The sequence below is a fragment of the Rattus norvegicus genome, chromosome 6, assembly GCF_036323735.1.
Source record: "Rattus norvegicus strain BN/NHsdMcwi chromosome 6, GRCr8, whole genome shotgun sequence".
NCBI classification, from domain to species: Eukaryota; Metazoa; Chordata; class Mammalia; order Rodentia; family Muridae; genus Rattus; species Rattus norvegicus.
Window position 1 is genome coordinate 140,339,199 of NC_086024.1, and position 72,089 is coordinate 140,411,287.

Consider the following 72,089-nt stretch of genomic DNA (forward strand, 5'->3'; position numbering starts at 1 on the left):
AGAAACTTGCACTAGCTCTCTTAAAGACTTATCTTGTAACTCTTCTAATTTTTTCATCTTCTTCCTGATATCGTGGTTCGACTGATCAATAAAAGCAACTGTAACTGTAGCTTTATGCTCCTTACTGCTGAGATCATAAGTAGAGAACTGGTGGAAAGCCTCCATGAGCCTTTATAAGAAAGCTGAGGGAGACTGGTTCAGTACCTGGACCACCTCTGTCACCTTTGTCAAATTTGTGGGACATTTTGCTGCCTCTCTGAGATCTACCAGCAGAGCCTAGTGATAGACTTTCAGATGCTCCCTACCTTCAGGCTTATTGAAGTGTCAGTTTGTCTGGTCAGTAGAAAACGCACATCAATATCTACCAGTAGAAGGGAAGGGAGCCCGTCTGCCACAGGGACATTTTTTCCTGGCCTCCAGGAGAATACCGTGTTTTCCTCAGTGGTGAAAAGAACTTGTAAAAGTTGTTGGCAGTTGTCCCAAGTGGGTTGGTGAGAAAAGAGGAGAGACTCAATGAGGTTAGACTCTGAGGATTCTAGGAAAATGAGGGATTGTGGGTCTTCCAGTTGTATAAGTCAGCTGCTGAAGATGGCCAATAACTGCAGAGATTGGAGGCCCTGATCTTCAGCGTGGCCATATGCTTGGAACTGCAAGATGTTGGTGTGGTCAGGGGCTATCCCTCTCCTGCTGTGAGTCCCTCGTGCAGGTCCCTCCAGTCCTAAAAGCAGACTTTTTGCCCTTTTTTTCTCCTCTGGTGGGCCAAAGGGTCCGCAATGGATGCCCAGAAATTGGGTGGCCAGACAGATGTGAGGCCAGAGACTAGGAGGATAGGGAGGAGGAGGGTGCAGTAGAAGGAGTTCACCTTTAGTGTCCATGTGGTTTTTCTTCTTGGCTTGGTCCTGTAGAGCGAGAACCGACACCCATGGACTTACACATGGGGGAGTGTTAGATACTAAACAATCCCAGACCAGAATATATGGGGTTTGATCTGAGTGACTTTTAGGACCTGCCACAAAGACACATTGTTTAACCAATTGAATAAGAGTCAAGGAAAAAGAGCCTAAGGCTGGCCACCCGACCTTGAAGAAAAGACACTTTGAGGCACAAAGAGTCTCCCATTTATGCTTTTTCTCCTCTACTGAGACATTGTGGGCCCTAGACTTCACTTCTGCCCAATATTTAAAAGTCAAATTCAATGGATATGCTACAGTCTGTCCAGGCTGTCCAGAAATATTGTCAGTCCAAGTCCACACACAAGCAAACAAAGTACAAGATAGATACACTCCTGCCACAAGCATCATGGGTACACATGTAAACAGACAAGCAGAAAGTTCAAGACTGATACACACCTTCCATGAGTTTCATGAGTACACACACAAATAGTTTCCAAAATGAATGGAGTCCTCCCTACTCCCTCCAGACCAGACCGAACCAGAAAGTTCCATAGTGGCCTGCTGGTCTCTACCGCTGAGTGAAGTCTGGCCTTCTCAAACGGGACAGATGCCTCCCAACACTGCCCCAAGCAATAACACAGATACAGAAAAACTAGACACATGTTTAGACAAGACAGACGCAGACTAAGACCACCATTGTACGTGCCCTTGCTTTTCCTCCATTCTCGAGCACTGGTTCCATGAGTAGGACGACTCCCCAGCCAATGCACCAAAATGTAAGACTCTAGAAAAACCCACCAAGGCCTATGTCTGGAATGTCCCTCTCACAGATACACAGAGATGGAGATTGATGTAATAAACAGGAGGTTTACTAGTGCAGTGCACTGGGGTTGTTCTTCAATCAGGGCACAGGCAACCCCTAGGAACAAAGGCACTTACTTTTTTTACCATTTTAGAGGTGCAAATTATATAAGCAAGGTTATAGTTTAAACTCATTGGCTAAGCATATAGACCTTTAAATCTATTGCCTAGTAAGTGTGACATATATTCAAGCTCCAGCAGGTAGATATCATTGGCACTGTAGAGGGAGTAGTGGGGATCCCGCCCCTACTGAGGTTGTGACACTTCTAGAATAGAGTGTTTACTCAGCAGATTCTTGTGGGGCTACCTGGTGGGAAGTTCCTGAGGCCTGATCCTTTTCTTAGATAGCTTTTGACTGCTTGATTCTTGGTTCCCAGGGGGGAAATCTCAGGCACCTAATGTTTTCTATGTTTCCAATGTGGACCTGTAATGCATACTTCTCAGGGAAATAAGAAAGCTCTGATACCTGTTAGGCTATTAGGAAACTGATAGCAACCTCATCTTCCTCATGGTTCCTATAACCACAAGCAATGTCTCAATTTGATTATCACTGAGTCTTTGTGCTGAGTCTTATGATTCAGAAAATTATGGTGAGAAGCCTTACCAATACTGCCTACTTTCCTTAGTATCTGAACCTGGTGTTCTCAGATGAGTCATTTCTGCTATAAGAGGTGATTTTCTTCATGAAGTTTGTCTTAGACCATGTGATAGATATTACATATTATAACAGAACAGAACCCTGTTTTCACGGACATCATAAAGCATGTGCATTCTGAGCAGTCATTAGATAAAGTGACATCTCAGAAAGAAGCAACAAAAACTCAGTATCTGTTCCTACAATGTTCTTGTTCTCCATGTATGCACTATGCCCCCTCCTTGTTGTGAGTGCTCCTGCAGGGAGGATTTCATCTGAGATACAATAATGACCCTTCACTGTGTGTCTTGCACAGTAATAATTGCCAGTGTCTTCAGCTCTGAATGTTCATTTGTAGGTAAATGCTGCTTTTGTAATCATCTCTTGATGGGGTGAATCTGGCTGTCACAGACTCTGCATAGTATGTTTCATAATTATGAGTTTTGGTTCTAATTTCAGTTACCCATTCTAGCCCCTTCTCTGGAGTCTGGCAGACCCATTGCATCCAGTAGTCACTGATAGTGAATCCAGGGGCTTCCCAGGAGAGTTTGAAGGCTCCCCTGGGTTACACCAAACCTCTCCCAGTCTCTACCAGCTTCACCTCACATTGGGCACCTGAAAACAAAGAGAATTTTGTCAGTAAACTGTCAAAAATATCCACTATCTCTCTCAATCACATCCACTCACACATTCATTTTCTCTTTTTAAACTATAACTTACCTTTTAAAAGAACAATCAGAAAAATCCAGCTCCCTGCCATATTCATGTTGAATGTTCTGTGTTCAATGATGATCACTGAATAGTAATACTTGTGAGTTCACAGCAGGGTGTGTCTGTCAGAGGTGTAGGGTCAGCACTGCGTTTTCATGAACAGTGGGGAATAGTCTTCATGCTATATAATAGCAGCAGAGAAAGGAGACTCAGAGGAGTCATCTTCTTGTAAATTTCTGAGGTTTAATAAGGAAAGGAGAGCCATTTACAAGATCAAAGAATCACTTATTTCTTAAGAACATAGCTTAGACAGTAGAAAACATTTTTCTATGTCTAATACCTATGTCAATTCTTAGTTCTGCATGAATAGGCAAGAGTATGGAACAGGAGAATTATAGATTTGAAATGTGACCAGCCACATTAACACTCTCTCCAAAAAGAGGAAAGAAATCTTGCTTTATTACTTTGTATGAATTTATAACTATGAATAATTATACCTCTTCACTCTTACTTTATTATGAAATATATATATATATATATATATATATATATATATATATATGTGTGTGTGTGTGTAAAATCTTTTGCTGTCTTAGCAGAAAATATTAAATTGATTCACAAGAAAAACTAAAATATGTTTACTTAAGAACTGTTGAATAGTATAACCAGTCTGGAAATAAACTTAATGATTTATCAGAAAACTGGTAATAGTTCTACCTCAAGACACAGCTAAACCACTCATGGATATATACACAAAGGATGTTCTACCAGACAAAAAGGACACTTGCAGCACAATGTTCATAACAGCTTTATTCATAATAGCTAGAAACTGGAAACAACCTACTTATCCCTCTAGTGAAGCATCGATAAAACTAATGTGGTATATTTACACAACTCAATACACTTCATCTTGTAAAAGCAAAGAAATGATGGATTTTGAAGGGGAATGAGGCGATCTTGAGACTATTCTACTGTATAAAGTAGCCCGGAGCCAGAAAGAAACATAGAATATGTACTCACTTGCAATTGGACATTAGCCATACAATACAGGATGAACATGCTACTTTCCACAGACATAAGAAGGATGGAAAGTTAGGAAGACATTAGTGAGGATTCTTGAGTCTCATTTGGAAGGGGGAATTCAATGCTCCTGGAAAGTAGATGGAGTGAGGGTACTTGGTGGGTGAGGGAACTGAGAAATAAAGAGTTGATTTCAGGGACTGCTGTGGGGAGGGACAGGGAAATAAATAGAATCTGCAACAAACAGGGCTTCAGTGGGGTAAGGGGCGTCTTCAGGAAGAAGCAGATACCTGTGATACTGGAAGTGCCAAAAAATCAATGGGGGCATTCTTAACTGTGACTCACAATATTGGGATTATGGATCCTGGGAAGGAAGCCTATGGTGGCCAGACAAGAAGCTCAGTGGACAGGTAGGGACACAAACCCACACAAAACTCTCAATTCCAAATTCATTCCGTCTACAAGAAATGAAGGTATTAGAGATGGAGCAGAGACTGAGATAACAGTCAATGAATAATTAGCCAATCCCATGGGCCATGAGACCTATCCCATGGGCAATCACCAATTCCTGACACTATTGATGTATTCTGTTTTGCTTGTAGAAGTATCTAGTGTGGCTGTCCTCTTAGAGCCTTTACCCAGCAGTTGAATCACAGAGATAAAGACACCCATAACAAAATAGAGGGTTGGGGACATTTATGGAGCAATAAGAGGAAGGATTGCAGCCCCTAAGCTTATAGGAATTCTACAGAAGACCAAAGGAATTAACTGATCTGGATTCTTGGCTCTCTCAGAGACCGATTCACCAAACAACCAACATATACAGGCTGGAATTATGCTTCCATTCACATATGTAATAGATGTGCAGCCTGGTCTTCTTGTGGGTTCTGAAGAAGTAGAGCAAGGACTATTCCAAAAACTGTTGCCTGTACATGGGATATATTCTTCTAACTGGAATGATTTCTCCAGACTTAATGGGAGAGGATGTGCATGGACACTTTTTATGCTAGGGTGGGGGCATATTCAGGGAGACCCCACCAACTCAGAGAGGAAAGGGAGGGAAAATGGGAGAGGCATTGTTGAAGGGAGTGAAGGAGGGGACAATGAGAGGAATGTAAAGTAATAAGTAAAATAATTGAACAATACTTTACATGTGCAAAAGAAATGTTGAATAAGGCTAGGTCAATAATGAACACATACAAAAAGTTGAATCAACAAAATGACTAGAGTCCAGACTTCATTGGTACAGAATAGAAGGTAAATCTCAAAAAGATTATCCTCAAATCCTGTGATTTCCTTGATGGGCACAGGTAGGCTAAATGCTCCCCAGGCGTTATCTTTCTGCCCCACAGATACTAGATACTTGCTTTTCTCTCAACACTAGATAGGTCTACACTTTCCCACAGATAAAACCCACTTTGGCCTTCAAAGACTTTCTTTTCTTGTATCAAAAGCTAGTTCAGGTTATTGCTTTTACACAGCCTACTCTCTTCCTGTGATCTGCTTTGCCTTCCAATTGTGTTGTCCATGATCATTCTCACATCTTATAAGCATCTTCCTTTGCTGAACTGCTAAGTATATGCCCTTCTTAGCATGCATGTCTCCTATTCCTATTCCTCATGTCTTTTGTCTCTAAGTGTCACGAGACTTCCTATATTGTGCATCCCTTTTCATTCTTATGCCTTCTTTGGCAGAAACACAGTATTTTTCCCTCTAGGTTACATAGTCTCAGAATCTTAGCTACTGAGCAGTGTTGGAAATGATTATAATCTTATGCAGTCAGCCTGAAAACATCCTTAACTTAGGTTAAGGAGAAAGAGGAAAACTCTTCTGTTGTTGGTGGGATTGCAAGCTGTTACAACCACACTGTAAATCAGTCTGGAGGTTCCTCAGAAAAGTAGAAATAGTACTACCTGAGGACCCAACTATACCACTCCTGGGTGTATACCCAAAGATGCTTCAACAGTAATGCAGCTTATTGTTAATTAATGCAAAACAATTCTGTGTGATATACAATATAGACAAATTAAAATAAATTTCTTAGTATTATTCTGGGTAAATTACTTTTAAATTATTTTTGTGTGTTTCTACTAATTGCTAGAGAGATGTGAGCTATATTTCATGTAATATTTCTTTACAAGATGTCACTTCTTTAAGATATGCATAAATAAATAAAGGAACATGCCTGTGAATATGCAGAGAAATCTAGATCCTCCACTCCAGGTCCCTCCTCTATTGTCCTTCCATGTCTCCAGTCTTGGCTCTCCCCAGTGTATGACAGTGCACAGATTAAGGAAAATATTCAGCATTAAGAGTTTAGATTGCATTTCCATGAGAAAAAATTTGTAAGATATTAGTTTTCAATGAAGAAATGGTACTGCTATGATATAAACTATATTCACAATGATTGTGAGGGACTTTGAATTATGCCATTTCAGTTTCAAGATCTTTCAAGCAGAATGACTTAGATTTTTGAGCTATCTGCAATGATTTTTGTAAGATCTATGTCCCTCAAGACAAGGGTCATAACTAACAAAGATCATGGAAACAAAAATTGAACAGAGACATAGACAAACTAACAGAAGATAAGAAACAAATGGACTTAAGAAATTTATAGAACATTCCACCCTAAAGCAAAAGGATATACGTTCTTCTCAGCATCTCATGGTACCTTCTCCAAAGTTGTACATAAAATCTGTCACAAAACAGCCCTCAACAGATACATGAAGAAAGGAATAATCCCATCCATCCTACCAGATCACCACACACTAAAACTGGTCTTCAATAACAACAATAATGACAGAAAGCCCACATATACATGTAAGTTGAACAATGTTCTACTCAGTGACAACTTTGTCAAGGAAGAAACAAAGAAAGAAATTGAAGACTTCTTAGAATTTAATGAAAATGACGATACAACATTCCCAAACTTATGAGACACATTGAAAGTGATGCTAAGAGGAAAACTCATAGTTCTGAGTGCCTGCAAAAAGAAACAGGAGGGAGCATAAGTCAGCAGCTTGACACCACACCAAAAAACCGTAGAACAAAGGGAAATAAATAAACACAAGAGGAGTAGAAGGCAAAAATAATCTAACTCAGGGCTGAAATCAACCAAGTAGAAACGAAAAGGACTATATATACAAAGAATCAACAAAACTAGGAGCTGGTTCTTTGAGAAAATCAACAAGAGAGATAAATGCTTAGCCAGAATAACCAGAGGTCACAGAGTTTATCCTAATTAACAAAATCAGAATTGAAAAGGGAGACATAACAAAATCTGAAGAAATTTAAAAAATCTTCAGATCCTACCACAAAAGACTATATTCAACGAAACTGGAAAATATAGAGGAGATTTTCTAGACAGATACCAGGTAAGAAAGTTAAGTCAGGAACAAATAAATGATCCAAACAACTCCATAACTCCTAAAAAAAATAGAAGCAATGATTGAAATTATCCCAATCAAAAAGAGCCCAGGACAAGATGGGTTTAGTGCAGAATTCTGTCAGACCTTCATAGAAGACCTCATACCAATAATGTTTAAACTATTCTACAGAATAGGAACAGATGGAACACTACCAAATTCTGTGAAGACACACTTACTCTTATACCAAAACTACAGAAAGATCCAACAAAAGAAGAAAACCTCAGATCAATTTCCCTTGTGAATATTGATGCAAAAATACTCAATCCAATGCTTGCAAACTGAATCCAAGAATACATCAAAATGATCATCCATCATGATCGAGTAGGCTTCATCCCAAGGATGCAGGGATAGTTTAATATATGAAAATCAATCAATGTAATCACTATATAAATAAACTAAAAAATAAAAACCACATGATTATTTCATTAGATGTTGCAAAAGCATTAGACAAAATTCAACAACCCTTAATTCAACAACCCCAGGATAAAAGTCCTGGAAAGATCAGGAATTCAACGCCTATTCCTAAACATATTGAAAGCTATATACAACAAACCATTAGTTAACATGAAACTAAATGGAGAGAAACTTGAAGCAACCCCACTAAAATCAGGGACTAGACACGGCAGCCCACTTTCTCCCTACTTATTCAATATAGTTCTCAAAGTCCTAGTCAGAGCAATCAGACAGAGAAAGGAAATCCAAGGGATACAGACTGGAAAGGAAGAAATCAAAATATCAATATTTGTAGGTTGTATGGTAGTGTTCTTAAGTGACCCAAAATATCCACCAGAGAAATACTTAACCTGAAAAACAACTTCAGCAATATGTCGGGTTATAAACTTTACTCAAACAAATCTGTAGCCTTCCTTTACTCAAAGGATAAACAGGCCGAGAAAGAAATTAGGGAAATGACACCTGTCACAATAGACTCAAATAATATAAAATATCTTGATGTGACTTTAACCAAGCAAGTGAAAGATTTGTATGACAAGAACTTCATGTCTCTGAAGAAAGAAATTGAGGAAGATCTCAGAAGATGGAAAAAATCTTCTAAGCTCTTGGATTGGCAGACTTAACATAGCAAAGATGGCCATTTTGCCAAAAGAAATCTACATATTCAATGCAATCACCATCAAAATTCCTACTCAATTCCCTAAAGAGATGGAAAGAGCATTTTTCAAATTCATTTGGAATAACAGAAAAACCTAGGATTGCAAAAACTATACTCAACAATAAAAGAACTCCTGGGCGAATCACTATCCCTGACTTCAAGCAGTATTACAGAGCAACAGTCATAAAAGCTGTATGGTATTGATACAGAGACAGACAGATAGATTAGTGGAACAGAATTGAAGAACAAGAAATGAACCCACACACCTAAAATCACTTGATCTTTGACATAGGAGCTAAAACCATCCAATGGAAGAAAGATATCATTTTCAGCAAATGGTGTTTTTTCAAATAGAAGTCAGCATGTAGAAGACAGCAAATTGACCCATTCTTATCAACATATACAAAGGTTAAGTAGAAGTGAATCAAGGACCTCTACATCAAACCAGATATGGTCAAACTAATAGAAGAAAAAGTGAGGAAGGGTCTTAAACACATGGATACTGGGGAACATTCCTGAACAAAACACCAGTGGATTATGCTCTAAATTCAAGAATGAATGGACCTCATAAAATTGCAAATCTTTTGTAAGGCAAAAGACACTGTCATTAGGACAAAATTGCAACCAATTGATTGGGAAAAGATCTTTACTAATCCTACATCCTATAGCGGGATAATATCCAAAATTTCCAAAATCTCAAGAAGTTGGACTCCAGAGAGTCAAATAACCCTATTAAAAATAGGGCACAAAGCTAAACAACATTTCAGCTGAGGAATATTGAATGGCCGAAAAGCACCTAAAGAAATGTTCTATATCCTTAGTCATCAGGGAAATTCAAATCAAAACAACCCTCAGGTTCCACGTCACACCATTCAGAATGGCTAAAATAAAATCTCAGGTGACAGCAGATTCTGGCGAGGATGTGGAGAAAGAGGAACACACCTCCATTGTTGGTGGGATTGCAGACTGTTACAACCATTCTGGAAATCAGTCTGGAGGTTCCTCAGAACATTGGACGTTGCACTACCTGAGGACCCAGCTATACTTCTTGCTGTGGTTTGCCCTGGAATTATCTGTATTTTGATGCTAATTCCACTGCCCCAAAGACAGCTGTCTATTCATATACTCAGGAATCAGTTGACTTCACCAGAACATTCTCCCCAATGATTTTGTAAAATACAGGAGAGGGACAGGTACAGGATAGAAGGAGGCCTGTCATTGGAGGAGAAGAAAGGATGGGAGAGAGAGAAATTTGAAGGAAGAGGGGGAGACTGGAATGGAAAAGAGAAGAGAGGAGAGAGAGGGAGAGAAGCCATGGCAGGTGCAGTTAAGATTCTGTTCCATGTATTTACAGGTTGTTTTTAGTGTTCTTAAGGGATGGATGTATATTGGCCTTTATGTTTATGTGGGTAATTATATCTTTTTAATTAGGTCAAAGGTTATTGTGTTGTGTTTTCTTTCATGTGTAGATTTAAATGTAACGGAATGTGGGGTGGCTGGTTTGGGCCACCACAGTGTTGGGATGTGTGTTTCTGGCATGGAAACCAGCCTTGAGGACTAGATAGGTAGAGAGATTGCTGCCAGGCTCAGAGAGAGGCCTTTGGCAGTGTTACAGGGGATGGAGTATAGAGGGTGAGACACTTTGGTGACTGAGAATTAAGATAGCCAGCAGATATCTTGGCGTACCATGGTACCGGACCTAGCAGGGATAAAAGACAAACCTACTTTATTTTATTTTATTTTATTTTTATTTTTACAACAACAACTTCTCCTGGGCAGATACTCAATAGATGCTCCAACATACAACAAAGACGCGTGTTTCATTATGTTTATAGCAGCCTTATTTATAATAGCCAGAAGCTGGAAAGAACCCAGATGACCTTCAACAGAGGAATGGATTCAAAACATGTGGTACATCCACACAATGGACTACTAATCAACTATCAAGCACAATGAATTCATGAGATTCTTTGGCAAATGGAATAAACTAGAAAATATCATCCTGAGTGCGATAACCCAATCAAAGAGGGTTGCATATACACACTTGGCATGCATATATTGATAACTGGATATTAGCCAAAAAGGTATAACTAACCAAGAAGCAATCCACAGACCTCAGGAAGCTCAAGAAGAAGGATGAGCAAAATATGGATGCCCCCACTCCTTCTTAAGTGAAATAAAACATATCAATAGGAGAGGATATGGAAGCAAAGTTCAGAGCCACTGCTGAAGTAACACCATTCTGAGCCTGTTCCACATGTGGCCCATATATATACAGCCAATAAAACTAGATAAGACTGATAAAGCTAAAACATGCATGCTGAAAATGTCCAGATATAGATCTCTCCTGAGAGACACATCCAGAGCATGTCCAATGCAGAGGTCAATACTAGGAGCAAACCACTGAACTGAGAACAGGACCTCCATGGGGGTTATTAGAAGAAATATTGAAAGAAATCAAGGAACTTGCAACCCCATAAGAACAACATTCCCAACCAACCACAGCTGCCATGGACTAAACCTCTATTGAAAGCCTATACATTGACCCAGGGCTCCAACTGCACATGTAGCAGAGAATAGCCCTGTTGGGCCATCAGTGGAAGGGGAAGCCCTTGGGCCTCCCAAGGTTGGAACTCCAGTACACGGGAGTATGTAGGGGCAGTAAGGGAGATGGATGGGGGGAATACCAGTATGGGGGGAGGGATAAGGGCTGAGGGCTTCTGGACAGGAAACCGGGAAAGGGAATAATATTTGAAATGTAAGAAAAATATATCTAATTAAAAAATCTTTAAAAATTGAAATCACTCTGTTCACCAAAGTACTATATGGTTTAATTTTATTTATGTTACTCAACCACAGGCAATACAATAGCCTTTCAATAATTTATAGGTCAGGAAATTTTTTTAGCAATCTTGTGTTATTATAATAAACCTGAGCAGACATGGGATAGAATTCTGTAGAAGATGGAAGCTTAGGCTCTTCTTGAGAAAAACCAAGCTGTTCCAAATGAAAGGACCCTATAAGGCATGCATTGGCCCACACAGTTCATACCTATGAATTCAACATTCATACTAATCTTAGTCTTTCTGATCATGATTCCACAAAATTCACAGGTAAAAAGAATCTCTTGTTTCTTTTTAATTCTAACTTTGTGGTTTGGATTTGAAAAAGAGAGCCATCCATGATGAGGTTAACACAAGATACAGTTGACAGAGAATACTAGGAAGACACTGTACCTTGGAGGAGAAGAAATTACTGTCCAAATTTTTCTGAAGAGAAGACCATTTATAAGTATTATGCAATCTTCTAGAAAAAGCCCAGATGATGAGGAATGATAAATGATGAACCGTGAAAATATTTCAGGGAGAGAAGTAAATATGCTGGTATGAGGAACCCCTATCAGTTCTCAGCCAGAGGTGCTCACAGAAGTGAAATCTCTTCGAATGGGAAACAAACTGTGTGAGTGCTTCAGTTCAGAAGAGAAGTGCTTTCCCTAGAGAAATATTACAGCTCTGTTTGGCTGCAGGGGACAATTTCCCCAATGCAAGAATTACAACTAGTTCTGGCAAGAGGAGGTTTCCCAGTCTCAAATGTTACAACTCTGTTTCTGCAAATGTGTTACAGAACAGATACGATGAATCCTGGAAATCAGAAGCTAAGACTGATGCAATCACAACACAACAGACTTCATCTAAGATTTATTGTTGGTGTGGGGGGATGTGGCTGCCTCTGAATGAGTGAGAATCAATAGGGAATAGAGGTGAAGGTAGTGTTTATAGAGAATTTCTGGGAAGGCGAGCATTCCAGTGTGGCTATGGATTGGAGGGATTCTATGGCCTGATTTTGTAGCCCAGTGATTAGGGGATTCTGTTACAACCTGATTTGGGGTTTGGAATGAAGGCATGGTCATGGTGCTCCTTCCTTTATCCCTGATCTTAGGGTGAAGTCAGGATCAAGGTGATTTTAATTTCATTCTTGTCTTAGTATCAAGACTGCATCAGGGTGTTCTTTCCTTTTACCTTTCATTTTACAAATTGGGGTTTCCTGTTCCTGTGTCACGTTTATACAACTTGTTTACATTTATCTGTTTCAAAATGACTGTTTAAACTAGAAAATCCCACTGTACTGAGTGGCCGCTGCTGCCTCCAAGCTCAGAGAAGGCCATGGGCCTTGAGAGACACACCTATGCCCCCTCATTATTTGTCCTATTGTAACAGAAAGATTTATCCTGTGCTCACAAAGATGTAAACGAGAGACCTGTTACTGAAGTCTTCCTGGAGGTAGATTTGTGGGTAATGAATTATTTGTGTTCTCTGAATTCACAGTAACTTCACTCTCCCAGAAGTAACTTCCATTTATCTAAATCTTAGAAAATCCAAGACTATCATCTTATAATTGAGTAAAAAGAGACAGTTCAGGAAAAGACAGTCTGTAGATATGTTTCCAGGTCACACCCAGATGTCTGTAGCCCTGACAATCATTGCAGTGAAAACTTACCATGGATCATTGAGTGATATATAGGACCATTGACCTTGAAATACTGAACCAGAAACATAAGAAGACACAATTGTCTTTTTCTTTAGATCATACCTGTCTGTTCCTCAGGTACCTCAGCCATATGTGAGCAGAGTGTTGGGAGCTCCCAGATTGTGAGAATGTAATTATTTCCCTGGAGATAAGAAGCAAATTTGAGTTTTAATAACTGTACTTACCTATATCTGGTATAGCCTGTTAAGGATGGACAAGACTCAGGTTCCTCCTGGGTCTTCCATAAAATCTGATAGAAATTTCCTCTTCAACTCCCACAGGATGACAATCTACAATGCGATATCATTTTCCTATGATCGATGAAATACTTTTGTGTATTCAGTGTTCTCTAGAAGTATAGAACAGAAGAAAACTATTAGCATAATGTATGTGCGTGTGTGTGTGTGTGTGTGTGTGTGTGTGTGTGTGTGTTGTGTTTGTCGTAGTAAAATAGTGTACAGGGTGTGTAGTCAAGCTGGTCCATAAACAGGTATTTATAGAAGGGAAAACCAATAATCCAATTGTTGTTTGGTCCACCGGTCAAGATATCCTGTGTAGTCTTTATTATATATTTGAATCCTCAAGAAGATAAAAAACCACCTAAAAAATACTTAAGAGAATGATATATGAAGTGCCCAGTGAGAAACAGGACATGCAGGAAAAAAAGCAAAAGCTTGTTTCCTTCATGCCTTTTTTGTAGGTGGCACTAAAAAGTTGTGGTTGGGATGGAGGGTGGAAATTACCACCTCAAAGAATTCAAGTAATCAAAATCTTTCACAAGAAAGCCCTTCACCTTGGGTTTTCAGGTAATACCAGATGTAGTTTAAGTATATTCTTCAGTATAAAATTCACAACTAAACCTTTGTTTACATGGCATAATACCACTGAAAACCATTATTTTAAAATAACATACTCTAAGATTATATTATTTCTTAAAAGCACACAAGAAAACGAAAATTATGATTTGTTCCTTAAAGCTATACCATAAAATATTTTACTTATATTTTTAGACAATACTGGGATTTACCCAGTGCCTATGGATAGTAGCTATGCAAAGTCACCTCTTAAGCAGGAACCTTTGCAGTTTTTTGGAAAGTAGAGAAAGAATGATCTGTGATTTTAAATAGTTTATAGAACAAATTATTTAATTATACTTTTGAGTTTTTAGTATTCTTTAAGTTGTTAGTCAAAAATGATTGGATTATTTTCATTCTCAAATGTAAATAAATAGCTTTTATATAATAGAAGAACAATAATTATTCATAACTTAAAAGAAATACCTCCCAAGCTTAAGCACTGATGTTTATGCCTTGTGCTTAGTCAGTTTTCAACTAGTAATAATAAAGTAAATGAGTTAAATTCAAATTTTGAGGGACTGTAGATTTGTTTAAACCATAATTTTTTTATTTATAAATAAGCATTTTTGTGATTGAGAAGATTCTAGTCAGTACAGTATGTGACCTGAGAGATTCAGTAAACTTCACTCACTTACTCATTCTAATGTTACCTTCATAACTTAAATCTAATCTTTGAAAGACATTACTTATTAATAATTTTATATTATTGCATGTCAAATGTTGCCCCATTCCTGTTTTACGGCCCCATGAGTCTCCCATCCAATCTCCCACTCATCACATCTAAGAGGGTTCTTCTCTGCCCTCTCACCCACTCCTGCCTCACCCCTATATCATTCCACTTCTCTGTAGACATCAAGCCACTATAGGCAAAGCACACCCTCTTGAGTGATGCCACACATGGCAGTCCTCCGCTACATATCTATCCAGGGCTGCAGACTAGCTCAAGTGTGTTCTGTGATTGGTGACTTAGACCACAGGAGCTCTGAATGCTCCAGATAGTTAATACTGTGATTCTCCCTGTGTGGTAGTAATAATCCCTTTCAGCATAATTCTGTCTCTTCGATTCCCTGTTGGCTTGCTGAGACATTGGGGCCTCTCTGTGGAGATTTCACCCCTATGCCATGTAAGGTGCTTGAGCACTTCAAAATCCCTCTCCAGCTTTAAGAACCAGATGAGTTCTTATATCAAGATCTTAAATCCACTTGACAGATGCCTTCCCAGTACATTAAAGTAGGTGATTCAATTAATTGTCCCGAGGTAGAAGATTTTCCTGTTTCTGGTCAATCCCTGCTTTCCACTTGGAGAGGACAGATTGGTGATTTATAAAGTCACTATCATTTCAATTAGCACTTTAAATAAAGAAAGATATCTGCCTAATTTCGAACACAGGATTGGCCTAGGATATGCATGCCCCACAGGGATATATTTCATATGTGCTTGCATCCATATTTAATGTATGACACTCATTTTTTATGGGAAAGGAATTTCTCCAAAAGAACATGTTGTATTAATGTTCCTGGCTAGGGAGACTTCTTACTGAATCAAACCCTTGTGATTACCAAGTACCTCAGCTCTCTATTCTGATTAGTTTTCTCTCGTTTACCCAAAATCAAACATGAATATGACAGGAGTGACCACCAGGAGTCCAATGGGCTACAAAAGTTAATGACCTATCAGAGAGTCAATGTGCTTTAGACACTTGAGACAGTATCCTGGACCTGGAACTGACACTGGGATGGAATACAGAGACAGAGATTAATGTTTAATCTCAAACACCACCTCAGTATAAATTTCTTGCATTGATTTTATAAAGAAAATGGAAAGCAATTTAATAATACTTTTGAACAATTTAAGGAAGTATGTTTATGTGGTAGTATATAATGATATAAATATCTCTTCCTTTCACCAGAACCACACAGCCATGATTCACAAGACATGTGAAGTAGCTTTAAAGACTCTGAAAGAAGTTTTTGTTTGTTCAGATATTGGCGATTTAGATTTTACTGGCAAAAATCCTATGACAGTTTATCCACAGCTACACCAACACAAATTTCAGTCCTTTGTAATTCAGAGAATTGATAAAGCATTTCCATAGAATTGCATCTTTCACTGTATTCTCTAAAAAGACACATGTCAGTGGATGGGTTCACTGGTGCAGAGATTGTCAAGCTAATGTTGCTTTAGGTCATCCTAAATAATTATGACTTTATTTCTAGGGCTATTTTTGAAAAAAATGATGTCACTGCAAGACTATGAGGAAGAGGCAGGTAATGGAACACTCAAAATGATTATATATGAGCAAGACTTCAGGTCGCTTTTCTCTGTAATCTCGTTGCAGAGCTTCTTTCTCTTCTTCCAAGGTTTCCTACACAATCAGGATGTGGTGGCAATACAGTGTGTTGAATGGTAATAGAGCACAGAGTCCTAAGATGTCAGTCTATTGAGCTCCATGTATGCTATGATCAAGGATGTCTCCGCAGTCAGTGTCACCTTGCCCTTCAACTTCCGAGAATACTCAGCATCACTACTTCCAGGATCAATACTTTCAATCCACTCCAGCTTCTCACCAGGCTTATGCTTCAACAAATTTATATATTTCATAGTGAAGTCATAGCCAGAAGCCATGCAGGACACTTTCACTGAGGTCCAAGGCCTCATTACCCCAGCCCCAGACTGCTGGAGGTACACCCTAGAGTGGACACCTACAGGGGAAAAGTCAGAGTGGATGTCATTTTCACCTCAGACCTGTCTCCTCTTCAAGTGTGGAATTGGTGAGCCTCTTACCTCTTGTTACTGACATGAAGAAGAGAAATATCCAGCTCCATACTGCGATTGGTAAGTCTGTGTTCTCAGATACTGTGGATCAATATCACTGATCATATATTGTCTTGGAGTTTGCACACCCATGAATGTACAATCATAGACTCAAGTAATTTGCATATTCATGGTCAGGATTTCTTAGATAAGGATCTCTTCCTTCAAAAGAAAAAGGAGGTAGAAGATATCTGAAAATGTTGAAGGATTTGAGTTTCAAATCCTTATATTCTCCAAGGCATGCAGTCCTTCCCTGAGCCCTGTTCAGATGCTGTGGATGTAACCTCAGGGTCTAAACTCCAGAGATTTCATTCCTGAGACAGTTGCTCCACTTTTGACAAGGTTGTCAGTTTCGCATATGGATGGTTGTTGTGATAGTAACACTAGTAAAAAGAAATTAAAATCTCCCAGATAATGGTAATTTTAAACTCCTTTGAGATACATATGATTAATATTTGTCTTTCAAACAGGTTATATACAAAGAACTGGCCAAAAAGGACCAAAAGAACCAAAAGAAAATATACTTCAAAAATATTTGCAAATCAATATTTGTGGTAACACTATCTATAATAAATTGTGGAAACCAAATTCATTTCTGTCAAAAGTTGACTGCACCAAGTAGACATAATTTTATATGTAAGCATAGAAATTTTCATCTGAGATAAATAAGGAATGCACATCACTTTAGGAAAATGAATGCAAGTAAAGATACTTGAATTAAGACCATGTCAGAAATGACGATATTATATGAGACTGTCATTAGTATATTTTTGATATTGCACAATTGCATACAATTATATGTGCAAAAATATTGTACAATTCAAAATGTATAGTAGAATATATGTTAAAATATAAGGGTAAAGAAACAAAGTAGAAGTTATGGGCAAAATATGCACACAATACAGTATAAACTTGTATAAAATTATAACATCTGTAAAGTACTTATTTTTATTTTCACAATGTTTTTGTTTATTGTTTGAAATTTTCATTAGCGTATAAAATATATCATCACCATATCTATCCTTACATATCAATCTGGGTTTTCTCTCTTCCTACATCCTGACCTCTTATGTTTCTTTACCTGATAACACAATTAACCTAGTTAGTGCTATTTATATAATTACACATAGATAGTGTTATTCATGAATATGCAGAGAACTTCCAGAATTGTTCAAAATAAATGAGAAAAGATTATTTTTTCTTCAAGTACCAATAGACTTTCACTTCCCTATGGGCCCTCATGTACATGTACCTGCATGTTTTAATTCTTTTCTGAAAATCATTACACCTTCTTTTGTTTTATGCACAGAGTACACAAGTATCAAGAACGACTTTTTAATGTGCATTACATATTCATTAGAGTGACTATAAACCAGAAAATACATGGGAACAAATGCTGGCAAGTCGTTGGGAACAAGGCAATCCTCAATCACTATGGATGGGAGTATAAATTAGTGACCTGGAAAAAGTCTGCATATTTTACTAGAAACAGTAAATATAACTATGCTATGTCTTAGCTGTTTTCCCACTGAGCAGGTACTCCAATGACTACATCTTATTTATGGAGACACTGGCATACCATATTTAGAGCAGCTAAAAATTCAATCTGGAATTCCGAGACAGGAAAAATAGCTAATAAAATTTGGGACATAAGACAATGGAATATCATTAATTGTTAAAACAGAAATGAGGAAAAGTGTATACGAGTAGATGAAACTTGAAGATGATTTATTGAATGAGGTTACCTAGCTCTAAAAAGCCAAATGCTTCATATTATTTTCTTATGTGTTGCCCAAATATAAATGCATCATTTTGTTGAATAAATACACAATGATAGAAATAGGGCATTAACGTTTGAGAATTAAGGAAAAGATACAGGAAAATATAAATGACATGAGAGCAAATAGACCAGATACTGGAGACAGAGGTTTAAAGAGGAAGCCATATTGGGGAATGAATATATGAGGCTTTCGGGTAGCATAAATCAAAATAAATTGTTATAAGAAAGATACATTGAATTCTAAGATTTTGAAGTACAAGACAAAAATATAACTGGACAAGACATATAATGCACATGATGTGAGAAAATAAGACAGAGGTATTGGAAGCAAAATAATATGTATTGTGGAGTAAAGAGAAACAATAAATTAAAATGTTATTTCTGTTACACAAAGACTAGAAATAGCAAAGTGTTCATAGATACTCAGTTTTTTTAATTTCTTTTTTATTTGTTTAATGAAATAGTTTTGTATTTAGATTGTGATGTCTTTTATGCTTGTTCTGTTACATCATTTTTGATCAAAATAATAAATTTAAGAGGAGTGTATGCAAAACTGTAGATGTCTAGATAAGACTTGTAGTTTAATAATAAGTCTTGTCTCTTGTCTTGGTTCTGTTCATGCTCTATGTTTATGTGAGAAATATGCTTGTAAGAAGCTGAGTTAAGACACACAGTCTATTTTATTTTTACTTATGAGTCTTTGAACAGAGCGATCTGTATATGTAGACAGTGCTGCTCCCCAAATACAGAAGTAATTAACAATATATTTTGAGGCCAGTCACAGGAAAACTCCCTAGGATCTAATTGTCAGATATATCTTACAGGTACTGAAGAGAGTATGAAGTATGGCCCACAATAACTTTATAGTTAGCCCTTATTCCTGACAAAGAATTTAAAACTGAATAGATTTTAAGGGCCAGAATGTATGGATGACTCCAAATAATCGGTGTCTTCCAGACACAACAAGACTGATGTACATCTGTATGGAAGTGGAAGGTGACAGCCTGCAAGGAGCCTGCACTAATTCCATCCAGATAGGACTCCAGTACTGACCAAGGGGCGTGGGCAAGGATCTCACACTTATCCAACATGTTTCTGCAATTGATACCTCTTGAAAAGAAAACATTATTATGTGCAATGGAGTATCATTAACCACACTTAAGGATGGATGCATGCACAGCAGCATAAATCTAATACAAAGTGTACTCTATGGTATTATAGTAGATACTTTTACCTGCAATTTTGTATGTTTCTTTACCTGTTTGTTTTTGTCTTAATTTTGCCTGTGTATCAGGGATTCAGATTTGTATTAGTAGAACTTTTGTGTTTTTGTTTTGTGTTTGTTTCTTTGATTCTAAGTATTTTATCTCTTCTTCAATAATCCCTTCTTCTACTGAAATTTGAGTGTATTTTTGGTTGTTTCTTTACAGAAAATATAGGTTAGGTTTGGGTAGGTAGAGAGATAGGAGGGTGTTGGAGAAATTGGTGGAGGGGAATCAATGATCAGAATAAATTTTATTAGATTTTTTTATAAAAATGTGAAAATTAAATAAAACCAAAATACAACAGGCCAGAAAATATAAATCTGTAAAGTGTAAGACAGAGATTCATTCTTGTTTGAGCAAGGAAACATTGCACATTAATCGTAGCAGGGACATATAAGGTAATAAGACTTAGAAAGAAAACCATAGAAGATACAGAGTACCTCCACACAAACCTTCTCTTTCTACTGGGGATTGTTGGCCCTAATGTGCTCCCTTCTGGCCTTGAGCACCTCTGCAGGCAGATCTGTCATGGCCATTTTTGGATAGAGCAGTAACATATTTCAGCCCCAGTTACAGGAAGAAATACTCTTGTTTATTTGGAGATGAAGACTGGTAATTCAGAAATTAAATTTATGTTGTTTCTATATTATGATTAATGAATTATCAAAGTTAGGCTATTTCTTTATGGCACTTGGATCCAGCTCTAGCTATTCCCACATATAATAAAGTGAGAGCATGAGAGATCAAGGTCTTTGCTGCCTTCATCAGGGACAGAGCAGCTGATGTCAGAAGGACCAGAACGAGTTTTAAATTCACACAAAATCACAGGTATCCATGTATGAATTCCTGGAACAATCCGATATAGGTGTTAGCGGAATAAGGAAGAACAGCTGTGCTACTCACAGAAAACTGAACAATTCCATAAAACATATATTTAAATTGAGGAAAGGATAGAGGTCAAGGAAATGTTACTGAGTTATGTTCCAATACTGAATTTGTATGCATTTAGTTAAATGAAAGGAGATCTCTTTGAAAAAGGGTACCAATGGGTAGACAAAATGTTACCTTACAAGCTTTACCTCTTCCTGTCTACCTTTTCCTACTCTAATGTCATGTTAGTTCATGACATGTGTTAATTAAAAGCTTTCAGGAGTTAAGTGCTTTCATTGATGAAGGATAGATTCAGATGATTTGTGTGAATTTTTGTTTAAATATATGAACTGCAGATACATTTATTAAAGTGAAAATGCATGATACAGAAAAACAAACTGTTCCTTTGTGTATTTTTAACATCATGAGCATGAATCAGATGCATCTAATATTGCAGGAGAGAAGCATTGGAGACCATTCCAATGCATGGCTTCTTGTCCTTCACTGGTCAGAATTGATATTACATAATGTGGACTCTCATTTCATAGGAAACATCTGCAGGGCAACTCACAGTTGCCATGATAGAATAACGTTTCTACTTACAACAAGCTGGATGAGCTTCTTTTGGCGTTCCAGCATCTCTGTTGTCGTAGGTTTTATAAGTAGTCCTGCATGTTATATTCCAGTATGGTATAACTCTGATTGCATTCATGGGTGGGACGGTACAGAAGTCCTTTCCTGCCGAAGCAGTACAGATTTACAAAGCCATCCTTCTCTCATCACAGAATTTATTCACAAATGTTTGAGCTCTGTGAGTTTATGAATACACAATATGAGCCTAATACCCCAAATTAATTTAATTCAAGGATAGTAATATATGTTGAGCCATATCTGTGAAAAATTGTAGAAATTTTCCTACATTGGTTTCTAGTCATATTCATTCACTCTTCACTCTCTGGATTACTTTTGCTGAAAGCTAGTGAAGGAGAGGCAGCACTAACATTTGTATGCACTGTGTAGGCTTCAGAAAGCTAGATACTTCATTTCCTCTCTTTCAATCCCTAAGTAGAGGGCAGGAGAAATGTCTACACTTTGGTACTGAGAACAGTAGGACTGACAATGATCATCACCTGGTATAGCACTTGGGAAAGCAGGCCCTGCAACTCACCATGGGAGTACAAAAGAGCTGACTCTAGTGGTAGGAGAATGAGTGAGCTGGCCCTAAGGTTGTGAGTATGGGAGAAGTTGGTTGCACTACTTGTCTGACATCTCATGGGCAAGGGAGAGGTACCCTGCCCCAACCTGACTCCATGCCAACTACAACAATTGTGAGAGCAAGCCCTGGGGGCCATGGCAACAGGAAAGTTGTCCATGCACATTACATGCTGCAGCACTTGAAACAATGGTCCATGGACCATGTCTTGGAGGTCCAATTGAGCTGGTCCTGGATTTGGGTATTGCTGTTGAGCTGCTCTTGCAAGTGTGAGTTTAAGAGAGGTAACCCAAAGAGTATACATAGATTGACCCTGGGCTCCAACCTAATAGGTTGCAATGAATTGCCTAGTAAGAGGACCAGTGGAAGGGGAAGCTCTTGGTCCTGCCAAGACTGAACCCCCAGTGAACGTGATTGTTGTGGGGAGGGCAGTAATGGAGGAATGATGGGGAGGGGATCTTGTCCCTTGACACCTATGTTCACCAGAGTGCGAGAACTGGGCCTGTCTCTTATCTGATGCTAGCAGGGCCTGGACATCTCCTGGGAAGAAAATTAGAGATGTCCCTGACAGCATGGGTGTACATGAGCCATCCATGAGAGCATGAGAGCAAACAGTGTCTCTGACCCTCATTGACTGTGTCATTGATTAGACCAGAAAGGACAGGACAGTTTGACCCAATGCTGCAAAAGAGCTGGAAGGTGGTGCAGCTCAGATACAACTTGGGCACAGATTCAGGACTTTTAATTGGTTCACCCTAAAATCTACTCTATTGATAACTGCAGAAGCACAAGAAGGGACCATATGGTCCTATAGATACAAAACTACGGAACGTCGATGACACTGTACTGTAGAGAATCTCTTGTACAGTGTATGGAAGTATCACCTGTATTTCAAAAGCTATTACCTTATTAGCTTAGGCAGGAAATACGATGATGGAGTTATGGCAGGGAGAGGGGATCTGGGATAGAGTAAGATATAAGACAGTAATAGAGATGGTTGCATGAACCCGAGGAGAGAAAACTAGGATTAGAATGAAATAAAATGACTAATTGATCTATGAGCTAGCAGTAAGGGTCCAAAACCTTAGATCTAGGCATTTATCCCCAAATAATTCAGTCTCTGATTCATTATTTCAGGATGTTGGGTACAGGTAGAAAAGCCCAGGCACAAAGTGCAAAAACAGGATATCACAAAGCTGTCCCAGTAAAGTGCCAGTATTGATAATGTACCAGAAGCCAAAAGTCTCTTACTGTGCTAATGATTCATTGCAAAATAAAATTGGCAAGCAAATAAGAGTAGACGAAAGGGCATGTTGTGGATCATACAGTGATAGAATACAGCTTCAACTACATTTTCTCCTCTATTGTGCGAGAGATTTCAAGGGTAGATAGTGGGTCTGTGTGGAGGGGGAGATGGGTGGAATTGGAGTGATACAGTGAAATTTATAAAGAAGCAAGAAGTTTAGAAAGTGGCTTATGCAATACAACAGGAAGCCTGTGCTCTTAAGCTCACAGGAAGGAGGAAACCCCAGAGGCTAGCAGAAAATTTGTAAGATCCCCAACTGCCCTCTATATTAGGAAGGAGCAGAAATAAGATCCATCCTGAAATATTGTACAGCTGAAAACCAAGGTTGTAACTCTGTGCTCTCCAAGCACAGTAGTATGTGGCAGTATCTGCAGGCTCCATACTGGTGAACCTGGTTGTTGGAGGTCTCCTTGGAGATTGTAAGCCGGCTCCTCAAGGATGGGTTGTAGTAGTTATCATTATTCCAAATGCTTGCCAGCCACTCTAGACCCTTTCCTGAGGGCTGACAAAGCCAGCTCAAACCCATACTGGAAGTGCTCGGTGAAGTCCTAGAGAAGGTGTAGGTCAGATTGAGGGACTGTGATGGCTACAATATCCCAGGGCCAGACTCTTCCAGAGTAACCTGAGATAGGACATCTGTGGAGGAAAGTGCAGATGGTAAATTTGGAAAAGGATGAAGATACTGGATTTTATCACTTGGCAAGTTTTATTACTCATATGCAGGGGCCGTGAGCAGCAGGAATGAGAAGGTAAGCCTGTTCATGTCTGTGCACCAGTGAGTACTCAGGCCCAGAGTTAGCTTTTCAATGTAGGGTTGGGTGGAGCCCGGAGAGATTTGCATTCCCGTATGAGGTGGTGACTCTAATGGAGGACTTAAGTTTTGAGCTGAGGAAGAGCCAGTCTGTGATGAGAAGCACAGCAGCCCTCAAGGTAGCTCACTTCTGGTCCCCACAGGAAGTAGTAAACAGAAGAAAAGTATCCTCAGAACAAAATGCTGTTGATGAGGGCTATATGTTTGAGATAGATCCTCATTCTCACATGAGAGGTCTTTCTTTCCTCCATTGATTCACCCATGGTTCATTACACCGTTTTACATGGACGACATATGAAGAACTCAAATGGTTGATATTCCTTTTGTTTTTTGATACACTGTTTCCTCAGACCATGGAGGTTTCCTCTGCGAAACCTGCCAGTAATTATTGTCTTTCACATAACGTGTTGCAGAGATTGTAGAATTTCCATGGTACAATCACTTTTTGTGTAGGATAATACTATGTTCCATCTAATGTGGGGCATTTATGGACTCTATAATTGCATGGAAAACAGTGATATTTTATTAATTTTACTGATCTGTCAATTTCCTGCCTCACATACTTGTAGTTTCCTTTCATGGAATACTCTGTGTCTTCATCTGTATATGGATTTCTACTCTGACAATTTTAAAATTGGTAGGGGGAAAGACAAACTTGAAGCACCTACACAATTAATTGATCAATTCATCCAGGAGCTGTGCATCTTAAAGGAGGGCATAGTAGAGGAGGGGATGCTGGGAGTCACAGTTCACAGGGCCTGAAATTTCTCTTCACTCCTTCCACAGATGTTAAGGCATTCTTCTTTATTGTTTTCACTATGGATGTTTTAGAACTTGGAATGAATATGATTTGCATAACTTTGGAGAATGTACACAGTCGCTTATTGGGATGAACACAGGAACATACATGGGAAGGACTTTAAGTGAGGTGATTTTATTTGAGAAAACTACACCAGAAACAATAATTATTTCTGTGAAGAAACTCTTCACATTTTAAAATGTTCAAAAGATGAAGATGTCAAGGTGTGTCAAAACCATGAAATGATATTTTAATATAAGGTTGAATCAACACTGGAAAGATAAATCAAACACAGAACATGGTGTGCCACTTGAGGGACTGAACCCTTACAGTAGGATGGGCAAAAGACCCGCACTAACACTTGGGTTCCTTTTCCAGGGCATTGTCAATGTTTCAATGACTTTTGTTTTATGACTAATTTTTTTTTCTTGAAATAGGTGAACATCTGACATACTTTTCACATGAGTCAATTATCAGCATCCCATCACATATGTCCTCATTAAAAAAACAGCAATAGAATGGGTCCACAAGAAGAAAAGATGCTTTAAGGTACCATACAGAGGCTAGTTTGCCAGGTTTCAAAGAAGAGGTCAGAAGAAATATTTGCTGGTTCTGGGGTATGAAAACGGCAGACAACAGATTCATCTGCCAGATAACTTTAATCAAAAAATCCATAATATAATGTGTGCAAAGAAAATACAGATGTATATCCAAGGATTATCAACCATAACCCAGCTAGCTTTTTCCTTGAGGTGCAGTGGTAGATGAACATATGCAAGTTAATTAAAAAATATACCCGCATAGTCTTTGTGTAGTGGTTTAGTCCCTGGAAACTCTGGCTGGTTCACATTGTCAGAAGGAATGTTGGGGAGCAGATTAAGGGGGTGGATAGGGAAGGGAACATCCTTACAGAAAAAGGGGAGGGGATATGGGACCTATGGACAGGAAATAGGGAAAGGGAATAATATTTTAAATTAAAAAAATAAATATCCAAAGGAAAAAATTGACAAAACACATGCACACACACACACACACACACACACACACACACACACACACACACACACACACACACACACTTAAAGTAAAAAAATCACAGGATCATCTCTAAATGTGCAGAAAACTGAAAAAATCTAACATATTACAAGACTACTAGAGTATATATAACAGAAGAGAATATATCTCAACATTTATCTATGACAGTCCTGTAGCCATCATCATTTAAATGGATAAAAATTTCAAAATAATCCCAATGAAGAAGACAGAAGTCAGGGTTGTCTCCGGTCCCCACTCATGCTTAACAATCCATGAAAATGGAATGGAAACAAAAGTAATCCTTGGTTACACAATAGTTCTTAGCAAATTCTAGGTTAAGTTATACATTTGTAAAAGGATAAACTTACATAACTGAAGTCTAGAGAGGATAGGTTTCCATTCCATTTTCTGGTATTTGTTTCCATATTTTAGTTCTGATTTTTATGATTTATGATATATAAATTATCAAGCTCTGATTTTCTTTATTTATAAAATATTTCAATTATAAAATGTATGCATGAGAAGGGTCTCTTAAGCTGAAGAAAATAATTTCTGTGGTCATAAGGATAAAATCATCAGGAGTACACAAGACACTGGTTTGTGCACTCTATTCAGGCCTGGGGCCTCTGTGGTAGTAAGCATTACTTATGTAAAAAATTCGGGCCTGTGTATATATACAATCTCCGAAGGCAAACTTCAACATAGAGAAATCAAAATGGTGTTTAAAAGGCACCTAGAGTTTAAGAAAAATGATTGGGCAAGGGAAATATTTAACTAGAATTAACAAATTGGCCTATTAAAAGTTTTGTGTTTAAATGTAAATGAGACAGCTGCGATACTTACAATGTTTTATAGTTTTAAATAAAGAGAAATTATTATTTTACTTTCACCAATATTATAGGAAATATAAAAATATAAATAAAAACATGTAGGAATCAGCTACATTATAATCCAGATTAAAAATATTTTAAAAAATAGGTTAGGAGTTACAAACAGCATAGAGAGAAGAATATTTAGCTGTTCTTTTAGAAGGACACACATTTACTTCTAGGCATGTACACCATGCAGTTCATACCTTCCTGTACCTCCAGCACCAGGAAATTTGAATCTTTCTGTCACCTTTGTTTGCCTGACATCTTTTTGGTTTTCTAACACCTTTTGGTTCACACATACAGGATATAAATACACAAAAACATAAATAAATATAAAGAAAATGTTTTAAAACAATTATGCAAAAATGGAAGGAAAAAATAATTACAAAGTAAGTAAATTCATGCCTGAATAATAAGACTCCTAGAAAATGTTCCAGTGCCATGTGTTAAGATATTTTGTTAAAAGCTGGGGACCAGAAGATCCAGAATTCCCAAAATAATAGAGTCATTTTTCCCTGTTTCTTGCTCAGGAAAAAAGAATTAGACAATTTGACCTAATAGTTAAGAAAATTACACATCTTGGTTTCAGGATTTACATAAGGCAAGATGAAAGAAATCTGAAAATTTGCAAGCAAAAATATTATCAGTAATTGTGTTAAAGGTTGCTGTCTGTCCATGAGATGGGTATTCCTTCAGTCTCTGCTCCACTTTTGTTCCAGCATTTCTTTTAGACATGAACAAATTTGGGTCAAAATTCAAGTGGTTTGGTGTCACCAGCTCTCCAATGGAGGTTAGGTGTGGCTACTAAAGGTAGTTTCTTCAGGTGCCATATCTATATTTGTGGGCATTTTAGCTAAAGTCACCCATTTTGATTCTTGAGATCATCCTCTATCCCTGGTCTCTCAGACTTACTAGAGGTTGCCAACACTCCACCCCCTGTCAGCTGCCTATTTCCTTTCATTCTACCATTCCTCTGAAACTCTCTCTTCTTTGCCCTTATACTTGATCCTGCCATGCTTTTTCCCTCTTCCTCCCCTCTCCCACACAGGTTACTACCTTCCTCTGCACCCCATGATTATTTTGCTCCTCATTCTATGTGGTTTTTTTTTTAACATCTTCACATTGGTCTTCCTCTTGTTTGACATCTGAGGGTCCATGTAGTGTATCATGGGTATTTTATACCTTTTGGCTAATACACACTTATCAGTTAGTATATACCATACATGTCCCTTTGTGCTTGGTTCCTCACTTAGGAATCCTCTACAAAGCTCTACCAGCAAATGACAGAAACAAATACAAATAGACACAGACAGGTATTGGAAAGAGGTCAAAAGACATAAAAAAGGGAGGATTAAAGAAACTAGAGGGGATGGCAACCCAAGAGGAAGACTAACAGTGTTAACTAACTGGGACCCTGGGAACTCCTAGAGACTGAGGGACCAACCAAAGAGCATATGAGGGCTTGTCCATGACCTTCAGCACATATGTAGCAGAGGGCTGTGTAATCTGGCCTCAGTGGGAGAGTATGCTCCTAATCCACCTATGAACCCTCCCATCAAAAATACTAAACAATTAAGAAACATATACCAACTACTGTAACAGTAATACAGCTTTTACGTAGGCAAATAAGTCTGAATGGTCTGAGGCCTATCAAAAAGGAGGAAATTCATACTTGGTACTTTGAATGATGTCAAAACCGAGGGCTACAGAGACCCTACACCCTGAGACAGATCCATTACAGTAGCAAAAGTGACATAGTATCAAAATCCTTATTTTATATCCATTTTTATATGCATAGAGAAACACTACTCTGAGCCACAGAGAACCACAATGGATGATGATAAATACAAAGATTCTTGATTGCTCACACTGCTGAAAATAAAGGATAATTGTGAGCAGAGCCCTCATATTTATTCCATCCCTTTAAGGATCACGAAATACGGTTAGATAGAAGAGCAGGAAGATGGAGAGAAATGTAACAAAATACTATTCTATGGCCATGGAACAGCTATTGCAAGCATGAATTCAACAGCAGAGACAGTCATTTATGGGAACAGACCTATCTTATTTTTTTCATTTTTATTGGATTTTTTAATCTACATTTCAAATATTATCCCCCTTCCTAGTGACCCCCAGAAACCTCCATCCCTTTTCCCCACTCCTTGCATCCACGAGGGTACCCCACATCCACACACCCACTCAATCCTGCCGCCCTACCCTGGCATTCCCCTATTCTGAGGCATCAAGCCTTCTTAGGACCAAGGACTTCTCTTCCCACTTATGCCTGAGAAGGCAATCCTCTGCTACATATGCAGCTGGAGACATGGGTCACTCTATGTATCCTTTTTTGTTGGTGGTTTAGTCTCTGGGAGCTATGGGGTATTTGGTTGATGGATATTATTGTTCTTCCTATGGGGTTGAAAACCCCCACCTACCTCAGTCCTTCTTTAACTCTTTGGCCTAGTCCTAACTCTCTTGGCCATAGACCTGTCAATAAACAACCATGGATAATGAAGGGGCTCATGGGTTACTACCACTAATGGATTCTGATAGCTTTTGGATGAACAGAGTGTTAAATTTCTTTGTATATATACCTGTAACCCACCAGACTCCATTAGATAGTCTTCCTCCTATAGATACTTAGACAAATCTCGTAAAACAGAATGAGTCCAAAGATGGACCCATTTATAAGGAGAAGAGGAGGCCTGACAGAAGCAGCAGGAAGAAAAGTGATGACTTTAACTACATTGTATTATACACATTAATTAAATTGTAAAAACCCAATCTAGTTAATTAAAAAAACAAATGAATGAAAAACAAGTAAATTATTTTGATATTTTAGGAGGAATTCTTTGCCCTTATCTTAACACAAAATTTTTGATTGGGATCAAGCCTTAATTTATTTTTCTCCCTCATTGGTATTATGTTTAAAATTCTATATATTTAGTGCTGCTTTCTAAAATGCATGAACAAAAGTTAAACAAACAGCATATAATCCCAGGAGGTTTTCAAATCTGCTGGGTGAAAATGGATCCTAGATCTAGGGATGGGGGAACATACTTCTGGGCATACAACTTCCAGGAGAGGCTACATGCCCTGAAAGAAAAGAAATAATATATATATATAAAGTATAGAGATGCCACTGTTAGTATATCAGTTTGCCCTGGAGCTGAGCAAACACCCAAGACAAAAATTTGTATTTCTGTGCAATAAAAAATATCAAGTCCCCAGTGTGCTCAGAAAGAAGCCAGCATTAAAGTTGATCAGAACAAGAAGAGGATTGGATAGACCCAAATCATCATCTGGAAAAATGTGTAGTAGAGAAATGGAAACATATGGAAAGTGACAGAGTCCTAAGGGACTCTAAGGTATGCTATCCTAATCTCATATAACTTCACAGATCATAAGATAAATGAAACTACAGTTTCAAGATTCCAAACAGATTATAGTAAATATTCTTTGTTAATCGATATTGCAGACATGTTTTATTTATTATCTGTGGGCCATTGGGAAAGAAAAAAAAACAATTGTGCATGTATATATGTATATGTATATGTATATGAATATGTATATGTATATGTATATGTATATGTATATGTATATGTATATGTATATGTATATGTATATGTATATGTATATGTATATGTATATGTATATATGTATATATGTATATGTATATGTATGTAAAACAAAGCATGGTGTCACCATCCATTCATTTTCTTCACCTTCAGCAACAGAATCTGTAAATCAATTTGCATCTTCTTTCCCCTATTAGGAAGGATATTCACTGGACTATATGATTCAATTGGAGGTACAGTCCTTCATGCTCCATCCACAAGGCTGAACCCATGTAAATCTGCTGCACAACAAGGGGAGAACTGGGTACATGGTGTTGCCACCTGCCATGTGAATCCCTCATCTCAGGGAAAGTAGAGAAGGAAGAACAGCTCCTTCTTTAGGCTTCACTTTTTTCTTAACACTCTTGTTTTTATTATAAGGTTCATCACTGTTTTTTCTCTGCTTATCATTTCCTAGAACAAAGGGTGTTTAGTTAAACTAGCATTATTATGCCCTAATTATGTGTCTTAATAATTTGGTGGAAAATAAATTAATTTAAGAATGTTCCTGTGCACTTTTAGCATTCTAATGGTGAAGAAGAGGTGACATTCTTGCCTACACAATAAAACTGCCAATTACACATGGATATATTCAATGTTCCTCCTATAGCATTCTAGAGAGTGAGGCCACCTTCTTCTGTTCAATTTCTCCAGATCTCTCCCAGGATTACCTTCCTTCTTTTTGTGTTTAAGGAATGAAAGTTCTTCAATCTGGTGTGATGTCCCAGGTGTACGTACTGTATCCATAATACTTTTCAAATTTATGTTCAGTATATTTCATTATCTGGTTAATATAATAAATTAATTTAATATAAATATATAAAAACAATCAGTTGTTAGCTGTTGTATTTTTAGAGTATCAGTTTATTAAGATTAATCCTGATAACCGCGAAAATTTCTTATAAGGGATTCACTTACTTTTCTAGAAAAATGACATTTGCAAGTCAAAATATTCAACACTGCTTCTTATTGCTGGGTGGCATGTCTGACTTACCACTATGTTGACTATTCTGAATGGTAAAACTATCCTGCTCCAACCTCATAGTAGTATTTTATATTTTGAAATCCTCATACAGAGGGGTTAAATTCAACCTTTATATAATGTTTTATTGGATTTAATTTATGCATTTTAATTTTGAAACATAGGGCCTATGCTTTTATTAAATTTATTTTTATTGGACTTTCGTTAACTTTTAAAATGTTATTCTCTTTCCCAATTTCTTGTTCATAAGCACCCTCTTCTATCCCCATCCCCATCCCCATTCCCCGTCTTTATAATGTGTACATAAATGGCTTACCATACAGTCCCTTCAGCCAATGACTCAATTTATAAATGCTTATTCAAAATTTTCAATCCTCTAATAGTCAGTTGTTTATTGGAGGTGAACATTACAATAATTTATAATCTGTTTTTATGAGAATTTTAGGCCAAAATCAGTGTAACCATCTCTCTGAAAACCCTGCTTAGAAAACAGACAACCTTAGTTTAAAAAAAATTGTTATTCATGAACAAGTTTTAACAGGGGCCTTTATTCTGCCCACTGTTTCTGACAACTTTATAAACAACATAAGAAAACAAAAACTGTACCTGTCTTTGTCATTAAGGTGTGTTTCCTTCATGCAGCAAAACACTGGGTTGTATTTACACATTCAGTCAGTTAATCTATGTTCATATTTAATAGTCATTTTGTTAGCTTTTTCCTTTGTTTTTAGTGTCCTTAACCTTTTTGAAAACTTTTGGTTGTAAGTTGATTTTATTCAATATTAGAATGTCTACTTGACCTTGTTTCTTGGTACCATTTGCTTGGAATATTTTTTCCATCCTTTCATTCTGAGGTAGTACCTCTTTGTCACTAAGCCAAACACTAGGTCCTGTTTACATAATCAGTCAGTTAGTCTATGTGTTTTCATTGATGAACTGATTCCATTGATGTTGAGAGTTATTAGGGACAAATGATTGATGTTTCCTGTTATTTTTGTTGTTAGTGGTATAATTATATTTGTGTGGCTATCTTCTTTTAGGTTTGTTAAAAGAAGATTATTTTCTTGCTTTTTCCAAGATGTAGTTTCCCTCTTTGTGTCAGAATTTTCCATCTCTTTCCATTGGTAGGGCTGGATTTGTAGAAAGATGGGGCATGCAAATTTGTTTTTGTCATGGAATATCTTGTTTCCTTCCTGTACCTTAAATGAGAGTTCTGCTGGTTACAGTAGCTGGGACTGGCATTTGAGTTCTCTTAGGGTCTCTGTGTAGGTTCTGTGAGACATTTGTCCAGGATCTTCTGACACTGAGAGTCTGGTGCGAAGTCAATTGTAGTTCTGGTTCATTTTTTTTTATATGTTACTTGACCTTTTTCCCTCACTGCTTTTAACATTCTTTCATTGTTTTGTTCATTTGTTGTTTTGCTTTTTATGATACAGAAAGAGTTTCTATTTTGTACAGTGTACTTAAAGCCATATCATTTTTGTTTGTTTGTTTGTTTGTTTATTGGCATCTCTTTTTTTAGTTTAGAGAAGTTTTCTTCTATAATTTTGTTGAAGATTTTTACTGGCCATTTAAGTTGGAATTATTTTCTCTCTTCTATACCTAAAATCTTTGATTTGGTTTTTTCATTGTGTCCTGAATTTACTGGATGTTTTGGGTTAGAAGCTTTTTGTCTTTTGCATTTTCTTTGATTATTGTGAGAATATTTTATACAGCATCTTCTGTCCCTGAGATTCTTCATTCTCTTGTATGCTTTTGGAGATACTTGCATGCAAGACTCCTAATCTTTTTTCTATGTTTCTACCTGCAGGGTTGGCTCCCCTGTGATTAATTTATAGTTTCTATTTCTATTTTTAGATCCTGGATGGTTTTCTTCAATTCCCTCCCCTGTTTGGTTGCATTTTCCTCCAACTCTTTAAGGGATTTTTGTGTTTCCTCTTTAAGCAATTCTAGTGATTTATACCACACCAGCTTTAGATGGTCCTACAAAACCATATTGCAATGGCCTTGATAAGTACTGATATAAACCAGCCAAGCTGATGTGATTGCCTAGTGTTGGGACTTGATCAGCTATCTAGTAACTCTAATGAATGTCATACTCCTCTGTTACCCGAATCATCTCTTTCCTTTTACCTGAATTTTAACCTTCATTGTCCCTGACAGGAATGTTCTATTTCCAGCTGAAAAGCCGTTACAAAAAGAGTAGATCAACACTTTTCCTAAAAGACTGAAATAGTAGGTTCAAAGTAATTTAGTTCACCATTATGATAAGGATTCATATTCTCATTCTCTTGAAAAAAGGACAAGTAGCTAATTATTGCTATCATTGACATACCAGAGTCCATGCCTCGTTTAGTACCATAAATACAAGGTTTTTCCTTTTATGTTTTTAAAGTTTTCAGAACTATTCATGAAAGAGTCTGTTTAAATGACTTACTTTATGACTACCAAATTTTATGTGGTTAATTTAGGTGTTTACTTTTTTTGTGTGTTGCTTTTTTGTTGCAAGCCAATGCACATGTATAAATACCAGAAATAAAATAATCAAGAAATAGAAGAGGAATGCAAGCTCAGATGTACTAGCCCAAGACAAGATGCCCAACACAAGCAGGGAATGAGGTGAAAAAAATGTTAACAAATTCCTGACCCAAGTGTCAGCTTGTGCCTTAGGCATGCAAAGTGCTGGGGACAGCATATGATGACAGGTACTGCCAGCAGCAGGCCAGGATGGAGATCATCTTAGAAGGCTTCACCAGCTCCTTGTAAAGAAGAGTAACATTTGTGACCCTGGGAAGCAGGAGATACATCCCTCCACGGGACCCACCCTCTGAAATAGGAGGCTGCCTGCAGAAGGCCTGGATAGAGACATCTCAGTAGCCCAGAGCAGCTCTTTGTAAAAATAGGTTGTTCCCATTTCTTCTAACCTTAGCCATGTACAATGGCTGTATAGATTTCATTTGTGTGTGACTTACTTTCAGTTGGCCTTGATGTGCATAATTATTCTATTATATCTGAGTTTCCTACTTATTTCTCCTTCAGCTCTGATGAACTCTGTGAAATTAGATGTTACTTGATGGAATGATTCTTAAACATTTGGAAAGTGAGGCATATGGGCACAGCCCAGCACAGCCCCAATGTCCCAGGTACACGCTGTGTGTTCTCATCTTGGAAACAATGTAATGACTGTACAACAGTAGTTCAATATTAATGCTTGACTGGCAAAGAAACTTAGAAGAAATTAGTAGAAAATGATTTAAAACCAACATTGGTACTCTTAAGAAAGGAAAAAAGTTATTGAAATTAGGAAATAAGTTTTAGATAACATTTGACAGTGGTTCATGGATACAGAAGTATAGAATATATAAAATTATATACTAGTAAAACTAACTGAAAATACTGGAACTCTTACAACCATCACTGTGTGCAAGGAACAGAAACTAGCGTAACTACTGAGTTAAGGGTTAACTTGTTTCTTTCTGGCCACTGCCTGGCAGCTTTGCTTATGTCATTTATCATTAGAGCTTCACAGGAAAATGCAAGTAGCTGACCTCTGAGCTTTGACTTATAAATTATAATAAGTTAAAAGTTAAAATTTAAATAATAAGATTACAATTATTATTATTTTGGCCACAGGCCTGGGAATAGTGGAAGCTTGAAACTTTGGAGAACAATTGTAATTCTTAGTTCTTTGTGGGATGTGGTTATTCTTTTGAGTTTGATTTTGCAAAGATTATACAATGTCTGTTTTCCAACTGCTTTTGGATTATCAATAAATGGCTGGGGCAAGAGAAAGGCTAGATAGAATGTGAAGAGTGAATGAGAGAGTGCATGAGGGAGTGAATGTGAGAGCAAATGTGAGAACAAATGTGAGAGCAGATGTGAGAGTGAATGAGAGAGCATGAGAAGAACATGTGAAGAGTGAGTGAAGAGAGAATGTGAAGATGTGAGGCATGTATGAAGAGTGTGCATGTGTGAGTGAAACGAGAGTGCACATGGTGTGTGTGTGAGATATTTGTGAGTTGTGTAAGAAGAATGTGTATGAGAATGAAAGCATAATGAACAGAGGTGTGCATGAGTGTGGGAGTTTGAGAAAATAAAAGTGCAATTGGAAAAAGAATAGTACACAAGAGAATGCAGAGTGTGTGTAGTCTCAAACTGAAAGAGAGAGAGAGAGAGAGAGAGAGAGAGAGAGAAACTTTAAGTCTTGAAATAGATGTCAGTCTGTACCCAAAATGTAGTCTGTGTGTGTGTGTGTGTGTGTGTGTGTGTGTGTGTGTGTCTGTGTGTGTGTGTAATATTCACCTTCCAAATATCCCTGCTTCCAGGTGAGAACTCCGTTCCTGTGTTGAGGCTGGACCCCTGCAGCATAGTACTTAAAGAAACATAGCTCACCTGTCATTTTTCTGTTTCTATAATGACAAGGCATTCTGCTTCCCTCAGTGATCATATAGTGAAACCAAGGCAATACAACTGTGTCTCAGTTTTGTAAAATGTTCGTAACTTGTCATTCTTGCTACCAGTCATGCCCGTTTAAATCGACATTGTTAAATGTGTGTAGTTTGCATCTTTAGACTCATATCCACAAAAGTATGTGCCCACAGACAGGTCTGTGTAGCTCAATAAACTTTAAATTCATAAAGTCTTAACGTAATCTCTTTCTTCTCTGTGGGAACAGTCAGATTACAACAACAGAAGGATACAAAATTAAGGAAACTAAAAAAGTCACTAGGGAAAACAAAACGATATAAATTAGAGAATAAAAATCTTTTAAGAATTTATTGAAAATGAAAGCTAAAGAGATTTGTGTATGGGACAAAATGAAGGTTAATCTAAAATGCAAGTTTATAGTGCTAAGTACCTACACACACACACACACACACACACACACACACACAATTGTACATCTCACATATTAGCAACTTATTGGTGAACCTGTAAGCTATATACCAAAAATAAAAATAACACCCACAGGGTTAAAATACAAGGAATAATCAACTTCAATGCTGAAAACTACAAAATTGAAGCACACAAAAAAACAATAATGAGAAGAAACTGTTAAAGGAAGAGATGCCTCTTTGAAAAAATTAAAAAGATTGAAGAATACATAGTCAAATTAATTAAAAATAGAATGTTAAGTTTAAAACTAGTAAAATTAAATATAAAAACGGAACATCACAACTGACACAAAGGAAATCCCTAGATTCACATGAATATACTTTTGAAAACAGTATTCCAACAGTCTTGCAATCCTAAATAAATGTATACATTTTTGACATATAGATCCTGCTAAAGTTACATCATGATCATTTATGTAGTATAAATAGACATAGCATCTAGTGAAACAATAATTAAAATGATTCATCCATCACCAAATACAGTATATCCTAGGGTCAGAGAGACTCAGTATAGAATTTGTACTCACTTAAAGAATTAATATCAACATTCCTCAAAAACTCCACAAAGTAGTAGCTGAATAAACTTAGCCTAATCATTTTTGTGAGGCCTAATATTACCTGATACCTTGATACCTAAAAAGAAAGATATAGATTAATTTCCGCTATTAAAATAGGTCCAACAATTCTCAATACTTTGCTAGAAAACCTAATCCAAAAATCCATCAAAATTGTCATCCACCAGGAACAAAAATGCTTCACCCAGAAATCCAGTGGTGGTTTAACATAATGAATTGATAAATGCCATGTACCACATGAAAGAAAGAAATCACATGTTCAACTCATTGGAAGCAGGAAAGGTCTTAGACAAACTCCAACACCCTTTCATGATAAAGTTATGAAGAAACTCAGAATGCAGTTTCATCTTCTGGACTAGTAGAAGACAATACAAGTTTGAAATGTATGACTACATAGACACAGGATTTTCTGAAGGTTTCCATTTGTACAAAATTCCTTGATGAAATAAAGATAAAGTTCATAGAACAATAGACAGAATTAGCTAAAAGCCCTGCAATGTTATATCTGCACATAATGTGCACAGTCCTCAGAAAGCAGAGAGGTTTGAAACCTACTATTTTAATGTTCTAATGATTTCGACTTTTTTGTTTTCATTAAACACACATGGTTTTCTAATAAAGAAATCTGACAAAGACTTTGCTTAGAATATTAAAGAAAAAACAGGCATAGGAATGCCCACAAGCTTCCTAATCTTGTGATTGAGGAAGTGTCATTTATGTCCTCATAGCTGTCCTGTATTTTGATCATGGGTGACTCTGCCTCATAGTTGTAAAATAATATAAGCAAAGGAGGCTATGTTTTGAGGACATTGGATATATCTAGGTATTCATTTAGAGAGAATTCCTAGAAATTATGAGAAAAGGCAGCCCACATACATGAGAGGAATGCTTTATTATGTCTTCATTATTTCCTGGGGTGATCATGTGTCCTGTGTGTGCTCTTCAACACCCCCTAGTGGTTGTGAGGGGCCTCACAATTATGTTTTTGTCTGGGCACATGCTGTGTTCTCCTCACTGTGGCTCTTGCACAGTAATAAATGGCTGTGTCCTCAGATCCCAGTTTGCTCATTTGCAGGTACAGAGTGTTTTGGGCATTGTCTCTGGAGATGGTGAATTTATCCTTCAAGGATGGAGTATAGTTTATTGTACTGCTATCCTTATTAATTTCTCCAATCCATTCTAGCCCCTTCCCTGGAGCCTGCCGGACCCAGCCCATCCAGTAATCATTAAAATTGAATCCAGAGGCTGCACAGGAGAGTTTCAAGGATCTTCCAGGTTGCACCAGGCCACCTCCAGACTCGACAAGTTTCACCTCACACTGGACACCTAAAAACAGAGAATACTGTCAGCAAAGTGCCACACAAGTTAACTATCTATCTTGCTCGTGACTGCAAACACACTCAATATCTCTTATTCATGAATTACCTTTCAAAAGAGCAACAAGAAAAAGAATCACCCCTAAACCCATCATAAGGGATGTGCTTTCCTTGTTGATCAATGAATGAGAATCCTGAGATGATCCTCTTTGCTTCAGATTCAGGGTTAGTTCCAGGCTCATTTTAATGAGAAGAGAGAAGGCTTATTTGCATGTCGCCTTGATATTTAGCAAGCTCTACTGAGCCTGCCTAGAGATGACAAATCCTAGATGGTGTTTACATGTGGTCAAACGGTCTGGAAGTAAAGAAAATGTTTGGAATTTTTTATCATATCGAAGTTTTTTGTAAAAATTAATTATTTATTTAATTTATATTTGAAATAAAAAATCATTGTAGTGTTACTTTCACATTTCCAGAACTGTAGATGTCAACGAGCAATGGTTTGATACCTGCTCTGTAGCTGTTTTCTGTATGAGCTATCCCTGCTATGGGGGTTAAACCATGATGGATTTAACACTTTCTGAATCATATATATCCATGTGTGCTTTTGCTTCTTGAGGTTGGGAATCTTATTTCTGTGTTAAAATCTTGTGATATGACTGAATTCCGGAGTTCAGCTAAGTGTCTGCAGAATCTTCTCCAGACCTGTGTGTAGGCAAGATTGTGAATTCCTTGTGATATGCCTTATATCAGTTCCTTTTTCCCTTCTCATTTACTTTTTTGCTCACTAGAAGCAAGGAGAGACTGACGAGCTGAACTTCAGTATGTAGCTTAGTATTTGTTTCCTACATGTCCCCCTTGTGTGTTAGCCCAGATATTCCAGAAGGATGGCTTCACTCACAACACTCTTCTTCATGAGTTTTCTTTGTAATCTGCTTCTTCCATGCATTAAAACAGTTACCAGTCCCTATCTTAGTTGTGCTCCCCATGTTTGGTGTTCATTTGCTAGAAGTTATGAAAGTTGGAATACAGGATATACTTGTGTTTGACTTTCCACTTCAGATAATTCATCATGAGTGATACAGTTTTCTCTGTGTTTAGCATTCACTGCTTTAATGGTGACTAATATGCTGACAGGGCAGTTTAAGCACAATGGGCTTACCTCTTAATGTGGTAGTTCAAAATTGAGTTTTCTCCAGTTTCCAGCATTGTGGAAAAACAGCTTAGATTTCGGGTATTATCAGAGGAAAAAATGTTAGTCTCATTCTTCTGCATCAAGAGTAAAACATATCAGACTGTGTATCAATTCATCAAAATTCTACACAGGACAGAAGGTAAGAAGGAACAGTGAACTTGGGAAACTTCAGTTCGGGAAAATTGAATAACTAGGGATCATGGCAGAAACTGTACAAAATAGAGTAACTGAGCCTTACAGAATCAATCAGTGCTTGAAGAGGAAGTCCAATGGAATAGTAATGAAGATTCCTAGTATAGGGTATCTTTGCTCACCGTTAACCCTAGGTCATCTCTTATAACAAGTAGAAAAGTCAAGGTAGATCAAGAGGGAGTTCTAAAAGAAAAGGCTAAAAAGAAAAAAAAGGAGGAAGAAGAAAGAAAGCAGAGTGATGTGAAGTCAGAGAGCAACAGTGAAGCTGATTATTGCTACATTTTAAACCCAAAATGTCAATGAGAAACAGGAGCATACAGGCATTTCTTCAACATATATGTGAAAAATCCTCAACCTCACACCCAGGAATCTGAGATACACACATACACACACACACACACACACACACACACACACACACACACACACACACACACACATCCCAAATGCCCTCTATGAACAAACAACTTTAGAATTCAGACACCACTACTGGTTAACAAAACCATAATTGTCATTGCTCATTCAGAGATGAAGAGTCCAGTGAAATAGTACAGATTTTTCTCTCCTGTTGCCATTATATGCTTGTTAATCTAGAAATTTTATGAAATCTCTGAGCAGATTTCTAGCCCCTCGTTAGATAGTACCATTGACATTCACAGTACTAGTGCTTCATCTCTTTCCGGCTTTGCTGTTGGACTCAATCACCACCTGAGGAAAGAACATAGACTGGTGAATTTTCAGTAATAACCTCCACTTTTTGAAAGGATTTGGAAAAATTTATTGTTAGTGAAGTTAGATTAGAATGTTTTATGTAGGGGCTTTGATGCAGGAAATGTTAGAGAACAATTTAGAGTTCAGAAAACCATAATAGGTGAACGACAATTTTTTTAAGGTCATGGAAAAGGAACAAGGCCAGCCTGGCCAGCCCTAGTTGCAATCTTGCTAAAGCAAGATCAAGGTTATGATTAATTTCTTGTACTTATATTCCTATTGGCTTACTGATATGATTTAATAAAATTTAATGAGTAGATCTTAATTCTGAAGCCTTAAAATAGAAATGACTGATTTTATGTAGGTTTAGATTTGTGGTTCTCTTAAGATTTTTGTAAGATTACAGTATAAGATAAATGATAAAATTATTGACCTTTTTTCCTAACTACCCATTGCAACAAGTTGTAAGAGAACATTGCTTAGAAAATCATCTTGCAGACTCACACTTATATAATTTATAATAGTTTTCTTAGTTATGAATTATGTGGGTTCTGGGAATATTTTGTCTACTTTACCTAATATAAATAAAATAGTTTTCATGTAAAAGTAGTGGGGAACATGTTACTTTTTCATAGTCTTTCACTAAAAGAAAGAGAATGCAGTCACATTGTGAATTCTATACTCTTTGAAAGATTTTTCTTCGATGTATAAGCTGTGGGAAAATAATAATATTGTTGGATTCTGCTGTTTGGTATTTTCTCCATCCACCAAATACTTATGTATATATTTATACATATTGTATGTAAAGTTTGTTGGAGTTTAATTTCATCATCCAATCAATGTATGCATGTGTGTGTGTGTGTGTGTGTGTGAGAGAGAGAGAGAGAGAGAGAGAGAGAGAGAGAGAGAGAGAGAGAAAGGGAGAGGGAGAGAGAGAAAGAGAGAGACAGACAGACAGACAGAGACAGATACAGAGAGAGACAGAGACAGAGAGACAGACAGAGGCAGAGACAGAGACAGATTTTCTTTCTATTTTTCTTTATCGAGTTGCTCGCTACTATAAGTGCAAGCCTCTGCCTGTACTGTCAGTAAAATCCTCTAGTTACTAACTCTACTTTTCTGCTTCTGTTTACGTGAGATATCAAGCCTCTCTCTCTCTCTCTCTCTCTCTCTCTCTCTCTCTCTCTCTCTCTCCACACACACACACATCACACACACACATACACACACACACCACATTAATAAACAAAATATTGAAAGTATAGAAAGTGAATCTACTATTAAAGATGGTAACAATATGAGAAAGAAGGTATTTTACACACCTCTGTAAACTACACACTATCAAAGGTGGTTGAGAATTGGTGGAATCACATATCTTAATATCACTTTGCAAACATCAAGTTAATGCCATCAGTAAATGTGACAAAAAGAAATACTTGAATAATTAATTAAAGCATAAGCATTATATCAAATTAAAGTAAAGTTTTTTTTGGTAGAAAAAGAAAAGAAAGAAAATGCAAATAATTAGATGCTTTATTCTAATGTGAGTTTGACACTGTTAAGGTTTCTAGACGTGTTGTGAACCATCGGGTATTAAGAGTTTGTCAAAACAAAAATTGACTGAAAAATGTCAAATATCAAATATTTTTCCCAAATAAAATTCTCTTTAAATATAAAAAGGAAGAATGATGCATTTTATGGTGAAATTACAAATCAATAAAGTATTTATTGTCCATACTCTTGTCAGTTAAAAATGACATAATCAGGGAAAATCATTATTGACCAACAACAATTATTACATCAAATATAGAAACATGCTACTCCACAGATTAAAAATATTCTCACTATGTTACTCACACAGTAAACAAGTCAACCATCCTAAGAGGTGATGACATCTCTTCTGTTTTGTGAATAAGTAACTGATGAGTGGACAGAGTTCTCATAAGAGACAGCAGTCAAAATACGGCCATGAAACCTGACAGTGTGCAAAACTTTCAACTAATGCCTTTGATCACTGGGGCAGTAAGCCAATTGTCTATGCATATTGCTGTGGCAGATCTTGACAAAGAGATAAAATATGGCAGGATTTTAGTAACTTTCAAAAAGTTGGGAGTTTATTATTACAGTGACATTGACCTGAATATACATGCCATGCTTCATGGTAAATTACTGTGATTGAAATATTTGCTGGGATTGGAGATTTTGTGTGAGATGATTCTCTTATATTCATGTAAAACTAAAATTACTCAAAGTAAATTTTTTAGCAATCTACACCAACTATAAAAACAACAAGATCTTTTCAAAGATATTTCTGGCTAAGATAATAGAAAAATTAAGAAAATTTCTATTAGAAGATGATATGAAATAATAAGTTTGACTTCAAGCCTTCTCAAAAAGGAAAAGATTATGCCTGTTAATGAAAACCTAGTCAACTACATAAAGTTATTTAGGTCATAGATCTTAATGGAAAACTATAACCGACACTTTACTAAATAACATAATCTGTACACCCATTCTAAATTTTTTGCTTTACATCACAGATAGGTGTAGTTATCTCTAGACATCAAGGAAATTTTTCGTTGAAACATTATTTAAATTGAAGGCAAAGAGGAATGAATTTGAAAGAGTACATGTCTACTAAGAGTGCTTTGTAGGCAGAAGGAGAAGGGGGAATGGTGGATATATATTATAATCTAAAAATGATATATATATATATATAATTTTTAATATATATACATATATATATTTAAATGTGTGATCAAACTTTTTGTTTGTTTTTTATAAGATAGATATAAATATAATAAAAACCATATGAGCAAATCTCCATAGATAGAGTGATCTCTTTGCATGCACAAAGCCAGGATCCATATCTCCACAGTATTTAATGCTCCTGTTTTAGTGATGTCTCAGAAATCACAAGGTAAAAACACACCCTAGAAAAAGCAGGAAAGTAATCTTCTTTCAACTAACCCAAAAGAAGATTGCCACACAAACATAAAGATCTGTAATTTGTGGGATACTAACTTATAATGCTTTCCTGCAACTTACTAAAGCGTGACAAGATTAAACAATCAAAAATTACAGAATGAAGATTCTCCTCAATTCATTTCAAGATCATTGAGAAAATAGGAATGTTAAACAATATTTTGTAACTCCCATTACTGTTTAAATTTATAAGTCTCTTGCTATGAAACAATGAAATCAGGTCAAATGAATCATTCAGATTAAGTTATAAGACTATTGAGAACTAGGTGAAATATTTAGGAGAGGACCTGACTCTTGAATACAACCTGCCATCTCTGAAAATTCCTGTCATTAAAGACCATAGCAAGATAAACTATGGATTTACTGGTCATGGAGCCTGATTAACGAAATATCATTGATTTCTACCAGTGCACCCAGCTCCCTGGACAGCATAGGTTTAACCATACATCACAGTTACATTGTAGTTTTTTAAAAAAAAGAACTTTACTTGCCATCGGTGGAAGACCTGAGAGGCAATGCTGCAAATGAAACCTGGGTTTTCCTGATAAATCTCATGAGATACTTTTGCTGTGCATTACCCTAAGCTTTCAGATATTGAAGTTTGCCTTCTACTTCCTGTTGTGTGTTTAACACTGTGACTTAGGGAACATCACCAAGTTATATTAACCATTACTGAAGATCTACCAGGGTTTTGTGTGAGGATTTATGAATAAATACATGACATAGCTGGAAAGCAAATTTCCATGATTCCTATAGTTTTTTGAACTCTAGGCCCCCTTTTTTGTCACTTGTATTAAACCTGGATGGTCTAGAATATATACATTTGAATTCTACTTTTATAGGTGAAGCTATAAATATCTTTTATCTTAATTCCAAATTCTGGTTTAAGCTTGTAACCTGGAGACTCTGGGAAAAGATTATGTGTCAGTAGACAGACATTACTCATTCTAGTTTCATTCTGATGGCTCAAACAAACTATAATGACAAAATGAAACTTAGTATACTTGTGATATGATTACTTGGTGCACCATGAGCCTGGGGGAATTTGGGATAGTAATATGAAACACCTAGTTACAACTTGAGTCATGAGTAAGTAAAAATATAGAATGAATGCCTTTATTTTTTTTAATTCTGCTCAGTCTCTTCCTGCACTAATAAAGTCTGTGACCCTACGCTCAGTTAAAACTGTTGCCCAGTTTGGGGTAGTTCTACTAGTATCAACTAAGGTAAACAAGACACTTCCCTGTAAGCCAATCTGATGTGGAATTTTCCTCTTGACTCAAATGAATTATTGGAATCATTATACCCTTTAATAGACTTATGATTCCTGGGAAGTATATCAAAAGTCAAGAAGGCTATTAATACTGGGCCAGGGAATAAAAATGAATAATTGAAAATATTCCTCAATTCTCAAAAACGGAACATTTATCCAGGATTTCAATCATATTGCAATTCAACATCAATCTTGGCCATATCATAAAAATTACATGTTGAGTATAGATATAGATATACTACTGCTAAAAGGCATTATTCCAATTATGGTAGAAACACATGTTCAAATTAGTATCAACAGGAGCTACAGGGATGTATATTATTGAATGGAAACACATCTGAAGTGTGTGTGCTGATTGGTTGTGAAAATTATCCATATATTGAGAATAAATCATAATATTTTTCCTATACTTGAGGAATTTCCTCAACAGGTCTCCTTTCTAATTCTCCCTTTCATCAGAGACCCATAGGAATTTGCTTTTCCATCAGTGTTTGGACAAATCACATTGGATACTGTTATTTATACTGTGTATCATACAGTAATAGATTGCTAGTCCTCAGATGTCAATCTGCTGGGCTCCACATAGACTGTGCTACAGGATGTAACCATAGTTTTAAAACCCATCCTTGGAACTTCTGCGCATATATTGCATTGTAAGTTCTATGGTTCAGCTACTTCATCCAGTGTAGCCACTGTCCTGTCTTCCACCTTACCAAGTTAATACTGTGGCAGGTAAAAATATAGTCAGAAGCTTTGCAGGACACCTCCACTGAGGCAGCACGCTTCTTTAGCAAAGCTCCATATGGCTATATCTGGACATGGGTGTGGACACCTTTAGAGAGAAGGCAAATTGTTGTCACTGTCACCCGTTTCTAGATCACCCTCAAGGCCTAAGTTGTGGAGACACTTGAATGTAGACTTTGCCACCAGGAAGATTTTCTACCTCTAGCTCTTAGTAGAGAACTGTCAACTTAGAAAATTTAGAGGTGAGTGTTTGTAGCTGGTACTGTGTGTTAAGAGATAGTCTTGTATGGAGCAGAACACATTCATGTGATTTTCATATCCATGATGTAAAGAGTTAACCTTATTAAGCCTGGATCCATTTTAAGTAAAGATAAAAGATACCTGGTGCAGACAATATGGCAAAGAAAAACACACCTTCATCCTATCTGAGGAAATGCATCCCATATTCCTTCCATGAGCTCTTTGAAAACAGGCTTCTTCCTACTCAAACTAAGGACCCCGTATCTTGACTGCTCATAGCAAGTCACAATGAATGGCCAAGATATTCCTCATGAGGAAAAATATGTCTGCTTTTTAAAAAGTGCTTTGAACTCAACTTGGCATCATGAGGCATCAGTAGAAAACATTAAGGATGTTTCTGCTCACATATCAGTGCCCAGCAATATCCATGGAACATTTCTGATACTCGCTAGGTCAGTACACAGGAGTCAGAAACACATATACAATAGGACTCCTTGAGTTGTGAATATTATTCTATTCAGTAGATGCATCCTTGTTATCTGATTGTATTCCTGATCAGTGTCCCATGTCTATGTTTCTTACTCAGAAACTACAGGAACCCAGTGAGCTCTTGATCAACTTAGTTTTTCCAATGACTTTTTTAAAATATGTTTCACAGGCATTTATCCCATTTCTGATAAAGCAGACTTCTATTTCCTATGAACCACTCCTTAATGTTACCTGTGGTACTGATCAACTGGTCTACACACCTCAAACTCTGAGCCAATATCACCCTGATTCACTCATATCATAGTCAGTTGTTTCAAGATCAGGGCTTAATATCTCGTTCCTAGAAACATGTTCTCTACCAGAATGGTCTCTTCTACTAGTTGAGCAATAAATGGATTCCAGGCCTTCACCTCTTATGTCTAAGACACCCAGATGCACAGGGAATGTGATAATCTGACTCTCAATTGATTAATGTGTTAGAAAAATATTTATTTTGCTGATGGCTTATGTTAGTCATCAATTTAACATTCCTAGATAAAGATAAACTGAACTGAAGAACTGCTTCTGTTAGACTGATGTATACCATTTCTGTCAGATTTTTTTTTCCTAAGAGATATTTATGTAATGGAATTGAGTTGTTCCATTCATAGGCACTAGAATCTGGCCTATATTAGAAAGCAATCTGATTAGCCAGTATGAACAGTGTTCATTTATGGTCTCTGCCTCAGTGCTTGGCTTCATACCACGTAAGGAGTCCTGCCTTGTTTTCTTTCAATGATGAAGTATAATCTTTAAGATGAAAGAAACCTTTTCTTCACATAATTTACTTAGGTATAAGTTGTTATTACATTAGAACCCAATGAGAAAAATAACCAATTATAATGCTTATCAAATGTTAGAAGCTGTGCATGCTTCCTATTCAGACTTTAGAAATAAAGGAAGATCATTTAGATATTGAGAAGAATACCAATGTACTGGCTAGCATTTTGTGAAATTAACACAGTCTATCATGATTTGAAAGGAAAGAATTTTAATTGAGAAAATGCCTCCATAAGGTCTGCCTATAAGTTGTTCATCTGAAGGTAGATTGTTCATCTCAAGGTAGAGGATGTTTTGTGAAATATCTCTGGATATGGTGAACAGACCTTTCACAGATGCACTATACTCTGTTAAATAATCATTAGCTTTGTTTCTGCCTGCAGAAATCTTCTCCAGTTATTTCCCTGAAGCTTGGCAGACACACTCTATGTAGGAATCACTGAAGGTGAATCTGAAAGCTTCACAGGAGAGGCTGAGTGAATCCCCAGGCTGTACCAAACCTCCTTCCTATTCTACCAGCTTCACTTCACACTGGATACCTGCAATAGAAGAGAATCCTGGTCACACACATCTACTCTTTCTGTTACACACACATACACACACACACACACACACACACACACACACACACACACACACTCATCAACTCTTCATAGTGAAAGGTCTGTGTTGAGTGCTGATTTGAGAATGTGAAGATTGTAGAATTTTGGACTCGATCTCACTGCAAGATTGAATCTGGGATGGTTTTAGTGAGCTGAGGGAGGCCTAATTTGTGTGTCTTCCTGCTGTAACATCAGCTCTGGGGTTGAAGATGTGGAGAGTTATTATTTAAAATGATGTTTTGTTAATGTAATTGTTCAGTTGTCATCAGAGAAGTTTTTCCTTCACTAGATGGGGATCAATGTCAGACAGCCATGACTACACAATGTGCAGAGATTGAGAAACTTGCAATAATATGTTCCTACCTGGGATCACTACAGAGGAGGCAGGAAGAATGTAAGTGCTAGAAAGTTTGAAAGACAGAAAGGAAGCAAGGCTTTCTAAAGAAATCAAAGGAAACAAGTGTTCAATATCCTTATATATCATGCCAATTTAATTTAAAACCTATTTGAGGTAGTAGGTCACCTCAGTAAGAATGGGTACTCTTAGAAAATCTGAAATGCTGTGGATGACCATTAGAGAAAGAAGCACTTATTCACACAAATGCAGTGAGGAAAATAATTTCAACTATTATAGAAATCAGTTTGGAGAAATATTATTTTGGTTAAATTTTAATGTAAGGTGAGCTCATGACTTAAAACTAATAAAGGATGAAGAATACTTTTTAAGAAATATTGGTATTTAATTTTATAAAAATGTGACAGAGTATTTATTTTGTCAATGTTTCTGTAGGAAATCCCATCATAAAATTAAGCTTTAAAATTACTGTATTGTACTATGTATATACAAAATGAATTAGAATAGAAGGGTAGAAAATACTTTTTCAATAGTGACTCAAATTTTACAAATAAATCCCAGCTTATATTATATTTAATGTAATAGTTTATATCATACAAATAAGCTTTACATGTGAGAAGGACTTTAATGAAATTATCTTTTTTTAAATGCAAAATGCTTGTCTTAAAATTAATGTGATGTGTTTCTCAAAGGAAACTTGGAATTACAATCTAAGGTAAAAGTTCAACACTTTAATAAATCAGAATAGGGAAGATCAAATACTAACAAGACAGCACATACTGGAGATGATGTGGAGAAAGAAAATACTCCACCATTGGCAGTAGAATTGCACACTGGTACAATCACTCTGGAAATTAATCTTGTGGTTCCTCAGAAAATTGGAAGTAGACATACCTGAATATCCAGCTATACCCCTCTTGGGCATGTACCAAAAAGATGCAGCACCATACTACAGGGACATGCACAACAAGAAATTTATTTTCTTAATGAAAATCATTGAAATTGGAGGGACATCGATTAATGACATACTTCAGGTTCTCCCTGACATTTAATGATATTCAACATTGCTTCATATATGTTTATATATTCATTTTTCTCCTTCAGAGAAATATGAACCATCTATGATTCTATTTTTCTTTAGGTTACTTTTATTATCTTAATTAATATTTTAGTTTATTATAGCATACAATTTATTATAAGTTATACTGTGAAAAATTTAAATATAGAGAACAGAACACAATTCTGATTACTTGGATATATTTGTAATTTACACAACAAAAATACTGCCAGAATAACTTCTTGAGTACACCCATGTTGTTCTTTTAAAATAGTCACCTAGTCTGTCTGGATAATTTTGTTCATACTGAAGAAGTGAAAACTGGTATTTAATAATGGTATCTCTCTGCATAGAACCTTGAGATGTTGTATTTTTAAAATATGGGTATAGGAATAATGGCTGGGTATAAGTCAAAGTTGTCTAATTTTTTTTATGGGAATAGAGCATCACTGGAAGTCAGACCTGGTAAACATTTTCAGAAGTGATTTCTCAGAAGCCCTAAGCTTCATTATGCTACAAACTTTTCTAACAGCGTTAATTAGCATCAGTCTTCCTTTTCCTAAATTTCATTTTGTATAACTTATTGCTTTCTAGGTAAGTTGATTATAAATTCCTTGTAGCATCATATTTTTTTTCTTCCAGTATCCCTGTATCATTGCTGAGTGCACAACTTCACATATCATCAGTTCTTTGACCAGTTATACGAATATATACTATCCCACATCCATTGAAGGAAAAACTTCTCTCAAGAATGTTGACAACAACACACAACTAAGTGTTTAAATATAAGTAAATAGAAGGCAGTTTGACAATATATCTATGTGACAAATTTACAAGAGTAGTATCTCCATCACAGGGCCAGCCTACAGTCTCCCAAGGCATGAGATTTTTTTTTTTGCAACAAGGGTTACAATCTTAAGCGTGTAATCCTTCAGGAAAGGGCTCAAATACAACCAGAAAGTCATTGTTTGTTCGCATAACCACAATACCACTATTGATCCAGTGTATTTTTCTTCATGGAAATTTGATATTTTAAAAGTGTGGTGGTGAAATCTTAGACCAATAAAATAATGCAGTTTATCATGTTGCAGTCATTGGTTGTCGTTGTTGTTGTTGTAGTTATTTTTTTCTTGTTGTGCTGTTGGTATAACAGTTGTTTATTCATAGTTTCAGAGCTCCCAAAATGATGCAGGCTGCTGCCATTGCTCTGGTTTAGTCACCGTATCTACATGTAAGACATTGTTGCTTGGGAAGTCATACACTCTGGATACAAGACACAGGGATATCAAGGTTGAACTGGCTTGGAAGCTTCTTCCTTCCTGATGGCTGTTCATATCTCCAAAAGAACTAATATGGGCTACAGATGGTGAAATGTCATCAATGTTATGATGCTTGACTCTACAGGGAATGACCAAGGATTAAGAATCTTAGTTCAAATAGAGACTAAATGAATTTATTCTAACTGACTATAGAAGTACAGCCTGAAAACCAAAAAGGATTTCAACCATAAGGTAGTTAAAAAAAGGTTTATAAATCTGGTTATCAAAGGTGTTCATTGTAATTATGTATGAATTTCACAACTGGGGAAGAAAATTATTTTAATTTCCTCTATTGTTTCTCATTACCATGGTATAGTATATGGTATAAACAAATGATCATGTCATCCCAGTCCCACAGCCAAAGTTGAATTTATAGAACAACAACACCAAAAAACACAAGTGTTTAAATATCTTGTATCAAAACCACCACTATCCTATTCCAACCTTGTTTTCAGGCAACTAGTCTTGTCAGGAGCCATCTTGGAAGGGTTGTAGGGTAGCAGAGGATCTTCCTGAGAAGTTTCACCATTGAAGTACAATGAATGAGTCTTTGGAGGCAAGGCCCAAGTAACAAATCTCAGCAATTGAATCATGCAGCTGATATACCTTTTTGTCCTTTTAGAATTTAAAATCCCTAGACACTAACCCACACTATTGTATAGATTTCTCCTGATCCATAAAAGTACACTGTCTTATAAAGCTTCTATAGAGAAAAACAGATGATGTTTTAATTCTTAAAATGATGATTCTATATGAATTCCTATAATAATAAAAATAAGTATTCAGTTCTTTATAATAGGACTTCTATTAAAGTCCTCTCATATCAAATCTGCAACTAGAATTATGCTATCTTTGTATGTCACTATTTAATTTCTTCTGAAATACAAAGAATACATATACTAGTTAGAATAATTCCCTTAAAACTGAAAAACATTTAAATAATCATAAGTCATAAAAGGGAAAGAATGTTTTATTGTAGGTACAACGACAGAAGACAAAATATTGAGTGGGTTTATCTACGCAAAATGTCATTGTTAAACAGAAGACTTACGATTTTTAACTTTCAGTGATCCTGTGTAGCTAGTGACAGGAAATAAATATGTAGTTAGATAAACAGTCTTTTTCTTGTATAAGAATTTTTTATTTATATTTCAAATGTTATCTCCTTTCCCAGTTTCTTGTCTGTAACCCCGTTACTCACCCTCATTTCCCTACTTCATTGAGGGTGTTCCCCTCTTAACAACCCACCACTTCCCACCTCCACACATGATATTATACTAGACTGGGATGTCCAGCTTTGGCAAGATAAGCAGTTTTAATAATTTTCTAAAAACAGTATGCATGGAAAAATTATTAACCAAAGGAGAAACCAGTAAATATAAATGGATTTCTTTACAGGATTTTTGGCTTCGAGAAAGTGGAGACCAGTGTTTAATGACAGTCTGTTGTCTACAACTTAACTTAAGAATATATACTTTGTCTCTGAGAAGCATTAGATTATAGAAATAAATTTGAAATTTCATCTAATAGAAAGATTCAGTAGATAAAGAAATAACTTGATATCTGTATAGTTAACTTATTACTGATTAAAAACCAGAGTTGTGGAAAGGCCATGTTGTCAAATTCACAAGAATAATGAAGGAGATATGAACTATGTTATGTTTAAAAACTATTTTTTATTTTATATCCATTAGTGTTTTACTAATATTTATGTCTCTGTGAGAGTATCTTCCCCCTGCTGAAATTGGAGCTACAGACAATTGTGACCTGCCAACAGAATTGAACTGTGGTCCTCTGGAAGGATGGCTAGTGCTCTTAGCTACTAGCCAACTCTGTAGCCCTGAAGTCTGTTGTCTTAGTAAGTACATATTCATAGTTCTGCTTCTCTTTGCTACTCACAACTTTCTTCATATGTTTTTTCTGAGATGTTAGGGCTCTTGCCTACTGAATAAGATGTCAGAGCTCTTCTAGTGGAATCTAATCTATATCTCTAATATTAAAACACAATACAGTTTGAAACAGAGCAGGTAGAGGTTTTCTGGGTCAGGGAGAGAGATTGGGAGGTTTGAGTGTTAAACGTGTCTGAAGAAATGCTTTATGTGTTCTACTCTGGTATCTGTACATAAAGAACTATTCCTTCTCACTGAGAATTGAGTCACCAAATCCAGGTTTGTTATTGTGAACCATACTTCAATTGTTCATAGGAGATCTGACTTCCCTAATAATGAATTATATAGGTGATGCTGAGCATCTATAGTGATCCCATGTTGTGTCCATTATGATTTTCTATATCAGTGTGTATCAGACACTAGCACAAGTCATGGTACACATTTTCCAACCAATAATAGTGATTAGTAGGGGTATTTTCTACTACGATACCACCTGGGAACTCCTGGTATATATTTTTCTTAAATCATTGCCCAGGGAAATGAGGCCCAACATTACTTATCATATGGTAAAAACTGGTTCAAGACATATGCCCTTTTTTTATTATCCAGTGGCAACAAGGATCTAATTTGTCTTTCAGTGATATCATATATTGATTCTAATTAAAAAACTGTCCAATGTTTTAACATTGGAAACTCACATGTCAATTAGACCAAGGACTCTGAAGATAGTGATATTAAACATGAAATTCATAAAGGCTTTTGGAATTGCATCATGCATGGCTATTTTTCTCCTTCTGATGTGCTTTACTTCTTGGAAGTTGGTGGATCTATAGTGCCTCCTGCTGTTCATGATAATATTCTTAGGTAAGTATGTCTATGGTTTCATACATAGTCTCTAACTATGCTGTTTGTTTGGTAATAAACTTCAGTGACCTCAACTGTGGAGAAATTATGCACTTCTTAGTCAACCTGGCAATAATGAGAGGACCTTTCAATCTATTTTTATTGTCTACATGAATCTGTGGATTTACTCTCGGTGCTGTTGCATCTATCAATATGAGTAACCACTGATAGTGGCATAAGTATCCAGTCACAGACAAATGGCAGTGTCTGTAAAACCAGATTATCACACAAAACATGCAGCTGAGTTCAGAACAACAAACAACAATAGTACAAATCAAATTAGGGTATTCACAAATCAATTCATGCCTCTATAAATTACTTTCACAGCTGAGAAGGAATCAGAATGTAAGACAAATTGAATTATGATTCAATGCATTTGCTAACTCAGCAATTTTAATATAAACAGATTGTATATTTGCATGGAAAATTTAGTGTGGATGGTTCTTCACTTTGACCTGGATTTTTCTGGATTAAAGATTCTGGTTGTGATATGTATCATCTCTCCTCTATTTATTAATCTAATTTATGGCAGTCAGTCCCCTCTAGTTTCAGGGCATGCCATTACTGCTGAAGAATTTCAGAGGCTTTAATGTATTGTTTAAATGTATTACATTTGTACTTAAACTTACACCACTCAGAGACTCAACACAATAAAGGAAACATCAGACTAATTTCTGTTATTAATATAGACACAAAAATACTCAATAAAATTCTTGTAAACCTAATCCAAAGACACATCAAAACTATCCACCATTATAACTAAGTAGGCTTCATACTGGGGATGCAGAGATGGTTCTTTGTATTGAAATCCATCAATGTAATCCATTATGTAAACAACCTCAAAGAATAAAAGCACATGATCATCTCAATAGATAGTGAGAATTCATTTGACACAATTCAACACCTCTTAATGTTAAAAATCTTGGAAAGATCAGAAATGCAAGGCCCATATCTAAACATCCTAAAAGCAGTATATAGCAAACCAGTAGCCAACATCAAACAAAATGGAGAAAAACGTCAAGCATCTGCACTAAAATAAGGGACTGGAGAAAGCTGAGCACTCTGTCCCTACTTATTCAGTGTAGTACTGGATATGTTAGTCAGATCAATCAGACTTCAAAAGAAGGTCAAAGGGGGAAAATTTGGAAAGAAGAAGTCAAAGTATCACTATTTGCAAATGTGCTGATAGTATACTTAAGTGACTCCAAAAGTTCCACCAGAGAACTACTATGCCTGATAAACAAACTCAGCAGAATGTTGGATAAAAAATTAACTCAAACAAATCAGTAGCCTTCCTCTACAAAAAAGGATAAACAGGGTGAGATAGATGTTAGGGAAAAGACACCCTTCACAATAGTAACAAATAAAGGATAACTTAATGTTACTCTAACCAAGTAAGTGAAAGATCTGTATAACAAGAACTTCAATACTCTGAAGAAAGAAATTGAAGATCTCAGGGGATGGAAAGATGTCTAATGCTCATGGATAATTTATAAGAGCATAAAGAGATAAATTATAAGATAATTAATAAGAGCAATTTGAAAATTCATATGAAGTAAAAGAATACCAGGGAAATGAAAACTAAACTCAACAATAAAAGAACTTCTGGGCAAATTGCCATCCCTGACCTCAAGTTATATTACAGAGCAATAGTGATAATAACTTTATGGTATTGGTACAGATCAGACAGGTATATCATGGAATAGAATCAAAGATGCAGAAATGAACCTAACGACTATGATCATAGATCTTTCACAAAGGAGTTAAAACCTTTCATTGGGAAAATGATAGCATTTTTAACAAATGGTGCTCGTTAAACTGGTGTTCACCATGTAGAAGAATGCAAATTGATCCACTCTTACTGCTCTGTACAAAGCTCAAGTCCAAGTGGATCAAGGATCTCTACATACAACCAGATACACTCAAATTAAAAGAAGAAAATGTTGGGAAGCGCCTGAAACATAAGGGCATCAGGGAAAATTTCCTGAACGGACAGCAATGACTCATGCTCTAAGATCAAAAATTGACAAGTGGAACCCTATAAAATTGCAAACCTTCTGTAAGACAAAGGACACTGTTATTAGAACAAAATGACAACCACAAATTAGGAAAAGATTTTTCCAATGCTACATCGGATAGAGGGCTAACATCCATGATATACGAAGAACTCAAGAATTTAGATTCCAGAGAATCAAATACCATTACTGACAGAGACAAAAAAGTATTCTTGGCTGAGTAATACTGAATGGCAGAGAAGTACCTAAAGAAATGTTCAACATCCTTAGTCATCAGGGAAATGCAAATCAAAACAACCCTGAGATTTCACTTCACTGCGGAGAGAATGGCTAAAATCAAAACTCAATTGACAGCAGGTGCTGGTGAGGATGTGGAGAAAGAGGAACACTACTCCATTGTTGGTTAGATTGGAAACTGATACAACCACTCTAGAAATAAGTCTGGAGGTTCCTCAGAAAATTGGACATAGCACTACCCGAGGACCCAGCTATACAACTCCTGGGCATGTAGCCAAAAGACGATGTAGCATTTTAGATTCACAAGCTCCACTATATTCAGAGCAACCTTAATTATAATAGCCAGAAGTTGGAAAGAACCCAGATGCCATTCAACAGAGGAATGGATAGAGAAAATGTGGTACATCTACATAATGATATACTACTCAGTTATCAAAAACAATGACTTCATGAAATTCTCAGGCAAATGGAGTGAACTAGAAAATATCATCCTCTCTGAGGTAACCCAATCACAGAAAAACACACATGTTATTCACTCACTGGTAAGTGGATATTGTACCAAAAGCTTGAATTACCCAAGGTACAATGCACAGACCACATGAAGCTCAAGGAGAAGGATGACCAAAATGCAGATGCTCCACTCCTTCTTAAAATGGGTAACAAAAGTATTCATAGGAGGGGGTATGCAGGCAAAATTTGGAGCAGAGACTAAAGGAATTGTCATTCTGAGCCTGTCCCACATGTGGCATGCATATATATATATATATATACACACACACAAAAACTATATAAGATGGATAAAGCTAAGAGGTGCATGCTGACAAGAACTGGATATAAATCTCTCCTGAGAGTCACAGTCAGAACATTTCAAATAAAGAGGCAAATGCTAACAGGAAAACACTGAGAATGGGACACACATTGGAAGAATTACAGAATGGATTGAAGCTTAAGGGGCTCCCAACCCCGTAAGAACAACAGTGCCAACCAAACAGACCTTCTAGGAAATAAACTGCTACCCAAAGACTATAGATGGACTGACCCATGGCTCCAACTCCATATGTAGCAGAGGATGGCCTTGTTGGTCAACAATAGAAGGAGAAGCCATCTGTCCTACCAATGTTGGACCCCCAGTGAAAGGGAATGTTGGGTGGTCAGGAGGGATGGATGGGGAGGAGAACACCCTTATAGAAGAAGTAGAGGGGAAAGGGATAGTTGGCTTATGGATAGGAAACTTGGAAAGGGAATAACATTTTAAATGTAAATAAAGAAATATCCAATGAAAGTAAAAGGACAACAAAATGTGGGTGCTTCATTCCTTCCTAGAAGGGAGAACAAAAATGTTCATAGCAGGAGACATGGAGACAAAATTTGAAGCAGAGAGTGAAGGAATGTCCATTCAGAGACATCCCCATCTGGAGATCTAGCACATATACATACAGCCACCAAAACCAGACAATATTGCTGAGGGCAGGAAGTGAGTGTTCACAGGAACCTGTGAGAGCTGTGTTTTGAGAGGATCTGCCATAGCATGACAAAAACAGAGGCAAAAGTTGGCAGCCAACCATTCAATTGAGAATGGGGGTCCCCATTGCAGGAGTTAGAGCAAAGATTTAAAGGACTGAAAGGGTTTGGAACTTCATAAGAATGATACCAACCAACCCAGTCTCTCAGGTACTAAACTGCCATTCAAAGAGTACACATGGACAGACCCATAGCTTCAGCTGCGTATGTAGCAGAGGATGCATATGTAGTAGAGAACCAATGGAAGGAGAAGCCCTTGGTCCTGCCAAGCCTTGATGCCTCAGTTTAGTGGAAAGTCAGGATATGCAGGCCAGAAGGGGTTTGTAGTTGGGTTATGGAACACCCTCCCAGAAGATGGTGGTGGATGGGATAATATGGAAAGGAACCTGGGAAATGGGATACATTTGAAATGAAAATAAAAAATATCCAGTAAAAAACAATGAACTGTGCTGGATGGATTGTTCCTGTAAATTCTTAGACAAGTTTGAGAGACAGAGAATAGTGTTCATGAGGGACAAGGGTCAAAATTAGAAACTCTGCACAAGGGAGATTTACAATATCATAGAGAACACATGTGCATCAAGAAAATTCGGAGCCTTAGTTTGTAGTAGCAGGGAATCTGCAGGAAGGACTGGATACAATAGAGAATAAAAGTGTAATTATTGTGCTGTGAAGAATTTTATTCTTTTCCATCCCCAAGAAAACAGAGATTGCCAAAGAGTAATATTCCAAATCAGAAGAGAGAGACATCCATATTCACGTGATCAAGTTTCAGTAGGAGCAGAGGAGCTTTTTGTCAAATGACTGTGGTTTTTATTATAATAGCAGACAAAGAAGGAAGCCCTGGGGTGCCAACCAGATGAGGAGAGTAAATGGTTAGAGCAGGTAGAAGAGATAATTGCTGAGGAGTTAGATGGGAGTGGCTTTGGAGGAAAATGAGGGTTCCAATAGTGACAGTGGATCAGATCATGTCTTTGTAAGAAGAGAGTTTTAAAACTGTTGTGGCAGCCAGATGACAGATGAAACTTTTTACTTAGAGAGATGCGCAGGTGATGGTTGGCCAGTATAGTTGGCTCCAGCAACTGGAGAGAGTACATTTTTAAGTAGGTGAGGAAAGATGAACGTCAGAGATAGAACAAGGAAGAAGTGTTTGAGGAGGAACACTCTAGAATTTTGAGTCAAATAAGAACGGTGCAAGAAACTAGAAGAAATAAATGATTTGTACATACTTTGAGATAGTTAAACCAGTTGCTTGGTTCAGAGAGGACTCATCTTTTGTATGTGGAATTATGTATAACATACACCCAAGGTGTTCAGAACAGATAAATAAAAATCAAGTTGTGACTGGTTCTAGTTATGATTGAGGAGTAGAAGAAAGTTTTTATTGTAGGTGTATTATAACAGTGAAAGGCATCTGGAATAGTCTCAATTGAACATGGCTAGCAGAATAATCATGGTCATGAGAGGTGAAAGAGTAAAGGGGAGAGAAAGAGAGAAAAATAAGGGAGAAGGAAGAGGAGAAAGGGCTAAAGAGTAAAGAAAGGAGCTGTGGATGAATAAGAACCTTAAAACCACAAAATCTAAATAGCTAAATATTATAGAAATAAAAAGTGGGGTAAAGGGCAGCTAAGACCAGCCCTTGGGTTGGGAAGACTCCGGGTACAAAATAGGGTAAAAAGTGATGGAATGAGACAAAAGTAATGAGTGGTGATATTTTGTAGTTCCATCCATTTGCCTGACAAATGAATGATGTTCTTAGTTTTAATAGTTGAATGTTATCCCATTGCATAAGTGAACCACAGTCCCAGTACCATTTCTTCAGTTGTGGGACATCTGGCTTGTTTTTAGTTTCAGGCTATTATAAATAAAGTTACTATAAACATAGTAGAGTATATGCCCATGTAGTATGTTGCAGAATCTTTTGGGTATATGCCCAGGGGCTGGATAGCTGAGTCTTCAGTTAGACCTATTTCTAATTTTCTAAGGAACAGACAAATTGATTTCCAAAGTAGTTGTACCAGGTTGCAATCTCACCAGCAATAGAACGGTGTTCTTCCTTCTCCATATGCCACCCTTGCTAGCATTTGTGGTCATCTTAATTTTTGATCTTAGTCATTCTGGTTGGTGTAAGGTGGAACCCGGGTATCTTTTTGATTTGCATTTCCACACTGCATAAGAACATTAAACATTTTTTTCAGAAAATGTTTATTCCATTGTAAGTTTTTAGAATTTTTGTCAAATATTAAATGTCCATATGTGTCTGTGTTGCATTCTGAGTCTTCATTTTATTCGGTTGATCAGCTGTATTTATTTCTATTGAAGTATAGCTTGAAATCAGGGGTAGTTGTACTTCCAGAAGCTTTTTTTATTATTATTATACAGGATTGTTTTAGCTATCCTGGGTTTTCTGTTATTTTTTTCTTTTTTTGTTTTTCACATGAAGGTAAGAATTGCTCTTTCTGATGGGTGAGATGGCTCAGAGGTTAAGAGCACTGCCTGTTCATCCAGATGCCTGATTTCAAATCCCAGCAACCACTTGGTGGCTTGCAACCATCTATAATGCAATCTGATATCCTCTTCTGGTGCGTGTGAAGACAGCTACATTGTACTTAAATTTCTTCTCTGTTTTTTTTCTCTTTTTTTTGACATTATACATTTTTAAGTGCTTATTGGCCCTTGAAGATTCCTTGGTTGAGAATACTATGTTTATCTCTCTACCCCATTTTTAACTCATTATGTGTGCTGCTTTTGGACAAGTTCTTGAGTTCTTCATAAATTTTTAATATTAGCCATCTACCCTTCAATGTTTTCTCAGGTAGAGGTATTGAGGAAACATACACTTTTGTAATAGTTATTCACTAAAAAAGAATAAAAAAACAGTAATATTTTAACTTCTATAATACTAAAAAGACTTTTCTGGGATATATAAGCTGTGATACCAAAAAGTAAAGTTGTTAGAGCTTGCTCCATAAACCAAAAATATATGTATTTGTTTATATGTAAAGTGGTTGGAGCTTGGCTCCATTCATTGAATGTGTGAATACGTATATGTCTATCTATCTGTCTGCTTGTCTGCCTGTTTGCCTGTCTGTCTCTCTGCCTGTCTGTCTGTCTATCTCTCTGTCTTTCTATGTATGAAAATTTTGAAGCTATCATTTATCAATAAAATGTATATGTATTTCTGTATGTATGCATGTGTGTATTATGCAAAGTGGTTGGAAATTGCTACTGAGATTTGCTTCATCCACCAAGAATTTGTGAGTGGGTGTCTTCTGTATATCATCACCAAACCCAAATTCTTCCGTTGGATTGCTTGTAGGCTGCATAAGCTCTTTTATATATATATATATATATATATATATATATATATATATATATATATGTTTATAGGGTAAAGGATCCTATGAATGTTCCTCACCTTCTTTATCATCCAAAATACTAGAAATTAGCCAAGCCATTCTCCTTACTGATGGGAGGTTTAAGATCTCTTTTAAGTTCCAGTGAATAAAACCAGATTTTATCATTTTTAGACTCATTAGACTGGAACTGGGTTTTAGAAATCAAAGTGGGCAAATTGGAAGTATGATATTTGGAGCCTCTTCCTCTAAATTTGTCTCTTTCTTGGAACTGAGTGGATTATTTGCATCATCATCATCATCATCATCATCATCATCATCATCATCATCTCTTTATCATTGTCAATATTAAAAGCCTCATGAGAAACAATGTGTGATTTAGTTTTAGGCTTATGATCTAATGTTGGAGTATCTTCCCTATGATGTTTCCCTGCTAACGGCAGGGTAATGTGACTTTCTCTAGAGGGTTGGCCATACGTAAAGCTTTCCTAAAGTAACTCAAATAAAAGAAACCTCAATAGGCATGTTACTAGGTCCACCTTTCCAATACCTAACCTGAATATCCTTTTCTACTTTCTTCCTTGTATCTAGATCCATATTCACATGGTCTAGAAACCAAGGGTTTCAATGTTTAAGAAAACAATCCAGAGGTAAGTACTGATTTTACTTCCCACTTTCTTTAAAATATACTGTATTTAAGATACTTTCTATAGAATCCTTATATGCCAAGACTTATTTCTACTTCCTGCCCTTTCAGCCTTCTTCATCAGATCAATTTCTTTTTTAGTTTTATTGTTTATTTTATTTTCAATTCAAATGTTATTCCCCTTCTCATTGTTTTCTAATCTGCAAAACCCTTATCCCATCTCCCATCTGCTTCTGTGAGAATGGTCTCCCACCCACCCACTTCTGCATTACCACTCTATCATTTTCTTATGCTGGGACATTCCATTGATGTCAGATAAAGCAAATCATTTGCTAAATATGCAACTGGAGCCATGGGTCCCTCCATGTATCTTCTTTTGGTTGGTGGTTGTCTTTGAGAACTCTGGGGAATCTGGATGTTTGATAATTTTGTTCTTCCTGTAGGGTTGGAAACCCCTTCAGTTCCTTCATGTCATCCCCTAACTCTTCCACTGTGGCCCCTGTGCTCAGTCAGATGGTTGGCTACAAACATTTGCATCTGTATTGGTCAGTCTCTGGAAGAGCCTCTCAAGATACAACTACATCAAGGTCCTCTTACTTAGCACTTCTTGGCATCAGCAGTAGGGTCTCGTGTCAGGAACCACAATGGGACAAGTTAATAACTAGTATGTACTCTTCCTGAAATGGCCTTCTTCAGATTATAATACAATCTTTAACATATTTTCTCTCTTTAGACAAAAACGAGAATGTATTTTAGTAAATGATCCTGCTATTATATGTTTTTCATGTTATTATTAAACATATGAAATGATCATGAAGCAATTGCCTACCCAGTTTTTCTTTACTTTTATTGTATTTTTATATTTACATTTCAAATGTCATCCCCTTTCCTGGTTTCCCCTCCAGAAACCTTCTATCTCCCCCTGCTTCTATAATGATGCTCCTTAACCAACTCACCCTCTCTCTCCTACCTCTCAAACTTTACATTCCCCTATACTAGGGCATTGAGCCTTAACAGGGCCAAGATCCTTTCTTCCCATTGATTCCACACAAGGTCATTCCCTGATAAACAAGTGGCTCAAGGCATGGGTCCATCCCATTGCACAATTGGTATGGTGGTTTAATCCCTGGGAGTTCAGAAGAGTCTGGTGAGTTGATACTACTGTTCTCCTCATGAGGTCAAAAACTCCTTCAGCTCCTTCAGTCCATTCTCTAACTCCTCCAATGGGGACACTGTGAGGAATATCGGTTGTCTGAGAAGCACCTAAAACAATGTTCAACAACAAGCCAAGATAACCCCGAGATTGCACCTCACACCATTTCTTCCACCACACGTATAGCCAAAATGGCCAATATAAAAACTCAGGTGACAGCACATTTTTCTGACCAAGGATTTTGGTAAAGATGTGGATAAAGAGAAGGACTCCTCTATTGTTGGTGGGATTGGAAGCTGGTACAAGCACTCTGGAAATCAGTCTGGAGATTCCTCAGAAAATTGTACCTCGTATAACCTGAGGACACAGATATACCACACCTGGGCACACACTTCAAAGATGCTCCAACTTATAACAAGGACACATGCTATACTATATTCATTGCATCCTTATATATAATAGCCAGAATCTGGAAAGAAACCAGATGTCCTTCAACAGAAGAAATGATACAGAAAATGTGGTATATTTACACAATCTCCTTAGCTATTAAAATCAACCACTTTTGAATTTCTTAGGAAAAAGGATAGAAATAGAAAATATCACCCAAAGTGAGGTAACACAATAATAAAAGAACACACATTGTATGCACTCAATCAAAAGTGAATATTAGCACCAGAGCTGGGAATATGAAAATACAATTCACATACCACATGCAGCACAAGAAGGGGACTAAAGTGGAGATACTTCAGTCGTTCTTAGAAGGGGGAACAGAAATTCTCAAAGGAGGGAATAAGGAGACAAACTGTGGAACAGAGACTGAAAAAAGTGGCCATCCATAGACTACCCTTCCTGGGGATCCATCCCATATACTGTCACCAATCCCAGATTATATTTTAGATGACAAGAAGTTCATGCTAAAAGAATGCTATATCAGGATCCTGAGAGGCTCTTCTAGAGCCGAAGAAAAACCCCACCCCTTTGGAGCGGATCTCTGCAGATCTGTGAATATGTACTCTCTTTTAGTGATGCTAAATACACAAGTAGATGACTTCTTTATTCTTAATAATGATCACATAAGAATTTCTACTCCTCCTGGGTGGATTTGCTTCTTTTTGTTCTAGATCTTTTAGGTGTGCTCTCAAGCTGCTAATATATTATCTCTCCTGTTTCTTTTTGCAGGCACTCAGAACTATGAGTTTTCCTCTTAGCACAGCTTTCATTGTGTCCTATAAGTTTGGGTATGTTGTACCTTCATTTTCATTAAATTCTAAGTCTTTAATTTCTTTATTTATGTCTTCCTTGACCAGGTTATCATTGAGTAGAGCATTGTTCAACTTCCATATATATGTGGGCGTTCTTCCCTTATTGTTGTTGAAGAACAGCTTTAGCCTGTGGTGGTCTGATAGGATGCATGAGATTATTTCTATCATTCTGTATCTATTGAGGCCTGTTTTATGAAAAATTAGATGGTCAATTTTGGAGAAAGTACCATGACATGGTGAAAAGAAGGCATATTCTTTTGTTTTAGGATAGAATATTCTATAAATATCTGTTAAGTACATTTGTTCATGACTTCTCTTAGTCTGCCTATATCTCTGTTTAATTTCTTTTTCCATGATCTGTCCATTGATGAGAGTGGAGTGTTGAAATCTCCTATTATTATTGTGTGAGGTGCAATGTGTGCTAAACCACACAAATACCCAAAAAAGAAAGAGAATTCAGACCAATTTCCCTCATGAATATCAATGCAAAAATACTCAATAAAATTCTGGCAAACCAAATCCAAGAGCACATCAAAACAATCATTCACCGTGATCAAGTAGGCTTCATCTCAGGCACGGAGGGATGATTTAATATATGGAAAACCATCAACGTAATCCATTATATAAATAAACTTAAAGATAAAACCACAAGATCATTTCATTAGATGCTGAGAAAACATTTGATAAAATTCACCCCGTCATGATAAAAGTCCTGGAAAGAATAGGAATTAAAGGGCCATACCTAAAGATATTAAAAGTCATAAACAGAAAACCAGTAGCTAACATTAAACTAAATGGAGAGAATCTTGAAGCAATCCCACTAAAATCTGGGACTAGACAAGGCTGCCCACTCTCTATACTTATTCAATATAGTTCTTGAAGTTCTAGCCAGAAAATCAGACAACAAAAGGAGATCAAAGGGATACAGATTGGAAAAGAAGAAGTGAAAATACCACTTTTTGCAGATGATATGATAGTATATTTAAGTGATCCCAAAAGTTCCACCAGAGAACTACTAAACCTGATAAACACATTCAGCAAAGTGGCTGGGTATATAATTAACACAAATAAAATAGTAGCCGTCCTCTACACAATAGCGAAACAAGCCGAGAAAGAAATTAGGGAAACAGCACACTCCATAATAGTGCCAAATAATATGAAATACCTATGTGTGACTTTACCCAAACGAGGGAAAGATCTGTATGATAAGAACTTCAAGCCTCTGAAGAAAGAAACTGTAGATCTCAGAAGGTGGAAAGATCTCCCATGCTCATGGATTGGCAGGATTAATATAGTAAAAATGGCCATTTTACCAAAAGCAATCTAAAGATTCAATGCAATCCTGATCAAAATACCAATTCAATTCTTCAGAGAGTTAGACAGAACAGTTTCCAAATTCATCTGGGATTACAAACAACCCAGGATAGCTAAAACTATTCTCAACAATAAAAGGACTTCCAGAGGAATCACTATCCCTGAACTCAAGCAGTATTACAGAGCAGTAGTCATAAAAACTGAGTGATATTGCTACAGAGACAGACAGATAGAACAGTGGAATAGAATTGAAGACCCAGAAATGAATCCACACACCTATGGTCACTTGATTTTTGACAAAGGAGCCAAAACCATCCAATGGAAAAAAGAGCATTTTCAGCAAATGGTGCTTGTTCAACTGGAGGTCAGGATGTAGAAGAATTCAGATCGATCCATGCTTTTCACCCTGTACAAAGCTTAAGTCCAAGTGGATCAAGGACCTCCACATCAAACCAGATACACTCAAAGTAATAGAAGAAAAAGTGGGAAAGCATCTCAAACACATGGGCACTGGAAAAAATTTCCTGAACAAAACACCAATGGCTTATGCTCTAAGATCAAGAATTGACAAATGGGATCTCATAAAACTGCAAAGATTCTGTAAGGGAAAGAAAACTGTTGTTAGGACAAAGTGACAACTAATAGATTGGGAAAAGATCTTTATCAATCCTACAACTGATAGAGGGCTTATATCTAAAACATACAAAGAACTCAAGAAGTTAGACTGTAGAGAGGCAAATAACCCTATTAAAAATGGGGTTCAGAGCTAAAAAAAAGAATTCACAGCTGAGGAATGCCAAATGGCTGAGAAACATCTAAAGAAATGTTCAACATCTTTAGTCATAAGGGAAATGTAAATCAAACCAACCCTGAGATTTCACCTCACACCAGTGAGAATGGCTATGATCAGAAACTCAGGTGACAGCAAATGCTGGCAAGGATGTGGAGAAAAAGGAACATTCTTCCATTGTTGGTGAGATTGCAGACTGGTACAACCATTCTGGAAATCAGGCTGGAGGTTCCTCAGAAAACTGGACATTGAACTACTTGAGGACCCAGCTATATTTCTCTTGGCCATATACCCAAAAGATGCCTCAACATATAACAAAGACACATGCTCTACTATGTTCATAGAAGCCTTATTTATAATAGCCAGAAGCTGAAAAGAACCCAGATGCCCTTCAACAGAGGAATGGATACAGAAAATGTGGTACATATACACAGTGGAATATTACTCAGCTTTCAAAAGCAATGACTTTATGAAATTCATAGGCAAATGGATGGAACTGGCAAATATCATCCTGAGTGAGGTAACCCAATCACAGAAAGACACACATGGTATGCACTCATTGATAAGTGGCTATTAGCCCAAATGCTTGAATTACCCTAGATGCGCAGAACACATGAGACAAGAGGAATGACCAAAATGCTAATGCTTCACTTCTTCTTTAAAAGGGGAACAAAAATATCCTTGGGAGGGAATAGGGAGGCAAAATTTAGAACAGAGGCAGAAGGAATACACATTCAAAGCCTGCCCCACATGTGGCCCATACATATACAGCCACCAAACTCAATAAGATGGATGAAGCAAAGAAGTGCAGGCCGACAGGAACCAGATGTGGATCTCTCCTGAGAAACACAGCCAGAATACAGCAAATTCATAGGTGAATGCCGTCATTAAACCACTGAACTGAGAATTGGACCCCTGTCAAAGGAATTTTAGAAAGGACTGAAAGAGCTTGAAGGGGTTTGATACCTTATATGAACAATGCCAAACAACCAGAGATTCCAGTGACTAAGCCACTAGTCAAAAATTATACATGGTCTGACCCTGGACTCTAACTGCATATGTAGCAATGAATAGTCTAGTAAGAGTACCAGTGGAAGGGGAAGCCCTTGGTCCTGCCAAGATGGAACCCCCAGAGAATGTGATTGTTGGGGGGAGTGCGATAATTGGGGGAGGATGGGGAGGGGAACACCAATAGAGAAGGGGAGGGGGAGTGGTTGGGGGATGTTGGCCTGGAAACCGATAAGGGGAATAGAAATTGAAATATAAGCAAGAAATACTCAAGTTAATAAAGATGAAAAAAAAAGAAGAGAAAAAAAGAATTTCTAAAAGTATATCAGTGATTATTAAACTCTTTATTTGTGGGAATGCTATTAGGTTTTTGTCTGATAGGCAAAAGTGCAATGAGAACTCTGTCAATCTCCCAAGGGTGACACTAGTTAATTGCTATTAGATAGTAAGCAGACTTTCTCCCTTTCAGAGTACATTCCAAAAGGTTGTATAACAAATGAAGGACTTTTAACCAAAAGTCATAAAAATGAACTAATGGCTTATTATAGGTGCTAGGACTGAAGATATAATTTTGACTGTGTTCATCTATACAAAACTTCAATAGTACCTTAGTTATGGTTTTAAACCTTCAGTGAACCTGTGGAGCTGTGACAAGTGGAGGATATTTATCCAAATAATCACTACTAATGGATATGCATGTAATCATTCTCTGTTCTAAACTTCTATTTCAATTTATGATTTACTTTTTATGTGATGAAGTTTGTAACATGTGATCATGTATTCTAAAAGTTGTATCAATACTTTGGTCAAAGAGAATCATTTTTTAAGTGTCCCTTTTTCTTCTTGTGTCTTTGGACAAGCAGATTGAAAATTGGAGCCTAGGAGTTTCTGCTGAGATAGTACAAAGGCTAGTTACTTAATCATTTTCTGTTTGATGAAGAAGTTCTAAGTTGAAGAAACTGAAGTTTCTGGCCTCATAGGATTACAGAGGGCAGATCAGCTACAGTAGTATAGTAGCTTAGAATTAGCTAGGTATAATTTTTCAGTGTACAGCAACCAAAAATATCTCTTAACCTTCAGCTGATGCTTTTCCTCCTCCACTGCCTCAAGAAGAATTGACAACAAAGAAGTTTCCCACTGTGACTGCCCCACAGCAGTCTGGGTTTAGTGTCTGAAAATGGGATGGATCCATCAGTCTCTGAATGGCCTTTCCTTCAGTATCTGGTTAATATTTTACCCAGGGGGGCTTGCAAAGCACTTCACAGAAAGCTTATTTTTAACACAAGTTGAGTTACCACTATGGGTACTTGTTCAGGAATGAGATGCCAGGGGTCTTTTATAGTAGAGGTCCGCTGATCAGGTACTGAGGAATTATAATAGGAAAGTAGAACTAAGCCATGCAATAGTGTCCAATACATTCTTACAGTTCTGAAAAATGCTCAGATTCCTTCCCCAGCTCTGACTAGCAACCAGGTGCAGTCTTTAATTCTTTCTTTCTTCCTTCCTTCCTTCCTTCTTTCTTTCTTTCTTTCTTTCTCTCTTCCTTTCTTTCTTACCTTCCTTCCTTTATTCCTTCTTTTTATCCTTCCTTCCTTACTTTCTCCTGTATTCCTTTCTACAGTTTTCATCGAAAAAATCAGATTTAATGTTATTCAAGAAGTCTAGTTTATGTGTTTGATCTTTCATTATGTGTCCAGGATTACAATTAAGTCACAATTAGAAAATAAAAACATAACAGAATTAGTATTTGTTATCAGCCCTAAACTTCCAATTTATGACAGCAGTTGCTGGAGAGTATGTGAAGAAATAGGCATATTCCTCCACTGTTGCTGGGACTGAAAGTTGGCACAACCAATGTGGAAATCAGTCTGATGGTTCCTAAGAAAATTGGACATAGTAAAACCTGAGGACTCATCTATACCTCTTCTGGGCATACACTCAAAGATGTTCTAACATATAACAAGGACAAATGCTCCACTGTGTTCAGAGCAGCTTTATTGGAGGACTAATTAACCTGATAAACAACTTCAGCAAAGTGTCAGAGTATGAAATTAATTCAAACAAATCAGTAGCCTTCCTCTACTCAAAGGATAAACAGACTGAGAAAGAAATTAGGGAAATGACACCCTTCACAATAGTTATAAATGATATAAAATATCTTGGTGTTACTATAACCAAGGAAGTGAAAGATCTGTCTGATAAGAACTTCAAGTATCTGAAGAAAGAAATAGAAGAAGACCTCAGAAGATGGAAAGATATCACATGCTCGTGGATTGGAAGGATTAATAGAGTAAAAATGGCCATCTTGCCCAAAGCAATCTACAGATTCAATGCAATCCCCATCAAAATTCCTACTCACTTCTATATAGAGAGAGAAAGAGCAATTTGCAAATTCATTTTGAATAAAAAAAAACCCAACATAGTGAAAACTATACTCAACAATAAAGGCCTTGAAGTCATCATCCTTGACTTCAAGCAGTATTACAGAGCAATAGTCATAAAAAAATGTATATATGCAATTGCTACAGAGGCAGGCAGATAAATCAGTAGAACAGATTGGAAGACCCAGACATTAGCCTACACACTTATGATCACTTGATTTTAACAAAGGAGCTAAAACCATCTAATGGAAGAAGACAGCATTTTTAACAAATGGTGCTGGTTCAACTGGAGGTCAGCATGTAGAAGAATGCAAATTGATCCGTTCTTATCACCATGTACAAAGCTTACATCCAAGTGGATCAAGTACCTCCACATCAAACCAAATACACTCAAATTAAAGAAAAAAATTGGGGAAAAGTCTCGATTGCAAGGGTCTGGGGAATTTTTTCTGAACAAAACAACAATGGCTTATGCTCTAAGATCAAGAATCAGCATAAGGGACCTCATAAAACTGCAAAGCCTTACAGAAGTAAGGAAAAAGACACTGTCATTAGGACAAAAATGATCTTTTCCAATCCTACAACTGATAGAGGGCTAATGTCCAAAAACAGGAATCTCGAGAAGAAGGATGACCAAATTGTGAATTCTCCCACTTCTCCTTAAAAGGGGAAAAATTTCCATAGTAGGGGATATGGAAACAAAGTTTCCAGCAGCGACTGAAGGAACAGCCATTCAGAGCCTGTCCCACATGTGGCCCATGTGATATATATACAGCCACCAAACCTAGATAAGATTGATGCAGCTAAAAAGTGCATGCTGAAAGGGACCAGATATAGATCTCTCCTGAGAGACACATCCAGAACATGTTCAAAACAGAGGTCAATGCTGGTAGCAAACCACTGAACTGAGAATAGGACCCCCTTTGGGAGAATTAGAGGAAGAATTGAAAGAGCTGAAGGAGCTTTTAACCCCATAAGAACAACAATGTCAACCAACCACAGCTTCCAGGGACTAAACCACTACCAAAAGACTACACATGAACTTACCTAGGGCTCCAACTGCATATGTAGCAGAGAATAGACTTGGGGCACCAGTGGAAGGGGAAGCCCTTGGTCCTTCCAAGGTTGGCCCCACAGTGAAGTGGAATGTCGGGGTGGGAACAGTAAGGGAGGTGGATGGGGTGAACACCCATATGGGGGAGGGGTCAGGGATAAGGGCTTATGGACAGGAAACTGGGAAAGGGAATAACATTTGAAATGTTATTGAAGAAGTATATCTAATTTTAAAAAAGGAAAAAAAATAATAGCCAGAAACTGGAAAGAACCCAGATATCATTCAACAAATGAATGGATACAGAATATGTGGTGCATTAACACAATGGAGTACTACTCCACTATTAAAAACAATGACTTCATTAAATTCTAGGGCAAATGCATTAACCTAGAAAATATCATCCCGAGTGAGGTAACACAATCACAAAACAACATACTTTGTATGCACTCACTGAAAAGTGGGTATTAGCCCAAAAGCTTGGAGTACCCAAAAAACAACTCACAGACCACATGAAGCTCAAAAAGAAGGATAACCAAATTGTGGATGTTTCAGGCCTTCTTAGAAGGGGAAACAAAATGCCCATGGGAGAAATCACAGAGACAAAAAGTGAGGCAGTATAGAAGGAAGGGTCATACAGAAACTGACCCTTTTGAGAATCCATTCCATATATAGCTACCAAACCCAGTCACTGTAACTGATGACAAGAAGTGCTTGCAATCAGGAGCCTGATATATATGTCTCCTGAGAGGTTCTGCCAGAACCTTACTGATACAGGTGAGGGTGCTTGTACCTAACCATCAGACTAAGCATGGAAGTTAGGGAAAGGACTGAGGAAGGTGAAGTGGTTTGCAATCCCATAAGAAGAACAACGATAACAACCAAACATATTCCCCAGAGCTCCCACAGACTAAACCACCCACCAAAGATGGCATTGTCTGGCATCAATATGAGGATAACCCATTGGTCCTGTGAAGGTTCCTTTTCCAAGTGTGTTGGAATGCCAGCGTGTTGAGGTCATCATGTGTGTGTGGGAGTTGAAGCATCCTCAAAAACGCAGGAGTAGTGGGAAAGGAGAATAAGAGAGTGCAGAAAGTTGATAAAATTTGAAATGTAAATACCTAAAATGCCCCTAAATAAATAAATAAATAAATATAAAAACGATTCTAAGGAAAAATTCCTCACAAGCAGACAAACATATCTTAAGGCAGTCTGCTTCCATGCTAGAAGTGGTTGCAGTTTGAAACTACTCCAGACAAATAAAATATCTGCATTCATGTTTTCAAGAATATCTAATACATTACATAATTTCATTTACTATGGCTAGCTTTACTTTTTCTAAGATTCCAAAATAATCATCTTCTATAAGCTAAGAAAATGTACATCTCTAATCTGAAGTTATGTTCTCCTTCATGCTCCTGATTAGACTAATGCATATGTATTTGTGCTATATTACATATGCATTGTAGTTCATTGGAGTAACAAGCGACTACCCTTTTAAAAGTTTGCTAAAGATGTCTGTAAAGAATCTTATATATTTTAAATGCATAATGCATTGTTTTTGTTAAGGGGAATACACATACCCAGAGAGAGGGGAGGAAGGGAAGAAGAGAGAGAGAAAAGGTAAAGACTCAAACTCTTACTAGGGACTGATAGAAAAAAGACACAGGAAGAATAAAGTAGAGAATAGAGAATTCAAATCTGATCTTGCCCTTGCTTACATGATATAAAGTAACTTCTCATTTTTGCTCTAAATTGCTTTCATCATGGAAATTCTAATTTACAGAAGTTTCTGTACCTACAGAGAAGAAAAAAAATGTTACCTAAATTAATTGGAGCCAAAGCATAATTAACGTAAACTTGTCAATTCTTGACTAGTACCAAGAAATAGCCATAGTGTCTGGAGCATGGGTCCCATTTAGGACCTTGGACAAAAGTTGATGATTGATTGTTCTGATGTATGAGACCAGTTAAACTAAATAATTTAATATTCTGTAATCAGGATGAGCAAGCTATACCATCTCAATAAGAGAAGAGAAAATACCAGAAATCTGTCCTATTGAATCTCTTGCATCTATCCTGCATGATTCCCTGACAAATGTTAATGTATTATGTGATCCACACCCATTAGAATACTTTTTAAAAACTTTTCAGGAAGCAACATTTTCAGTCATTAGTGAAGTATGACAAAATCCTTCCCACAAAGCCCTTATTTGCCATAGATGATGATCTAACAAAAGTGTTATAAAGAATGGGATTAACAGGAATGGGAATTATAGACATTATGACAAATATTGTGAAATGAAGCACTTTGACTAGCAAGCCATTATGAAACAATTCTCACCACCCAAAGTTTTCGTCTGTGGCTCCAGTAAAGAATAGACAGATGG

At 36.9% G+C, this 72,089-nt stretch overlaps 1 protein-coding gene across 1 annotated transcript; it reads right to left on the reverse strand.

The window, feature by feature from the left end:
- Positions 1-16,466: 16,466 nt before the first annotated feature.
- Positions 16,467-38,449, reverse strand: Ighl16 (immunoglobulin heavy chain like 16). The gene is made up of 3 exons (XM_039113040.1): positions 38,302-38,449; positions 37,852-38,202; positions 16,467-16,744 (listed from the first exon to the last, which is right to left on the reverse strand). The coding sequence occupies exons 1-3, from the start codon at positions 38,432-38,434 to the stop codon at positions 16,467-16,469; spliced, it is 762 nt and encodes a 253-aa protein (XP_038968968.1). The 5' UTR covers positions 38,435-38,449.
- Between the last annotated feature and the right edge of the window lie 33,640 nt (positions 38,450-72,089).

Coding starts and splice junctions, on each gene's coding strand:
- Ighl16 (XM_039113040.1), bottom strand. CDS start 38,434: ATGAGCCTGGAACTAACCCTGAATCTGAAGCAAAGAGGATCATCTCAG. Junction 38,203..38,301: donor TCTTGTTGCTCTTTTGAAAG/GTAATTCATGAA, acceptor CTCTGTTTTTAG/GTGTCCAGTGTGAGGTGAAA. Junction 16,745..37,851: donor GCCCAGACAAAAACATAATT/GTGAGGCCCCTC, acceptor TTTCCCCTGTAG/GTGTCCACTCTAGGGTGTAC.